Source organism: Macaca fascicularis, chromosome X (assembly GCF_037993035.2).
Source record: "Macaca fascicularis isolate 582-1 chromosome X, T2T-MFA8v1.1".
NCBI classification, from domain to species: domain Eukaryota; kingdom Metazoa; phylum Chordata; class Mammalia; order Primates; family Cercopithecidae; genus Macaca; species Macaca fascicularis.
In genome coordinates, this window is record NC_088395.1 from 161,307,586 (window position 1) to 161,368,533 (window position 60,948).

The 60,948-nt window shown below is 38.7% G+C and overlaps 1 protein-coding gene across 2 annotated transcripts; it reads left to right on the forward strand.

The window, feature by feature from the left end:
- Positions 1–20,455: 20,455 nt before the first annotated feature.
- VBP1 (VHL binding protein 1) lies at positions 20,456–43,199 on the forward strand. Of its 2 annotated transcripts, none has more exons than XM_065538415.2 (6): positions 20,456–20,571; positions 24,028–24,172; positions 30,711–30,777; positions 31,854–31,952; positions 39,600–39,738; positions 42,148–43,199. In XM_065538415.2, exons 2-6 carry the CDS (start codon positions 24,066–24,068, stop codon positions 42,216–42,218), a joined length of 483 nt encoding a protein of 160 aa, XP_065394487.1. In that variant the 5' UTR covers positions 20,456–20,571; positions 24,028–24,065; the 3' UTR covers positions 42,219–43,199. The 2 variants fall into 2 exon arrangements, with proteins under 2 accessions (XP_065394487.1, XP_005595105.3); XM_005595048.5 differs by having other exon boundaries at positions 24,048–24,172.
- Positions 43,200–60,948: the final 17,749 nt, after the last annotated feature.

Below are 60,948 nucleotides of genomic sequence, written 5' to 3' on the forward strand. Positions count from 1 at the left end.
CATGCACTAGCCATTTATCCTGATGCTCTCCCTCCCCTAACACCTCCTGCAGGCCCCAGTATGTGTTGTTCCCCTCTCTGTGTCCATGTGTCCTCATTGTTCAGCTCCCACTTATAAGTGAGAACATGTGGTGTTTGGTTTTCTGTTCCTGTATTAGTTTGCTGAGGATAATGGCTTCCAGCTCCATCCATGTCCCTGCAAAGGACATGATCTCATTCCTTTTTGTGGCCACATAATATTTTGTGGTGTATATACACCACATTTTCTTTATCCAGTCTATTATTGATGGGCATTTGGGTTGATTCCATGTCTTTGCTATTGTGAATAGTGCTGCAGTGAACATACGTGTGCATGTATCTTTATAACATAATGATTTATATTCCTTTGAGTATATACCCAGTAATGGGATTGCTGGGTCAAATGGTATTTGTGGTTCTTGGTCTTTGAGGAATCACCACACTGTCTTCCACAATGGTTGAACTAATTTGCATTCTCAGAAACAGCGTGAAAGCATTCCTATCTCTCCACAGCCTTGCCAGCATCTGTTGTTTCTTGACTTTTTAATCTCCATTCTGACTGGGGTGAGATGGTATTTCATTGTGGTTTTGATTTGCATTTCTCTAACAATCAGTGATGGTGAGCTTTTTTTTATATGTTCTCCACATAAATGTCTTCTTTTGAGAAGTGTCTGTTCATGTCCTTTGCACAGTTTTTTATGGGGTTGTTTTTTTCTTGTAAATTTAAGTTCCTTGTAGATTCTGGATATTAGACCTTTGTCAAATGGATAGCTTGCAAAAATTTTCTCCCATTCTGTAGGTGGTCTGTTCATTCTGATGATAGTTTCTTTTGCTGTGCAGAAGCTCTTAAGTTTAATTAGACCCCATTTGTCAATTTTGGCTTTTGTTGCAATTGCTTTTGACATTTTTGTCATGAAATCTTTGCCCATGCCTATGTCCTGAATGGTATTGCCTAGATTTTCTTCTAGGGTTTTTATAGTTTTGGGTTTTATATTTAAGTATTTTATCCATTTTGAGTTAATTTTTGTATAAAGTATAAGAAAGGGTCCAGTTTCAATTTTCTGCATATGGCTCGCCAGTTTTCCCAGCACCATTTATTAAATAGGGAACCCTTTCCCCATTGCTTGTTTTTGTCAGGTTTGTCAAAGATCAGATGGTTGTGGATGTGCAGTTTTATTTCTGAGATCTCTATTCTGTTCCATTGGTCTATGTATCTGTTTTGGTACCAGTACCATGCTGTTTTGGTTACTGTAAACTTGTACTGTAGTTGGAAGTCAGGTAGTATGATGCCTCCAGCTTTGTATTTTTGCTTAGGATTGTCTTGGCTATATGGGCTCTTTTTAAATTCCATACGAATTTTAAAATAGTTTTTTCTAATTCTGTGAAGAATGTCAATGGTAGCATAATGGGAATAGCATCAAATCTATAAATCACTTTGGGCAGTATGGCCATTTTCACGATATTGATTCCTCCTATCCATAAGCATGGAATGTTTTTCCATCTGCTTGTGTCCTCTTTAACTTCCTTGAACAGTGGTTTGTAGTTCTCCTTGAAGAGGTCCTTCACTTCCCTTGTTAGCTGTATTCCTGGGTATTTTATTCTCTTTGTAGCAATTGCAAATGGGAATTTATTCACATGATTTGGCTCTCTGCTTGTCTGTTGTTGGTGTATAGGAATACTTGTGATTTTGGCATATTGATTTTGTATCCTGAGACTTTGCTGAAGTTGCTTATCAGCTTAATGAAGCTTTTAGGCCGAGATGATGGGGTTTTCTAGATATAGGATCATGTCATCTGCAAACAGAAACAGTTTGACTTCCTCTATTCCTACTTGAATAGGCTTTATTTCTTTCTCTTGCCTGATTGGCCTGGCCAGAACTTCTAATACTGTGTTGAATAGAAGTGCTGAGAGAGGGCATCCTTGTCTTGTGCTGGTTTTCAAGGGAAATGCTTCCAGCTTTTTGCCCATAAAGTATGATATTGGCTGTGGGTTTGTCATAAATGACTCTTATTATTTTGAGGTATGTTCCATCAATACCTAGTTTATTCAGCTTTTAACATGAAGGGATGTTGAATTTTATCAAAAGACTTTTCTGTGTCTATTGAGATAATCATGTGTTTTTTGTCTTTAGTTCTGTTTATGTGATGAATTACATTTATTGATTTGTATATGTTGAACCAGGCTTGTGTCCTGGGGATGAAGTGAACTTGATTGTGGTGGATATGCTTTTTGATGTGCTGCTGGATTCTGTTTGCCAGTATTTTACTGAGGATTTTTGCATTGATGTTCATCAGGGATGTTGGCCTGATGTTTTCTTTTTTGTTGTTGTATCTCTGCCAGGTTTCGGTATCAGGATGATGCTGGCCTCCTAAAACGAGTTAGGGAGAAGTCTCTCCTTTTCAATTATTTGCAATAGTTTCAGAAGAAATGGTACCAGCTCCTCTTTGTACCTCTGGTAGAGTTCAGCTGGTAGGCTATTTAATACTGCCTCAATTTCAGAACTTGTTGTTGATCTATTCATGAATTTAACTTCTTCCTGGTTCGGTCTTGGGAGGGTATATGTGTCTAGGAATTTATCCATTTCTTCTAGATTTTCTCATTTATTTGCATAGAGATGTCTATAAATAACAAATAATATGTCTATAAATAATACGGTAAGGTATTCTCTGATGGTTGTTTGTATTTCTGTGGGGCCAGTGGTGATATCCCCTTTGTCATTTTTTATTGTGTCTATTTGATTCTTCTCCCTTTTATCCTTTATTAGTTTAGCTAGTAGTCTATTTTATTAACTTTTGAAAAAACAGCTCCTGGATTTGTTGATTTTCTAAAGTTTTTTGGTATGTGTATCTATCTCCTTCAGTTCCAGCTCCTTGGTTATTTCTTGTTTTCTGCTAGCTTTGGGATTTGTTTGCTCTTGGTTCTCTAGTTCTTTTAGTTGTGATATTAGGGTGTCAATTTGAGATCTTTCTGGCTTTTTGATGTGGGCATTTAGTGCTATAAATTTCCCTCTTAACACTGCTTTAGCTGTGTCCCAGATATTCTGGCTCATTGTCTCTTTTTTCTCACTGGTTTCAAAGAACTTCTTGATTTCTACCTTAATTTCATGATTTGCCCAGGAGTCATTGAGGAGCACATTGTTCAGTTTCCATGTAGTTGCTGTGGTTTTGAGTGAGTTTCTTAATCTTGAGTTCTTATTTGATTGTGCTGTGATCTGAGAGACTGTTGGTTGTGATTTCAGTTCTTTTGCCTTTGCTGAGGACTGTTTTACTTCCAGTTATGTGATTGATTTTAGAGTAAGTGCCATGTGGCACTGAGAAGAATGTGTATTCTGTTGTTTATGGGTGGAGAGTTCTGTAGATATCTATCAGATTCACTTGATCCAGAGCTGAGTTCAAGTCCTAAATATCCTTGTTAATTTTCTGTCTCAATGATCTATCTAATATTGACAGTGGGTGATAAAGTCTCCCACTATTATTGTCTGGGAATCTGAATCTCTTTGTAGGTCTCTAAGAACTTGTTTTATGAATCTGGGTGCTCTGGTACTGGGTGCATATATATTTAGGATAGTTAGCTCTTCTTGTTGAATTGATCCTTTTACCATTATATAATGTCCTTCTTTGTATTTTTTGATGTTTGTTGGTTTAAAGTCTGTTTTGTTAAAAATTGCGGCCAGGCGCGGTGGCTCACGCATGTAATCCCAACACTTTGGGAGGCTGAGGCGGGCGAATCACGAGGTCAAGAGATTGAGACCATCCTGGCTAACGTTGTGAAACCCCGTCTCTACTAAAAATACAAAAAATTAGCCAGGCATGGTGGTGGGTGCCTGCAGTTCCAACTACTCTGGAGGCTGAGGCAGGAGAATGGTGTGAACCTAGGAGGCAGAGCTTGCAGTGAGCCAAGATCACGCCACTGCACTCCAGCCTGGGCGACAGAGTGAGACTCCATATCAAAAAAATAAAATAAAATGCAACCCCTGCTTTTTACTGCTTTCCATTGCTTGGTAAGTTTTCTTCCATCCCTTTATTTTGAGCCTATATGTGCCTTTGCACATGAGATGGTTCTCTTGAATACAGCACACCACTGGCTCTTGACTGTTTATCCAGCTTGCCGTTCTGTGTCTTTTAATCGGGGCATTTAGCTCATTTACGTTTAAAGTTAATATTTTTAGGTGTGAATTTGATTCTGTCATCATGATGCTAGCTGGTTATTTCACAGACTTGTTTATCTCATTGCTTCATAGTGTCATTGGTCTTTGTACTTCAGTGTGTTTTTGTAGTGGCTGTTAACAGTTTTTCCTTTCCATATTTAGTGCTTCCTTCAGGAGCTCTTGCAAGGCAGGCCTGGTAGTGACAAATTCCTTCAGTATTTGCTTGTCTGAAAAGGATCTTATTTCTCCTTCACTTATGAAGTTTAGTTTGGCCAGATAGGAAATTCTGGGTTGCAAATGCTTTTCTTTTTTTTTTCTTTTTTTTTTTTTTTGAGATGGAGTCTCGCTCTGTCACCCAGGCTGGAGTGCAGTGGCCGGATCTCAGCTCACTGCAAGCTCCACCTCCCGGGTTTACGCCATTCTCCTGCCTCAGCCTCCCGAGTAGCTGGGACTACAGGCGCCTGCCACCTCGCCTGGCTAGTTTTTTTTGTATTTTTTTTTAGTAGAGACGGGGTTTCACGGTATTAGCCAGGATAGTCTTGATCTCCTGACCTCGTGATCCGCCCGTCTCAGCCTCCCAAAGTGCTGGGATTACAGGCTTGAGCCACCGCGCCCGGCCGCAAATGCTTTTCTTTAAGAATGTTGAATATTGGCCCCCAATCTCTTGTGGCTTGTAGGGTTTCTGCAAAGAGGTCTGCTGTTAGTCTGATGGGCTTCCCTTTGTAGGTGACCTGGCCTTTGTCTCTGGCTGCTCTTAACATTTTTTCCTTCATTTTGACCTTGGAGAATCAGATGGTTATGTGTCTTGGGGTTGATCTTTTCATGGAGTATTTTACTGGGGTTCTCTGGATTTCCTGAATTTGAATGTTGGGCCTATCTTGTTAGGCTGGGGTAGTTCTGTTGGATGATATCTTGAAGTATGTTTTTTCAACTTGGTTCCATTGTCCCCCTCTCTTTCAGGTGTCACAGTTATTCATTAGTTTAGTCTTTTTACATAATCCCATAGTTCTTGGAGCTTTTGTTTGTTCCTTTCATTGTTTTTGCTCTAATCTTGTCTGTCTGTCTTATTTCAGCAAGATAGTCTTCAAGTTCTGAAATTCTTTCCTCTGCTTGGTCTATTTGGTTATTGGTACTTGTGGTTGCATTGTGAAGTTCTCATGTTGTGTTTTTCAACTCCATCAGTATGGGGGGAACCTGCCCCCAATATTTCAACGTAGATTCTTTCTATTTTCCATAAGTGTTGGTGAGCTGAGAAATAAAGAAAGACAGTACAAAGAGAGGAATTTTACAGCTGGGCCTGAGGGGGTGACATCACATATCAGTAGGACCGTGATGCCCGCCTGAGTCTCAGACCAGCAAGTTTTTATTAAGGGTTTCAAAAGGGGAGGGGGTGTAAGAACAGGGAGTAGGTACAAAGATCACATGCTTCAAAGGGCAAAAAGCAGAACTACTAATAAGGGTCTAACAAAGATCACAAGGCAAAGGGCAAAAGCAGAACTACTGATAAGAGTTCAACAAAGATCACAAGGCAAAGGGCAAAAGCAGAACCACTGATGAGGATCTATTTTCAGCAGTGCACATATTGTCTTGATAAACATCTTAAACAACAGAAAACAGAGTTTGAGAACAGAGAACCGGTCCGACCACAAATTTACCAGGGCAGTTTTCCCAATCCTAGTAAGCCTGAGGGTACTGCAGGAGACCAGGGCATATCTCAGTCCTTATCTCAACTGCACAAGACAGATATTCCCAGAGCGGCCATTTATAGACCTCCCCCTAGGAATGCATTCCTTTCCCAGGGTATTAATATTAATATTCCTTGCTAGGAAAAGAATTTAGCGATATCTCTCCTACTTGCATGTCCATTTATAGGCTGTCTACAAGAAGAAAAATATGGCTCTTTTTGCCTGACCCCACAGGCAGTCAGACCTTATGGTTGTCTTCCCTTGTTCCCCAAAAATCGCTGTTATTCTGTTCTTTTTCAAGGTGCACTGATTTCATATTGTTCAAACACACATGTTTTACAATCAATTTGTACAGTTAACACAATTATTACAGTGGTCCTGAGGTGATGTACATCCTCAGCTTACAAAGATAACAGGATTAGGAGATTAAATTAAAGACAGGCATAAGAAATTATGAAAGTATTATTTGGGAACTGATAAATGTCCATATTAAAATGAAATCTTCACAATTTATGTTCCTCTGCTGCGGGTCCAGCTGGTTCCTCCGTTCGGGGTCCCTGACTTCCCATAACACATCAGGTCGTTTATGTTCCTCTCTAACGTGGTTATTCTGGTAAACAGCTCCTGTAATGTTTTATCATGGTTCTTAGCTTCTTTGCATTGGGTTAGAACATGGTTCTTTAGCTCAGTGAAGTTCATCATTACCCACATTCTGAAGCCTACTTCTGTCAATTCATCCATCTTGGCCTCCGCCCAGTTCTGTGCCCTTGCTGAAGAAGTGTTGTGATCACTTGGAGGAGAAGAGGCACTCTGGCTTTTTGAGCTTTCAGCATTTTTTTGTTGATTCTTTCTCATCTTAATGAGTTTATCAACTTTGATCTTTGAGGCTGCTGACCTTTAGATGGGGTTTTTATGGGGACTTTTTTGTTGATGCTGTTGTTGCTGTTGCTTCCTGTTTTTCTTTTAACAGTCAGGGTACTCTTCCATAGGGCTGCTGCAGTTTGCTTGGGGTCCACTCCAGATCCTAGTCACCTGGGTCCCTCCTGCACATGGAGGTATCACCAATGGAGGCTGCAGAACAGCAAAGATGGCTGCCTGCCCCTTCCTCTGGGAGCTCTGTCCCAGAGGGGCACCAACCTGATGTCAGTGGGAACGCTCTCATATATTAGACTTTCAATAGCAATGTCTAATGGCAACTGCCCAGTATGCACAGGACACCAGCACCAAGAACAGAAATTATTCAGCTGGCTGCAGCAGCTCACACTTGCAATCCCAGCACTTTGGGAGGCTGAGGCGGGTGGATCACCTGAGGTCAGGAGTTCGAGACCAGCGTGACCAACATGGCGAAACCCTGTCTCTACTAAAAATACAAAATTAGCTGGGTGTGATGCTGCACATTCAATTTTAGCTCACATGATATATATAAAGAATGAACGAATTTCTTATAGCAGAATTGGAAGCAAGGGTGTAAGAATACTTTGGGAAGGATCAGAAAGACTGATATTAAAAATGTATATCTGCCTCTTTATTCGAGTCCCTGTAGCTGATCACTAGCTCTCTGGAGTACTTCTAAAGTCAGAAGTCACTGTGTCTCATGTTGTATCACCTAGTAATGGACAAAGAAACTAAGACAGGGATTAAAGTTATGACTGGTATTACTCCACTTTTCATCTGCTGTGTTGAAAGCCAACTTATCATTTTTCACATTATTGTATACATCTAAAACATGTTATAAACGAAGACTGGAAGTGAACACTGAAAAACTGAGAAAGTTTTAGTTGTTGCAGGTAATGCAATTATGGTTCAAATTTTTCTTTATTTTTGTCTATTGTTATTGTTTTGTTTATGCAGTACAGAAAAGAGTCACAACTCTTTCTTTCTTAGCTAAGTTCACATTACTCTCTGATGTGGAATGTTTTCCAAGCAAATTCCTGTTCCTCAGGAAATTTGAGCTATTGTGAACTCTGCTCTGCCTTCTAAAACAACATAGCAATAATTAGATGTCTTTAAACCTCTTAAGGAAGGATAATTGCTTAAGGAATGATCACTGTCTTGGCTATAGAAAGTTCACTATGAATTTGTTCTCAGTGTTAAACATACAGCAGAATATTTTCTGTATCTTTTAATATTGCTTATTAAATACTAGTAGAAAATTTACTATATGGTCACTGACACGTTTTGTCAAGGTTCTACCTCCAGTGACTCCCCAGCAAATGCCTATGTATAGGAAGAAAAAACGCTCTTTCTTTTTATATCATTCATATGAGTTTATTAGAAAATTTTGAATCAATTACACCCAACTGCAATTAAATTTCTCCAATTTATCATGCTATACCTTGCTTGAGTAGTCAAAGAGGACATAGTATACAAAATATATAACACAAGGATAGTTTGAGTAATATAGTGGAAAGACTATATCACAAGATTGGAAACACCCTGGGATCAAGATCAAATTCGAATGATTTGCAAAGCTATGGGACCTTGTGGTGTAACACATGGATTATGCATTATGTTAGAAATGGTTTGTGAAGGAATTTGTCAATTTTGTAGCTTGTTTTATTTAGGCTCTGCACAGAGCATCTATACTGTATGATTATTCACTTTGTTTATCTTGTGCAGCTGTTTGCTAGAGAACCATAAGGAAGGGTTTTGAAAACAATTAATTTTTTTTTTGAGATGGAGTTTCACTCTGTTGCCCAGGCTGAAGTGAAGTGGCACAATCTCGGTTCACTGCAATCTCCGCCCCCCGAGTTCAAGTGAATCTCTTGCCTCAGCCTCCCAGGTAGCTGGGATTATAGGCATTTGCCACCATGCCTGGCTAATTTTTGCATTTTTCATAGAGATGGGGTTTTGCCATGTTGGCCAGGCTGGTCTCGAACTCCTGACCTCAGGTGATCCGCCCGCCTCAGCCTCCCAAAGTGCTAGAATTACAGGTGTGAGCCACCGCACCTGGCCAGAAAAGCCTCTTTTAAGATATCAAGAGTTGGATATATGGTTACAACTACTAACAGAAAAAAAAATTATACAGTTATTTTTAAATGGAAAGTAATCCATCCACATTCTTTTCTTGCATTGGAAAAAATGGCAGCTGTCTGAGAAATAATAAGCACATGCCTTGTGAGATGGCTAACAGGAATAGAGAAAAGAACCCTGGAAATGGGGATAAAAAGAGATGTACAGAAGTGGAATAGTCAAGAGAAAGCTGTTTCAGAATTAATAGATAATCCAAAATAGGAATTACCAACATTCACATAATAGAGATTCAAGTATTAATATAATTTAGTTTAGGTTACATTCTTGGTTTATCCCAAGAGTTATGAACTACTGTTTGCTGCTGGTTTTTTTCCCCTTCTGCAAGGATTTTATTGTTGTTTCATTTTGTTTTGTTTTATTTGCTATTTTGCTGTTTGGGATCACTTCTAGTCTATATCAATCAGGTTTAAAAACTTGAACTGATTTTGCTGTTATCATATAAAACTTCTAATGGGAGAAATTGTTAATACAGATAGAATATCTGGAATTTTTCTGATTCTAACCTTCTTTTAACTCATTTTTAGTTTATTATTTATATTCTGCCTATTTGGCAATATTTTCATGGTTTAAAATTTTTCTTAGTTAAAATATTTTTGTAATCACTAGTTCTATTTATAGCTTCAGTGCACTGCATATATTTTATGCAATACAATACAGGTAATGGAAACTCTGAAGACATTTAGTTGCTCCAGCCATACACCAATTTGCTCATGTTGTTTTTACTGTTGTTCCATTCCAGAAAATGGTAAATATACAGGAACATGCAGAGGATAACAAATATCCATGTTTCTGACACATCTCAAATTGCACGTGTCCAAAACTGTACCCTTGATCTCCCCAAAGCTGTTCTACTTGCAGCCTTCCCAATCACAGCTGATGACATCTCCATCCTTCCAGTTGCTCAGGCCAAAAGCCTTGGAATCCTCCTTAATACATCTTTCTCTCACTCCACATACAATTCATGAGCAAATGCAATGGCCTTTATTTTCAGAATGCATCCTAACTTTTTCCTAATCCATTTTCTCTCACCTGGTTCACTGCAGTAGCCTTCTACCTGGGCTCCCTGCTTCTGCCCTTGCTCCCTACAGTTTTCTTCACACTGCAGCCAGAGTGATTGGCTTACAGTGTAAGTCAGATCAACCAACTTCATTGCAATTGCCCCCATTTCTCCCAGAGCAAAAGCCAAGATCCTCCATGCTGCCTCTCTGCTCCCATCTCCTGACACTCTTGCCTTGCTTAGTTCTTTCTAGGCATAGGGCTACTCAGTATATATTCTTGAAGTAAGGCAGGAACAACCCATGTTTGTATTAAAGGACATTGAGGTTGTCTCCCCAGTTCACTTTTCAACTCACTTTAATGTGACTTCTATCCTCACTGTTCCACTAAACTGCTAACATAAAGGTCTCTAATGACTTTCATGTGACCTAATCGAATAGCTACTTCTCTGTCCTTGTCTTACTCAGTCCTTCTCTCCTATCACTCAACTAGCACATATTCTGATTCTAGAAATATGGAAATAATTAAAAAGAAAAACCTATGTCTCTGCGGGATGTACATTCTAGTGGGGGGAAGAAATAAATAAACAAGGTGACAAGTACTATGGAGAAAATTGCAGCAGGGAAGAAGAATTAAGGGTATTGGAGTAGGTTTCCATTTTAAATAGGCTGATCTGTGGGAACTCTATTGAAAAGGTGACTCAGTCTTGAGTAGATTTTTTTTTTTTTTTTTTTTTTTTGAGACAGAGTGTTGCTCTGTCACCCAGGCTGGAGTGCAGTGGCGCGATCTCGGCTTACTGCAAGCTCCGCGTCTCGAGTTCACGCCATTCTCCTGCCTCAGCCTCCTGAGTAGCTGGGACTACAGGCACCTGCCACCATGCCCGGCTAATTTTTTTTATACTTTTAATAGAGACGGGGTTTCACCATGTTAGCCAGGATGGTCTCGATTTCCTGACCTTGTGATCCGCCTGCCTCAGCCTCCCAAAGTGCAGGATTACAGGTGTGAGCCACCGCGCCCAGCCTTGAGTAGAAATTTTAAAGAGGAGAAGGAGCAAGTCAAGTGGAAGAGCATTCCAGGAGAGGGAATAATCAGTGCAAATGCCTTGAAGTAAGAATGTGCTGAGAGAAAGAATGGATGAAATCACCTAGGGGTGACTGGAGACTGAGCCCAAGGGTCATCTGTCATTGGGGCAGGGAAATGAGAAGGAACCTGCAAAAGAGGTAGAACAGGAGTGGCCAGTGAGAGAGGAGGAAACACTCTCCCTTCCTAGAGTTAGAAACACCATTTTCTCTTGGTTTTCCTCCTACCTCATATCTCTTTTGAGTCCTGTTTGTGGACTTCTCTACATCCTCTATAATAATATACTGTATGTGCCAGTTAATTTCCAGAAGAGGATTAGAGTATAATATGACACTAGGTGTGCATATATGCTAGAACTATGAGTGAACCCAAGCCCAGAAAAAATAGACTTAGTAGGAATTTAAGGTAGAAGGAGTAGAACTGAGATACTCCACAGGTCAGGGTCCAAGTGCCAAAGGAGTGTGGTAGATTCCAGGTTAGGCATCAGTAACCAAAGTCTATTTATTAGTATAACAGGGCTTGAGGCAAAAAGTATGGGTTGCAGAGAAAACTATGAAGGGCTACGTAAAGAGCCAGGTTATTTCAGATTGTTTCCAAATAATGGTGAACAGAACAGGGCCCATTTCCCAGGGAGAGAAGCTGACAGGAATCAGGTATAAAGTAGACCCTAGCATTGACTTGACTACAGAATGAGACTCCCACTCCTCTGGCATGAATAACTGTGGACCCAGGTGAATTGAAGGAGGCATATTCACCTAGGTTTCCTAAAAGGACTAGGTGCTCGGTCTAGTCACCACATGGGGCTATTCCAGGGTGTACTATCTGATAACATCACAGAAGTGGACCAAGATCTTCATCCTTAGGCAAGAGCAATTTCAAGGATTTCTAGGCAGCACTGGTTTGTAAGGCAAGAGGTCTTGGTACCTTGCTCACTTAGGCCCTTTGTTTGATACTGCAGAAGTGGCATCCCTGCACACTGCAGATAGCTAGGAACTGCTTCCAAATTGCTGGGATGGGGCTAAGACAGGAGGAAGGACTGGAAAACTTAAATGTTACTATCAACTAAAATTCTTTTAACTTCATTTTCACTTCTCACCCATTCTATATATATATGTGGGTATTTTTTTAAGATCCAAGTGCAAGACTCTGTTAACCTTCATCTTATTCATTTGGGACCCTATCTCTAGTCTGTCAAGAAAATTAATGTTTCTGATTATATTTAATGTATTCATTATCCTTTCCAATGGGTATGTTATTCACGTGCTCAGTGAACATGTCCTCTACAACATTTCCATTGATAGATAAAGATGAACAAGAAGATTAAGAATATAACCCTGCAGCGTATCACCAGAAGCCTCCCAGCAGGTCAACACATTAGTCCTTAGCCTTTGGTTATGAGTCATTCGAACAGTTTCTAATTTACCCAGTTGTTCTTAAGTAAGCCCATATTTCCTCAATAAGTGAGGGAGAAGTGAGGGAAAAGATCAAGATGAGAAAGAAGTAGGCTTGGTAAGCCATGCCAAGGAGTTTACACACTATGTATAGTCAATGAGGGTCCATTTAATGGTTTTAAACAGTGGAGGGAGATGGTCACAGTCTTATATTAATGGGTCTGTGCAACCTCCTTAGTTTGTTCTTCATTAATTGCCATTCTTTCATCTTTTGAATATAATTTAAAATGTGAGCTCATAAAGTAACTAGAAAAGTAAAACAAACTAAAGAGATGTCACATGCCTTTCTAGTTCCACCTACCTCCTTGACTTGATGTGCTTGCCTTTTCTTCACTACTTTCATCTGGCAAATTTCTATACATCCTTCACATTTAACCTGTAGATCGCCATATCAAGTCATATGTTCATACTAAAGTATTTCATGAAAGATACATACATACCAGTATATATTTAACACGTTCCATGTCCACCTACAAACTTCCTTTCTTTTTCCTATGAGTATTATTGGCCTTGAGATGTTGGAGTTCTGTCTTGTAAAGAGTCCTTTGTAGGCCTTACTTTGTGGCTAATTCATCCCTGCTTTTCAATAACTGTTCTTTAGGTTTTCCACACTCTTTGGTCTGTCATACTTTATCACTAGCAGCCCCTTCACAAATACATTTTCCTCTTTTTCTTTGCATCTGGCATTTCGCATTCCTTTCAGGTGATGCTTATTAAATATTAATATAATATTTACTTTAGGGGGCTACTTGTTCTCATGGTACTATTATGTTAGGAGAGCAATTAAATACTAATTAATTTTTAACTGTTTATTTTCTTTTAAAATTCATAGGTTCCAACTCCATTGGGAGCTTCTTCTCTAATGGCACCTCAACCTATTGTTCATATCCATCAAGGCCTAAGGACCAGTAGTCCTTCCACTCCATCCCCAGAACATCAGGTACATTTGGGTTGTTGTTGCTAAGCGCCTTGGCAAAGATAGGCAATCAGTGGAGGCAGGATCAGTGTTATAATGGAGTTTTGCAACATAGCCATCTTTTGTGTACTGTTGGTCTCTCATAGAAGAAAGCCTAATTGTAACATTTTCATCATCATAGAAAGACACCGAACTGTGCAGACCTGGTACAGACCTTTATAAACTTGTGTTGTTAAGCCTCAACTGCTTCTTATATTTATTCAGCCATCCTTTTATTCATTCATTTGTTTATTCATTCGACAAACCCAACTGTAATTAGTATTGGAGAAATGGCTAACCCAGTCTGGAGATTTCAAGGATGACTTACCAGAGAACTGATACTTAAGTTTAATGATAATATTTAAAAATAGACAGAGTTAACAGAGTGAGAAAGGATGCTCCAGATAAACATATACGCAGAGAGGGAAGTACAAAGCACCATGGGAACTCAAAGAAGAGAACGATTAATTTAGTAAAGGAAGCTTGCAAGTACTAAATGATAAAGAAAATTTCAAATAGTAGATGTATAGTGGATAGAAGAAGTTTGGCATTACAGGCAGGAAGAATAGGTTGAACAAAGAAGTGGAAGTAGGCAGTGGTAATGTGAGGGAGTATAGCTGAAGTGTATGGGAGAGTGTCATGATCCAGGTGTCCACTGTCTCAGAGTATTGTATTCCAGAAAACTTTACAAGGTTTCTTCTTTCAGTCTTCAACTGATGTGCTGAGCCCCCTGATACCTGAACATTTGTTTTAGGAGGACTGACGAAGCTTCAGGTGTTAGATAATGAGAAAAATGGAGTGACAATTTACTTCCTTCCTGTTCTCATAGCAAGGCTGGTGGCATCATTTTTTTTTCATTTTAAGTTTATTTATTATTATTATTATTATTATGATTATTATACTTTAAGTTCTAGGGTACACGTGCACAACGTGCAGGTTTGTTACATATGTATACTTGTGCCATGTTGCTGTGCTGCACCCAGTAACTCGTCATTTACATTAGGTATGTCTCCTAATGCTATCCCCTCCCCCACTCCCCAAAATAGGACCTGGTGTGTGATGACCCCTTCCTGTGTCCAAGTGATCTCATTATTCAATTCCCACCTATGAGTGAGAACATGCGGTGGTTTTCTGTTCTTGCGATAGTTTGCTGAGAATGATGGTTTCCAGCTGCATCCATGTCCCTACAAAGGACACGAACTTATCCTTTTTTATGGCTGCATAGTATTCCATGGTGTATATGTGCCACATTTTCTCAATCCAGTCTGTCACTGATGGACATTTGGGTTGATTCCAAGTCTTTGCTATTGTGAATAGTGCCACAATGAACATACATGTGCATGTGTCTTTATAGCAGCATGATTTATAATCCTTTGGGTGGCATCATTTTGCCAAAATGGATTTCCTGAGCAGAGTCTCCAGACTCCCACCATGTAATTGCTGTAGCTGCTCTCTAGGCAACAGCAAGAGCAATGGTTGCCTATGATTTCTTGTCTTGGGCGGGGAGGGTGATCCCTGAGTAACATAAGCTCACCTTGGCATGGGAAATTTCATCAAATATTCTGGTCTCTGCTGGCTTGGCTTTCTTGAAACTATAATGTGCCCACACACCGTTATTTTTGAGCCATCATCTGTAAACAGAGACTACAATATGTGAAAGGTGATGAATTTTTTTAGAGATTAGCAATTCCAAAATCCTCTTTAGGAAGAGGAAATGGAGGCCCTAAGAGAGATGACTTCCAAGGTTTCTTGGCTTCAAATCCATAATTTTTTCCAATGTGTGGGCAAAAGCAGGCCTTCCATGCAAGGTGGATTCCCACTACACTTAGTGTCTCTGGCACTTAGCATTGACTGTCTTGCCCAGCTAGGTGGTTTTTCATGTGAGTGTCTTAGTTTCTTAACTAGATTTATTATCTCCAGTCATACACTGCATCGAATTCTTCTAGTGTAACTTATCTTCACTACCTCAATGTTGAGCACATTGTACATGCTCCACAAACATTTGTTGCTTGATTGATTCACACAGTCAATAAATAATGACGAAGCTGCTATGTATCAGGCTCAGTGTGAGGCCCAGAGAAACAAAGGCAAGAGAAACAAGTCCCTACCCCTAATAATTTATAGGCTGATAGAGGCACTCATCTCAGTTTCTCTTTTTCTTTGGTACTGACATCAGACATTTTAGAGTCAAGTTGAAAAGAGTTGGTCATATTTTTGGGCTTTCATATTTCAAGGCATTTCAACATATCCACAAATAGCAGGCCCAGTGAGCTGTGCAATATCATGGGGCTCCAATGTTTTAGGAGCTTTGGTCCTGAGCCAGACTGAATGCCCTCTCTTATCTATATATGTGAAGAATAGCCCTTCTTCCTCCCCAGGAGGCTGTGAGGGATTTAAAACAGATGTCTATCTGAGGGATCCTGCAGATCTCCCATGCTATCAGGAGGCTGTGTGATTTCTCCCCATCATGAGGCCTTTATCATGACATGTTATGGCTCATGTCTCAAATCCCTGAGTTTCTTATTCTGTGCCATATCCATGCCTTTCAATTATCAGGACAGTAGCTGAAATTTATTGAGGGCTTACTAGGTACTAGGCACAGTATCAAGTATGTTATATGTGTAATTCCATTCAATCTACTTAATAATATGTGCCCAAAGCCCCATTATTATGGTTATTTTACAATGGAGAAAACTGAGACACTGTTAAAGTAACTAACCTAATATCCCATAGCCAATAAATAATCAAGCTTGACTGCAAAGTACATGCTCTTAGCCTTAACCATTATGCTGAATGCACCATCTCTCCCAATTATTATCCAGGAAACCTTGTGACTGGGAATTTACCATGGCTTATACTGAAGGTCTTCGTGTAGCCTGAGGAGTCCGGCCCAAAGAAGATTCAGGAACATGAAAGCAGAGTTCAAACCTTTTTACATCCATGCTTTTTATTGGGTTTGGTGGGAAAGGAAGAGCTTGGGTGGACATAGGGGCAGAGGTATTTGGAGGGGTGTAATTACTCACCTTGGGGCCCAAGATCAGGTTTTCTAAATTGAGAACTGCATAGTTACGGAAGGAACCCGGAGGACCCAGTGGGATTTAGTGACAACCATGGGATGCAGAATTAATACTAGTGCCCTGATGACTCACCAGAGGTCGTAGTCAAAATGTATTAGCACTAGAAGTGAGTCTGGAGATCCTCTAGTCCAAAGCTCACATTTCACATGTGAGGACACTGAGCTAGATAGGTGAAGACACTTGTCTAATGAGGCACAGCCTGTTAATGACAGGGTTAAACTAGAACCCAGGTTCTAGGGCCTATTACGCAGTGGCAAGCCTAGGAATGGATTCTGGAAATAAAGCAGGGTAATGTCTGGGAGTCCCCAGGGCCATCATTCTGGCTGATGAGGTGGTGGGGTCAGGTTGCAGAAGGGTTAGTTGCCTGGAACAAAGGACCTCTCCACATCACCTTGGATAAATAACGTCAGTCCCAGGAAAAAGGAAATCACATTGCCACATTTTACCTTGTCTAGGAAAATCCTACCTTGTCCTCTCTTGTATAAACAGAACAAAAACACGGAAGATACAATAACAATACACAGTGAGAACACCACCAGCACATTCAGCAACCCAGGGTAGTGAGTATGGAGGCCCATTGGCATGTCTGGAAATAGAAGAAACATGTATTCTGACTTACTAGGAAATAGCCCCAAGAGGCTGGGACAGCTTAGCATGCAGGAGCACTATCACAATTGAGAGCCCTCCAGGGGAGTTCCAAAGCACCTAGGGGAAACTGCACTTTCTGCCCTCAGAAGTCAGGATTAGAAACTGAATCAGAAGGTCGAGCAGAGGCTGTCTCAGAACATCCTGAAATGCTTGGCATCTCTCTGAAGGCCTTGGGCTCTTTCCCAGTGGGCTTCCTGAGAGGAAATGACCCCAGTGACCAGGCTCAGGAAAAAGGAGACACATTCCCCCAGCCTCAGGATTTGCAGCTCTTTGGAGTAATTTCAGAGGCTTGTGGAGATTGGGACAGAATCTGTTACCTGCACAGAACAAACATGGAGTGAGAGTTGTGGGTTCCCAGCTGTACAAATTTAAGTCAGCTCTTGGTCCTCTGAGTTATGGAAGTTGCTAAGGATATCACCCTCTTCTTCCAGGGAACTCCGATTGCATATCACATCATTTTCTTCCTTCTCTGCAGAGCACATTAGTGTGACATTTGCAGGTACTATTCGCTGAAGTCATTAAACTCTGGCTTCCCAAAATATGAGCCAGTGGTGCACTAGAGCTGGCTTGTATCAGCTTGTGAGAACCAATTGTTAAATTTCTAGAAATTCTGCAAGATGGTTGTTAAACACAGTCATCATTCAAAATTAAATTATAAAAATTTACAATTAAATTATTTTAAAAGCAAAGGTAATAAATATTCAAAATTTATCACCTTCTAATTATTTTTTGACATTTGAATGTTACCTGTGCTCTTGAGGTTATTTACGTCGATTTTATCTGCATGCTACTGGGCATGTCTTCCCAACTCGACATGGATTGAAATCAGCCATTGTGAGAGTATCTACGCAACAGAAATTGGTAGATGCTACAAACTACGGCTTGATCTATGTTTGTAACTCTAGACTTGAAAGCAATGGAGAAAATGTTACTAATGCAGATTCAGCTTAAAAGTGAGTTGTGTCTGTAGCCATTATTGTGAATAGCACCAAAAAATGAGGCAATATTTTTCTGGTATTTGAAAACCATTATCCAATTCAGCAAGTAAGTCACTCACATTGTTGACGAATGATCCAAGTACCAATATAAAAATAATTGTTGAATTACTTTTTTTATTACTTAACATAAATGAATATATCAACCAACATTTATGTCAGAACTACACTAGTTCATCAATTGCAACTATAGGTTGTCTAGGGAGATATGTATTTGGCAAAAATCAAAAGCATCCTGCCAGAATTGGTTATACGGAATTTATGATAAAGAGTATTGTATATTTTATTATCATTTATGAAATTGTGTGCTATACACCTTTTATATCAATACAATTTATAATAAATACCTACCCCCTTTCTAAAGAGAATTAGTTGAACATTTATCAGCACAACACTATGTGAAATGATTTTTTTAAAGTTGTTCTGTTTCCTGCTGTATGCATATTTTCTTTACATTTTGTTTTGTTTTGTTTCAAAAGTGTCCATGGTGAAAAACTACAACCTTTTAAAGTCTGTTTTAAAAAATGCTTTTACTAAAGCAATCTAAAGATAAGCTATAAAAAGTGTGGCCTACTGAAGGGTTACTAAAGATCAATCATATTTAAGATCAGGTAATAGCTAGATTTGGATCTGGCAAAAGAAATTTCTTTTCTTTTCTTTCTTTCTTTTTTTTTTTTTGCCAAGAGATAAGAAAATGACCACCTATAGAGTTGATAAGCTTAGTGTACTCTTGGAAAAGCTGCTGTAGCCATGGCAGGAAGGAAATAGAGGAGTTAGAAAAAATTGGTATACAACTTTCTAATTAAGAGAAGACTAGAAAGGAAATACATTCAGCAGTATAAATAAGGGAATCTTCTGTTTGTACCTGTAAGGGAGTAAAACACGAGTGATAAGTTGATAAGGCTTTTGGCTCTAAAAGAAAAACCTGGCCCGAAGTGTCAAATCATATATCTCTTAGAGGGATTTATTCCAGATTAGAATTAGTGATAATTTGGAGAACTATTTCCTAAAGTTTGAAGTAAGTCCTTGATTAGTTTTAATAATGATTAATATAGATAGGGATCAGTGAAGTTGAACCAAATTTGCATGTGTGTCTGATATTTCAATGTTTTTCTGTAGAAACATTACCTACTTTTCAAAAACAAAAAAATTTTTTGGAAGGCATTGAGGTGGGGGAAAGTGGTAAAGAATAGAGTTCCCATATACTTTTCTCTCCAGGAACAGAGACGTTATCTCACAAAGCTGCTGACCAGAAAAAGTCAGAGTCATGGTTAGCTAACATGTCTTCATCCTCCCAAGCCAAATCGCATAGAAGCCACTGGAGAACTAGTTTGGAATTCCGGCTTCACTACTATGTAGTTGTAGGATTTTGGAGAAGCTGTACAGGTTCACTGAGCTTTAGTTTCCTCATTCACAATATGACGATACCAATTTCTTCCTCATATTATATATAAGGACATATCTATGTCTATATGCTTGATCGTACATTATCTGTGTAGATAAACCGGTAACAGTGATTGCCTCTGAGAAGAGAGACTTACTTTCCGTTGCATAATTCTTAGGCTCATGGTAGAATTTGTGCAAGTGGATGAAGCACTGCCTCACTGGAAAACACTCCAGTGAAAGAAGAGAAAGGACAGAAAACAGCCCGAGGAATAATTACTTGGTTCTGTATGACACATGTGCTTTTAAAGGGTTGTAGTGTAGGATGACATTGGGTAAGTCCATGGTCCTAGAAGCCTAGGTGGAGTTCTTAGGATTTTGTATGTAGACTATGAAGTTTTGGAAACGTTTGAGCTGGAGAGAAGACATTCTGTTCAAAGGTGGCTTTCAGGAAAGGCTGGTGCGACAGGCAGGGTATTTATTAGAATGAGGCCAGTGACCACTCTGAAACAGACACAAAGTAAGTTCCCTTCAAGGGGCAGAAAGCTCCCTGGGATGGTGAGACCAGAAAGGCACAGAGGCTGAACCCTCGTGATGGCGCTAGGTCCCAGGTTCGCTAGCATCCGAGAGGGGGATTGGGTCGCTCCAGAGGCCATTGTGAAGGCTGCTGCCAGTTCTAGGGTCGGGGTGGGGTCAGGCTAGGTCCCTATTCCTAGGGCTTTAGCACCGCTCACTCACAAATCCCCTTTTCCCAGGAGGGCGTAAGGGTTTTTCCTGTCGCTCTAGCTTCTCTTCCGCGGCCCTTCCACGCTTGTCACTTACCTGAGGGCAGCCAATGAGCACCTACAGGTTGGGCTACTTTCGGCCATAGGAGAACGGGGGCTTATGGGGGACCCTCCCTGCGCACCAATGAATGTGCATGGAGAGGCGGGCCTGTAAGTGCTAACAAGCCAATCACGGAATCCCGGCGGCCGGCGGCCCGGGAGGCAGTCGCGCGCTCGCATCCCCAAGATGGCGGCCGCTAAGGACAGTTGTGGCAAAGGAGAAATGGCCACAGGGAATGGGCGGCGGCTCCACCTGGGGATTCCTGAGGCCGTCTTTGTGGTAAGAGGCACGCTGTTACCTGGCATCTTGGCTTGAGGCCGCGGACTGCCCCTTTCTTCCCGGCTCCCACCCAGGCCTCGATTGTTGGAAGGAGCTGAGCTAAATGTTCAGGGAGGGGGCGCTGGGTCTGCTCTCACTCTTCGCACCTGGATAGATTGAGCTCTGCTGGGGCCCGCCCGGAAGAAACGTAGCTCGAGAAGGCCCTAGAAGAGAACGGGGTGTGGGGCCGGAGCGAGGGGCGAGGGGCGGAGGGCGGCGGGTCAGGGCGGCCTGAGGGACCTCCGGGCTGCCGCCGGTTTTCGTCGGAAAAGGGGAGGTGGTGAGGAGCTCGACTCAGCGTGGATGCTGGAGAGACAGTACAATGAATAGGCAGAACAACCAATGCTAAGATGTGAAAACGGAATATCACCTTGTCTGTTGAAGGAATGCAGTGGTCTGTTGCCTCGGGGAAAATGGAAGAAGAGACCGATGGGAAAGTAGGATGATAGGGTGAGAGTGTAAAGTCCTTCTGTGTTTTGCTAAAGAATTGAGGTTTTTCCGGTAGGCAACGGGCTGTCATCAGAAGGCCTTTCGTTTTAGGTACATCATTCTGACAACTTAGTGGAGAATGAATTGTTGAGAGAGGAGACTGAACCCTCGTGATGGCGCTAGGTCCCAGGTTCGCTAGCGTCCGAGAGGGGATCGGGTCGCTCCAGAGGCCGTTCTGGAGGGCGCTGCCTGTTCTGGGTGGCTTTAAAAATTTTTCGTTTTGTTTATTTAATTTAGAAATAGTAGTTGAAAACTATCTGACTAATGAGAGAAAACGTCTGACTGGCCCTCCAGGCCAGGTCATCTGTCTGTCCCCACTTAGCTACTATAAAATCTTCATGGAAGTTTCTCAACCGTTTGTTTTGTACCTTACCTTACCTCTGCCTTTTTCACTAACCACGTCTTATATCCTAAAGACTCATTTATTTATACCACACTTGATATTGTATATTTGCATTTGCTGATTGAATTTCGTAATTGTTTGGTTATTGTTTTGTGTTTTTATGAGCTGTGTCATTTATTTCTCTACATTGACCTATTATCTAATCATAACAAAGAATAAAATTTGTTGAGTGCCGGGCACTTTCTTAATGATTTTACAAAACTCGAGGTGGTAGCTACTGTTATGCCCGTTTTTTAGATGATAAAACTGAGGTACGGGGCCCTCGGCCCTTGAGTAACTTGCCCAGGCCACACAGGATATAAGTGAGGAATCCAGGATTTGAACTTGGGCAATCTGTGGAGGTCCAGACCGGCGGCTTACCCCTCATGCTCTGCTACTGGGTAGTGTAAGTAGCAGAGAGTTCTCATGCATCGCCCCACTCCTCCTGGTCATAGCACAGTGCCTGACACATAGTATAAGTTCAAACTGGGTGTCTAATTGAATTTCCATAGTGCCTTAAATGTTACATTCATAGTGCTCAGCTAGAGATGGCCTCAGAAATCTAACTCGGGAGGAGACACTTTATCTGAGGGCTTTATAATGTCTTAAAATGCTTTTTCCCTACAATGTCATGGTTATTTTTTTCTAGACCTTAAAATTTCTACCTGCATAATGTAATAAGCAACCCAAATTTTATATAACTGTTTTTGTTTCTAAACTATTAATAATTGAAGTGACATGGTATTGTAGAAATATTATCGGCCCTGAGTTTCTTTAACTGAAATAGGGATGACAATACTTAGAGAGTTGTTATGGGAAACAGAGGACATGCTTGCAGTATTGCAGTGTAGTAGGTGTCAAATAGATATTAATGTTCATGGTGATAGGAGGCAATGTACCATAGTGGTTAGAAGTCAGACCTAGTCCATTCCCCAACCCCACTGAGGCAGTAATTTGTTTTCTTTCTCTGCTTGAATTGTTCTTTCACCCTTGTCCATTTCATGACCTCTTCATCTTTCCACATCTAGTTCAGCTATCATCCCCCTGTAGTTTTTGCTGACCTCTACCCCAAAACAAAATCCTTAGCACTTTGTGTTCCTGTGGCACATTATGCTATAGATAGGTGTCACGTACTCTTATAGGCATCTCACCTATGCTAATTTCTGGTGATGAAAAGGTACTTGTACAGATGATGAGGAGATTGAGGCAAAGAGAGGTTAATTAACTTCCCTAAGGTCAACTCATCTAGTGAGTGGTGAAGCCAGGATTCAAACCAGGCACCTCCTGTCTCTTAACCACAGCCTATGCTGCTATAGTTAATTCTTGCTGAACTCCAGCACCTAATAACATGTATCATGTGCTAGAAACTTACACTTCTTTCTCTTCCCTCCAGTGACCCTTCTAGGAAGATGGCATCTCTCTTTTACATACAGAACTCAGCCTCATCTTTTCAATTTCCTTTACTGTCTCTAGTTTGATGGCTTCGTAGTTCACTCCCTTGCTGTGTTTCTCTTCCTTTTTCTTCCTTATTTCAGCTAAGATATTCTCTGGTAGCTAATAAATATGGATAAGAATAATGATTTGAAGATCTTAAAAGCTATAAGATAATTGAAGTTACTTATAATAAAGAACTAGACTTCTGTAAAGTACTAGACAGCTCTTGTAGCATCTTTTTAAGTTTCCATATATTTTCATCTTGTTTCTGATTCTTATCTAATTAACTAGCCTTTCTTCAAGGATCAGCATGTGGTATAAAAATATTTTAACGTCAGTTTTACTGCTTTTCTTTTGATCATTTATTTCTGTTACAAAAGATTATTCTGTTTGCCTTTTAGATTTACTTTGTTTCAGTTATTTGATACTGAAGGAAGCATTTGTGGATTGCCTTGGGAACCCAGTAACCATATTTAGTATGATTTCTATGGCAAAACTTGTTGAATTAAAAATAAGTAATAAAATTGATAATCTTGACATACAACCTGTAAAATCATTTTGTGAATAGGATGCATGAATAGGCAATGTATTTGATTGTTAGTATTTTCATATTTACTACTAGGGATGCATGGGAAATGCATAAATGGTGGGCAAAGTCATTCTTCTTTTCCTATTTATAAATAAAAAATGAAGAGGAAAGTGAAAGAATAAGTTAGCTATATAATATATATATACGGTCTGAAATTGTCTCTAACTTTTTATAACTACAAGTTGAGCATCCTAAATCTGAAAATCTGAAATCCAGAATGCTCTAAAATCCAAAACTTTTTGAACACCAATATAATGCTCAAAGGAAATGCTCATTGGAGCATGTTTGACTTTGGATGTTTGGCTTGGGGATGCTCAACTGGTATAATGTAAATATTCCAAAATCAAAAAAAAAAATCTAAAATCCAAAACAATTCTGGTCCCAGGCATTTTAGATAAGGATGCTTAACCTGTACTTTTAGTTAAAAACAAACCTTTGGAGGAAAAGCTGTTTTTCTTTTATGTTTTAAAAACAAAGCAGTCAAAAAATCTGATGAGTGGCATGAATTCTAAAATTTGTAAAGTATTATTTCTGATATTAAAGGAAGATGTAGATTCCTTCATGAAACAGCCTGGGAATGAGACTGCAGATACAGTATTAAAGAAGTTGGATGAACAGTACCAGAAGTATAAGTTTATGGAACTCAACCTTGCTCAAAAGAAAAGAAGGTAAGTGTAAAACTTTCTAAGTTTTGAAAATCGTATATGGCTTGAACTTTAAAAAAATTGAGATATAATTTACATATGATAAAATATTCAGATGTCAAGTCCTCCAAGGTGGCTGTACCATATGAAATTCCCACCAGCAATGTACAAGAGTTCCAGTTGTTCCATATCCTTGCCAACACTTGGTATTGCCAGTCTAAATGTGGTTTTGAAAACATAATAGAATGGTTATTAAAGACTGTATTCCAAAGCTTTCAAAATCATAACATCTTATATGTCTAGTTCATCCTTCTAATTTTGCCAACAAGATTAGAGACCCACAGGGTCTGGGGCACAAGACTTAATTAGTTATGAAATCCCAAGATTTCATAACTAATAGGCATAGGAAAAAAGGTATCCTTACTCTCAACTCTTTATTTCCCTACATAATTTTATATAGCTTATAAAGTCAATTCACTGTAATAAATATTTATAGATCTCTGTTTTGTACATGTGCCAGCATTCTTCTGTGAGATAAATATTTATGGAATGCCAGCTAGATGCCACATACTGTTTTGGGTGAAATAACATCCAGTATCTGCTTTCAACAAGGACACAGGACTGGGCATGGTGGCTCAAACCTGTAATTCCAGCACTTTGGGAGGCTGAGGTGGGAGGATCTCTTGAGTCCAGGAGTTCAAGACTAGCCTGGGCAACTTAGGGAGACCCTGTCTCTACAAATAATTAAAAAATAATTAGGCTGGGCACGGTGGCTTGTGCCTGTAATCCCAGCACTTTGGGAGGCTGAAGTGGGCGGATTGCCTGAGCTCAGGAGTTTGAAACCACCCTGGGCAACATGGTGAAACCCCCGTCTCTACTAAAATACAAAAAAATTAGCCGGGCATGGTGGCACGGGCTTGTAATCCCAGCTACTCGGGAGGCTGAGTTGAGAGAATCCCTTGAGCCCGGGAGGTGGAGGTTGCAGTGAGCCGAGATTGCGCCACTGCACTCCATCTTGGGCAACAGAGTGAGACTCTGTCTCAAAAATAATAATAATAATAATAATTAGCTGGGTATGGTGGCATGCACCTGTGGTCACAGCTACTCTGGAGGCTAAGGTGGGAGGATCACCTGAACCCAGGACGTTGAGGCTGCAGTGAGATGTGATCATGCCCCTGCACTCCAGCCTGGGCAACAGTGCGAGATCCAGTCTAAAAAGCAAACAAACCACACAAAAAACCAGGGACACAGGTTGGGGGAAATTATAGGTATATAAATAAAATTAGCACACAAAGTAGAGCAGTGGAGGTACTTCGGTACAAAGTAATGAGTTACAGGGGATGGTAACTCATTACTTTGTACCAAAACACCTCATTAATCTGGAGGGGCCAAGGAGGTTCAGAGGAAGCTTCTAAGAGGAACAGATACCTGTGTAGAATTTCAAAGATTAGTTATGAGTTTGGAGGCAGACTAAAGTGAGGAAGGGTGGTCTGGGCATAAGGCACCATTTATGCAAAGGTACAGAAGTTTGTAGATGTATTTTCTCATTTGATTTTGGTGACAGTTGTAGAAATTTGAATATGTACTTTGTATTAGATGAGATGAAAAGTCATTGACATGGAAAGATGGAGGGTGTTAATGGACAGAAGCAAGATAGAAATCATTAAGAACAGTATACTCTTATTTTGGAAAAAAATGTATATATGCACAGGAGTATCTGGAGAAGTCCACACTAAAGGCATATTAACAGTGGTAATCTCTGGGTAGTTAGAATATGGCATTTTTCTTGTTTTTGCTTATCTGTATTCTTAATTTTTTACAATGTACATGTACTGCTTTTGTGATAGTAAAAGTTTATTTGAAAAAGAAAAAGCCATTGGATTTGAGATCATCTACAGGGAGGTTACAGATAGAGAAGAAAATGTGCCTTGGGGTGGGGTGCAGTGGTTCATGCCTGTAATCCCAGCACTTTGGGAGGCTGAGGTGGGCAGATCACTTGAGCCCAGGAGTTCAAGACCAGTGTGGACAATGTGGCAAAACCCTATATCTACAAAAATTAGCTAGGTGTGGTGGTGCATGCCTATAGTTCCAGCTACTAGGGAAGCTGAGGTGAGAGTATTGCTTAAGCCAGGGAGGTTGAGGCTGCAGTCAGCTGTGAGTGTGCCACTGCACTCCAGCCTGGGCAACAGAGTGATACCCTGTCTCAAGATAAAAAAAAAAAAGGAAAAGAAAATGAGCTTTGGTACCGAGTCCTGGGAGAGGGGGAAATTTGTGTATCAAAGTTACATTGCTCTTCTAACTAGTAAATTAATGATAGACGAAAAAAAAAAAAAGAAAAAAGTTATATTGCTAACTCTACAACTGTGGTATATAGCAGGATACTCACTCTAGCTTAACATATGGTCTAGGCCTAAATGTGGGGAGAAGGGGTAAAAATTCGAAGCACTGAGGAAGCATCAGTGAACATTGGTGTTCTGGATGAGAACAGTATTTGTCTAGTGTTTTAAAAGAGAATGGTAGAGTTGGAGATAGTGAGTTAGGAAAACTTTCTTGAGTTTTACCTATTTTAATAGTGGGTTGGTTATTTTTTTGAGACAGGCTTTCTCTCTGTTGCCCAGGCCAGAGTGCAGTGGTATGATCACAGCTCACTGTAGCCTTGACCTCCTGAGTTCAAGCAGTTCTTCCACCTCAGCCTCCCAAGTAGTTGGAGGGCTATTTTTCTCTTTTTATTTTTCTGGAATTTCTCTCATCCCTATGATGTCAGCTGTGCAACAAAACTATTTTTGTGCCATGATCTAGTTGTTTTGCAGCAGATGGCTCTGTAGTTTAGATGCTAACCTTTTTATATATGTTTTAAATCTTTTCTTGCAGCCTGTCATGTAACTTTACCTTCAAGCTGTGTAAAAGTTCCTTAGTATTTCATGTGTTAATCTCTTTTTTGACACTTGAATCTGAGATCTTTTATCTTTCTTTAATTGGAAATTTTGTGATTATCACTTCTTTTTTTTATCATCTGTTAATTTTTTTTCCTCTTTCTGAGATACCTGTTTACAGATGTTGACACTTCTAATTCTGCCTTCCATTTCTTTATATTATTTCCCTTTTTTCTGTCTTTGTCATTTATCTTTTGGCAATTAGATGGATAGCCATGAGTTCTTTGTTTCAGCTGTTACAATTTTTATACCTAATAGTTCTGGTTGGTTCTTCTTCATATTACCAATATTCTTTCTTTTCTCCTTGTGGTATCTTTAAGTATTTAATGTATAATTTTATCTTTTGGTATTTGTTAATTTTGTTTCATATCGTAGAGTCTGTTGAATTTATTGTCTTTATTTATTATAATGATCAAATTCTAATTTATTTTCCCTGTCAGCTTAGATTCCCTCAGGGATATCAGCTACTTTGGCCAGTAATGTATGTGGAGGTGGGGGTAATTTAAGTCACTCCTGGTGGGTAGGGGTGGGAGGAATGCTGCTGGTATCCCAGTCTAAGGGCATAGCCATCAGACAAATACTTCTCCCCAACCAGATAATTCCACCTCTGGGGGATTCTTTCCATTTCTGCTGTCTTCATTATCATCACAGGAGGGAAAGGGAGTCGGGAGAGGTGGGCTGCTGGGGACTAGTACTTGTAATTCTTAGCTTCCTAACTTGGCCTTCCCCCTGCCAGTAGCCAATTCTGCCATTTTTCTGCCGTGTAGCAGTGATGAGGTAGGTAATGTAGGACTCCCTGGGGGCAGTTCAGAGGGAGAAAAGGAACACAGCTAGAACATTTTCTTTTAGCTTTATTCCTCTTTTGAAGGCTTGATTCACTTTCCTTCTAAGCTACTGTCTCCCCTTTCACAGCTCTAGCCCCTCCTAGAACCTGGAGGTTTCCATTGTTGTTACAGTAACAATGACCTGGAGCTGGCAGAAGTGCCCTTTGACAGAAGAGTAGATAAAGAAGTTGTGTTTGTTATATTTGTAATGGAATAGTACACAGCAGTGAAAATGAATGAACAAATCTTAGGATCTTGATTGAGTTTAAAAAGCAAACCCCAGCCGGGCGCGGTGGCTCACACCTGTAATCCCAGCACTTTGGGAGGCAGAGGTGGGCAGATCACCTGAGGTCGGGAGTTCGAGACCAGCCTGATCAACATGGAGAGACCACCCCCCCCCATCTCTACTAAAAATACAAAATCAGCCGGGCCTGGTGGTGCATGCTTGTAATCCCAGCTACTCGGGAAACTGAGGCAGGAGAATTGCTTGAACCCAGAAGGCGGAGGTTGCAGTGAGCGAGATCACGCCATTGCACTCTAGCCTGGGCAACAAGAGCGAAACTCCATCTCAAAAAAATAAAATAATAATAATATAAAAGCAAACCCCAGAAAAATGCATACAGCATGAGACCATTTGAATTAAGGTCAGAAGCCACCAATGTTAAAGAATATTTTTTTTAGGGATACACACGAATAGGGTGAAACTAATTGAAAAAGAAAAAACAGGACTGTAAACACACAGTTCAGGCAAGCTACTTTCTCTTTGGTTTTTATTTGTTTTTTAGTTTTGAGATGGAGTGTCGCTCTGGCACTCCAAGCTGGAGTGCAATGGCACTATCTCGGATCACTGTAACCTCCACCTCCTGGGTTCAAGGGATCCTCACGCCTCAGCTTCCCAAGTAGCTGGGATTACAAGTATGCACCACCATGCCCAGCTAATTTTTTTGTATTTTTTTTAGTAGAGGCTGGTTTTCACCATGTTGGCCAGGCTGGTCTGGAACTCCTGGCCTCAGGTGATGCACCTGCTTCGGCCTCCTAAAGTGCCAGGATTACAGGCGTGAATCACTCTGCCCAGCCAAGCTACTTTCTCTTCAGGTGAAGCAGGGTAGGGAGGAGTGTATTGCTTGGGCACGTACAATGTCATTGGTTGTCTGGTTCCTAAGTTAGCTAGGGCTGCAGCTGCTTGATTGATTAATATGCTTTATAATGTATTATATATAATATTTATATATACAAAATGCATCTTAAAAGTCATTTACATGACCAAAAAATCTTGATCTGAACATACTCCTTATGTTGTATGTGTATCACATATTTTACAAATGTATAACATCTTTGTGGTGTTTACCTATATGAACATACCATACAAAAATAAGCAAACTTGAGCAATCTATGGCATCCAGATTGAATTGTAGTGAAAAAATGAATGCCAGGTGTTTCTAGGTTATTCACTGAACTGTATTATCAAATGATGACACTATTTTTTTTTTTAAGCAGCAGGCTCATTTAACACATTTCTTGCCAGGTCAGTAGCACAGGGTGTAGTAAATTTGCCCTGCCAACCTCCTGCACACATGGAGTGCCTTCCTTTATGTGACGCAATAAGTTCATTTTCATTGTTGTGTTTAAATTTTGTTTACATTCTGGTCTCTAATAATATTTAGTAAATTTACCTCGAAAGAACCAGAGCTTTGTTATTATATCCTTAGTCTGTTTTGCTAGAAATTACATTGTGATTTGACAGAGACCCTATAACTGTTTTGCATATATCGCCATGCAAAACACATGCATCTAATCACCATAAAGAACTAAACCCCAGTGACAAAAAAGGTGTCATTGTTTTCTCTCTTTAATTGACTGAATGTTTTTAGCATACTATGTTTTTCTTTTATGTTCTTGTCAGTGAGGTTGATTGCATTTGGGAGTCACTTACTAGCCTTTTACTAGTAGCCATCATATAACTTATCCATTAAGTCGAATCAGTCGGATCATGTCCATCATTGTTTTTTTTAATTTATTATGTTTAAATCAGTGATCTATTTATAATTTTAAGAATGATTGTTACCTAATTTGAAAAGAAGAGCATTTAAGGAAGAAGTACCCAAAGCTTAAAAAGAATCACCAAATTATACTGTATCATAATGTGGTGTGTTTGGCATTCAGATGATGGTGTACATTTTTCACAGTGTGACAAGTGCACATACTGAGAAGGTGTCACTGTGCTTTGCCTGGCATTTAGCTGACTGTGATGTGCATGTGTGTATACCGAATGCACACACCAGGAGCAGCTATGTGCATCACTAGTTAGGGGATTGGTGTCTTCAATTTTAGAATATAACTTTTGAATCCATGTTATTTTTAAATTTAGTTTTTAAATTAATCTATTTAAAATGTCATTCTAATCAAATGCAGAACCTATGAATCACCTCTGTGGAATATAGTCTGCTCTAGAAATGTTAAATAACAATGGGGTATTTGACATAATAGAACAGAGCTTTGTCTTCATGGAATAGGCATTCCATAAACATTTGCTTGTATATCTTAAATATTTTTATTAAGTATTTATACTTTAAATATTTTATGAATATTTTACTAAATATATTTTCTTTAAGTAAATATTTCATTAAATATTTTATTTTTATAAATATATCTTATTTTATCTCATATCTAAAAACATCTTAAGTATTTTATATCTGTACATAGTCCTCAAGAACACATTAGTAGAAAATGCAAAGTTAGTAAGACCATGCCCTGTTGTTTATTTTTGCCTGCAAAATACTAAGTTAGTCTTTTTCTTGTTCACAGGCTAAAAGGTCAGATTCCTGAAATTAAACAGACTTTGGAAATTCTAAAATACATGCAGAAGAAAAAAGTAAGTGCATTTTTATTTGTAAATATGAACAAACTAGGATATGTCAGCAGAAACTCGTCTTCTTTGACTCTTTGGTCACTGATATTTGATCTGTGCTGTGGAATCCAGTCTGCCTTCTTAAGCACATACACTAATGTTATGATGTGATTCTGTAGCAAATGTGGCTTTGCAGCCTTCCCCCAAAAGTCAGGTTTAATTCTAGGGCCCACACTTGGATTATTTAGCTTATCTTTAGTACTTGTGAAACTTAAATGCAATTTGAAATTGTTTTAGGTGTACAAAGAAAATGTCTTATTCTGTGCTAGCAGCATCTAGGGTTTTTTCTTTGTTGTTGTCTTTCTCCCTAAGAATAAGGAGTTAGTCCAAGATTTATAGAACTGGGAAAAATCTTAGAGATCATCTGTTTCAGGTTCTCATTTCATAGTTGAGGAAATGCTTACGGAGAGGTTATACTTGACCAGTGTCTATGTAGTTAGTTACTGGCAGAACTGAATTTGAGAGTCTTCTAAGTCTTAATCCAGTATTCATTAAATAAAAGCAGGTTGTAAAGATTAAATCTCATAAGCATATTGTATTTAAAAGATTGTGTGTGCGCTTACAATTTTGCTTGACTGTTAGAATAACTATTTCTAGTACATTTTAATATGTGGTGAACTTTGTAAGACTTCAGCAACTGATTGATTGGGCATGAAGCACCAGTGAAATAATAAGAATGGCTAATTCTTATAATAACGCTTTCTCTGTATGTCAGGCACTCGATGGGGTGTGTGTGTACGTGTTACTCAGTGCTTATCACTGACTTCATAGGTGTAGGGACTGTTATAATCCTAATTTTACAGATGAAGAACCTGAGACACAAAAGTTAAGTGAGGTGCCAGATTTGTACAGCTAGTGAGTAGCTGAGCCAGAGTCCATACCCAGCCACCTGGGTCTAGCATTCATTTCTTCTACCACTACACTTAACCTGCATGATGGTACTGTTTTAAATGTCCTAGGTTCAACTGTGTGATCTCTCTTTTATAACCTTGATATCAAACTGACCTGTTTATGGTAGTGTCATTTTTTTTGTTTTGAAGGAGTCTACCAACTCAATGGAGACCAGATTCTTACTGGCAGATAACTTGTATTGCAAAGCTTCAGTTCCTCCTACTGATAAAGTGTGTCTGTGGTTGGGGGTAAGTAAATGTTATAGCCACAGCTGATATATTTGTAAACCAGTGTGTTTTCTCCAGCAAGCACACTGGTTTTGCTAGTATTTGCTAGTATTTTAATAGTATTGCTCGAGATGTGAAAGTGTTCATCTCCTTTTGATTGTGGAAGGGACACAGGGGCAGAGTTCAAGTGGTTCATATTAGAAACTGACTAGAATCAGGAGTGCGATGAAGATCGCAGCAAAAACATACTGAAGTCTCTCCCAATCAAGATAAAACTGATCAAACAAACCTTGCTTCTCTTCCAATTAATGCTTTATCTCTCTTAAATATAATGGAGGAAGAGCAAGAGAAGTAAAATAGAAGGTACTGCTGAACTTTGGATAAATGCTTCTTCCCATAAGAGTTTAATAATTCTAGAAAGGTCCCTCTGAATTTAAGGGGAAAAAGTATTACAAAAAGCTTGAGGTTAGAGTTTATTTTTTAAAACCATATATTTCAGTTTTCAATGATTTCATTGAGCTTATCTGTGATTTACCTGTCTTGCTCTTCTCAGTCCTCTGACTATCCAGCTACCTGTCCATGGATCTTGTTACCTCAGGCGAGTTCTCATACAAAGTAGCAAGCCGAGTGTACTTCTACCATCTGTCCTACTGGGAGGATTTCCCCTAGCTGCTGTCCTGTAGAATCACTCCGGAGAGGCACTCTAGATTAGCCCAAGGAGGTTTGCTCAAAGTTTGTACAACGTTTACATTTCACTCTACAATCATAATTTCTACACTTAGTTCTGTATTGAAAGGAAGGATTCAGTGTTTATCACTAAGGCTTTTTAAAAAATAACTTTGAAGCATAGCAACTATACCTGAGTGTCTAAGGGTTGAATGATTTTTCTGTATTCAGTTTTTTTGTAGAAATTGCATGACTTTTTGATTCACAAATTCAAGTGCTACTTTATTTCAGGAAAGATAATTTCTGTTGTGTACTTGAATGTGACTTTTGCCCCATTTCTTTTATTATCTTTTGGGAATAATAAATATGCATATGTTGGATCTCCTTTATTTTCAGTACCTATCATGTTCTCTGTTTTCAGTTATTTGATCTGTTTCATTTTGTGTGATTTCCTCTGGCTGCTTCCCCATGACTTTGTGTTTTCCCTTTTAGTTATTCTATTTTGTTGCTTTTACTCTGTCTTTCGTAACTGTTCTTCTGTTTCTCTTTCTCTTCATTTTCTTTGCTGAGCTCTTCTTGCTCTTTTCATGTTTTTCTTCTTTTATTCCTCTTGAATGCTTAAATCCTTATTTTATCACTCATAGACTGGCACTTCCCACTTCCCGCAATCTTCCCCATCTCAGTAAATGGCAGAATCTTTTGCCTGGTTGCTCAGAACAAAAATCTTTGAGTCTTCTTTGACTCTTCTCTATTTTATATCTCTCAACCAGTTCTTCAGCAAACCCCACTGGTTCCTTCTTCTGAATAGATTGAGAAACCAACTATCTCTCACTTCCTTACCGCTATTACCATGGTCCAGGCCACCTTTGTCTCTTGCCAGGACTGTGGGAATAATGTCTGTATTAGTTTTCTAGGGATGCCATAATAAAAGTACCACAAACTGGGTGGCTTTAACAACTGAAATGGATTGTCTCACAGTTCTGGAGGCCAGAAGTCTGTGATCAGCCCCAGAATCAGGGTCAATTCCTTCTGAGGGCTGTGAGGGAAAATCAGTTCTAGCCTTCTCTCTTAGCTTCGGTGTTCGCGGACCGTCTTTGGCATGTTGATGTGTAGAAGCATCACTGTGATCTGTGCCTTCATCTTCCCATGTGTGCATGCATGTGTCCAAATTTCTCTTTTTGAAAGACCCTATTTCCAAATAAAGTCACATGCTGAGCTATTGGGGGTTAGGAGTCCAACTTACTTTTTGTTGGGGAGACAGAATTCAATCCATAATACCTTACTTCCACATAAGGTCACATTCACTAGTATAAGGGGTTGAAACTTAAATGTATCTTTTTTGGCGACACTCTTTAACCTGTAATAATACCCTAATTCACTGTCTTGCTTCTGCCCTTGCTGGAATTCCCAAAGCCTTTCCAGCACAGTGGTCAGATTAATCCTTTGAAATCTCAATCAGGTCATTCCATTATTCTGCCCAAAATCTTTGAATGGTTTCTTATCATGTTCCAAGGAAAAGTCCAAGTTCTTTGAGTGGCCGACAAGTTCCTGCACATCCTGGTACTCTCTGTTACTTCTCTCTCTGTTTTTTTTTTTTTTTTTTTTTTTTTTTTGAGACAGAGTCTCACTCTGTGACCCAGGCTGGAGTGCAGTGGTGTGATCTCAGGTCACTGCAACCTCTGTCTCCTGGGCTCAAGCAATTCTTGTGCCTCAGCTTCCTGAGCAGCTGGGATCACAGGCATGTGCCACCACGCCCAGCTAAATTTTTTGGTAGAGACGAGGTTTCGCCATTTTGGCTAGATTGATCTCGAACTCCTGGCCTCAGGTGATCTGCCCACCTTGGCCTCCCAAAGTGCTGGGATTACAGGTATGAGCCACCATGTCCAGTCTCTCTGTTCTTCTCTTACCTAATGCCCTACTTCCTTGCTTGACCACACTTGGACTTCTTGCCGGACTTAGAGCATGCTGGGAATGGCTCTGCTTCAGAACCTTTATTCTAGCTCTTTCCTCTGCTTAAGCTGCCAGAGTAATGCTTTTAAAACATGTCGGATCATTCCACTTTGCTCAAGACCCCAGTGGTTTCCCTGTCACCAAGGGTGGAATACAGAGGTATCCTTTCCACAGGATGGCCCTACTCCCTCTCAGCACTCATTTGTGCTCATTCTTTTGCTCATTCTGCTGTAGCCATGGTGGCCCCCTAACTGTTCCTGGAACCTGCCAGTGTGGCCCCACATTTCTACTTCTGTGCTCTTCACACTCAATCCTTTGAGTTCTCAGTTCCAATTGTTAGCTCCCCCAGGGACCTGCTATGGCTTGTCTGTCAGCATTCCTTGGTTTCACCCTGTTTATCTTGTACTGTTTTCGTTCAAAGTACTTAGCACTCCCTGATATGTTATTGATTGGTGTATTTACCAGTTCCCTGACACATAATAAGTGCTCAGTAAAAATTTTTCTTGGGTGAATGACATTTTTGTTGGTTTTTTTTTATCAGAGTTCATACATGCTAATGGTTAAAAGAGCAAATAGGACAGAAAGTTTTACAATAGAAAGCAGCAGGCTACTCCTCCATCCCCAGATGTACCCACTTTTAATCATGTCTGTACATCTGTATGTACATAAATATTGGGGATTTTGTTAATTGTTTTTACAAAAATGGGATATATATTGTTCAGCACCTGACTTTTCACTTAATAGCACAGATGTCTTTATTTGTGAGTAGACACAGAGTTTGCCTTCTTGGTTTTGTTGGCTTACTGTTCTGTGGTAGGGCTATGTGATAATATTCCCAAGTCAAGGGGTGTTTAGATTGTTTTAAAGTTTCTTGTAGAGTGAGCAGTGCTGTAGTAAATATTTTTGCACATCTAGACTTGTACACAAAGGCATATTTTTGTATGCTGCTTTGAAATGGAATTGTTGCGTCTAAGAGTATGCACATTTAACATGTTGATGAATACCATCAAATTGCTCTCCAGAAAAGACTACCAATTTTCATTTTCTCCAACAGTATATAAAAATACCCTTTTATTAACAGTCTCACCCACATATGTAGATTTTTGCTAGTTTTATAGGTGAAAATATTATCATCTTACAGGTTTTTGTATGACAAAAATGCTCATTTGTATTTCCTCTTCTGTTTGCCTTCCTGATTGTGTTGTTGCTCCATTTTTCTGTTGGATTCTTGATAGATAGATAGATAGATAGATAGATAGATAGATAGACAGACAGACAGACAGACAGACATTTAGGTCTTCTTTACATATTATGTATTTTGGATGCAGAGTCTTCTCTTAATATTGCTGATACTTTTTCTCATCTGTCACTTGTCTTTTGTGGTACCTCTTGGAAGTTTTAAATTTTAATGTAATCAACTTTATCAGATATTTATAATTTTATCTTAACAATATACTCCTTTCACCAAATCTGCAAACATTTTATTTTTCCTAATATTTATATACTTAAATTTTTTAGAAAACTTTTTTGTTAAGGATAACATGGAAAAAGATAAGTAACTCTTCAGGATAATGGGTGAGTGACTTCCAAAAAGAGGGCCTCCCAATGGCCAGTAAACATATGAAAAGTTGTCCCACTTCATTAGTAAACAGGGAAATGCAAATTAAAAGCACAATGTGATCTCACTGTGTACCCACTAAGGTAGGGTGATACTAAGTGATGGTAGGACATGGAATAGTGAAAACACTGATTTACTGTTGGTGAAGGTGTAAATGGACACAGCTGCTGGGGAAACTGGCAGTGTCTGTTAAAGCAGAAGATATGCATTGCCTACGCCATAGCAGTTCCATGCCTGTCTCCATCTCTTTCTGCCTCTTGCTATATATAAGAAATGTATAAATATTAACTAAGAGAAAGGTGTAAGAATGTTCATATCAACTCTGTAGTAACCAAAACCTGGAAACAACCCAAATGTTCATCACAGTCAAATGGATGACTAAATCATGATGTGTTCAGACCATGGAATACTATACAGTACAGGCGAGGAATGAACTTCTGCTACACACCAGCACTGCAAGGGTGATTTTCACAAACAAGGTTGAGTGAAAGAAACTGCATAGCAAATTACCACAAACTTAGAGGCTTAAAACAATATCCATTATCTCCTAGCTGTATAGGTCAGAAATCCAGATGGGCTTGGCTGGGTCCTCTGTTCAGGGTCCCACAAAGCCAGAATTAAATTGTCAACAGGGCTGTACTCCTTACTAGCAGCTCTGGGGGGGCAATTAGATTTCAGCCTTATTCACGTTGTTGGCAAAATCCGGTTCTCTGTGATTGAGGTCCCTGTTTCCTTGCTGCCTGTTGTCCAGGAGTCAGTCTCAGCTTCTAGAGGTCACTTGCAATCCTTGGCTTGTGGTCCTTTCTATTTTCAAAGCAGTGATATGACTAGTCTTTCTTACACTTCAGATCTTTCAAACTTCTCATTCTGCTTCCAGCCAGAAAAAGTTCTCTGCTCTTAAGTGCTCATATAACTAAATTAGGCCTACCTAGGCAGTCTGTATATTAAGTTCAACTCTGACAAATGATGTAAATATCTCATCAGAGTCACAGATTCCAGAGATTAGAATGGGACAGCTGTTATGGGAGCCATAATTCTTGCCTACTATAGAAGTCAGTCACAAAAGAGCGCATATACTGTGTCATTCTGTTTATGTAAAGTTGTAATGCAGGCAAAACTATGCTCTAAGGATAATGGTTACCTTTGGGGTGGGGGTGCTGGTGGTAACTGGAAGCGTTCACAAGGAAGCTTTGGGGTGTTGGTGATAACCTGTCCTTGATCTCGATGCTGGTTCCATGAATGTGTTAAGTTTGTGAAAATACATCAAACTATATATTTATGATATGAATACTTTTCTATATGTATATAATGTTAAATATAAACGAAAAAATCAGAAAACTGCATAAAGCAAAGTGTAAGTGAACGAATCTGTTATCAGTCAGGGTTCAACCAGAGAAATAGAACCAGTAGGATATAGCTAGCCTGCATAAACTTGTGTACAAAGGTGCAGGTTACTATGTGTGTACCTCATGAAATCATACTGTTACCTCCAATTCAAATTCAGGACAATAGAGTTTTCACTTTAGTTGTTCCTCTGTTTTTTTTGTTTTTTTGTTTTTTTGTTTTTTTTTTGAAACGGAGTCTTGTTCTGTCGCCCAGGCTGGAGCGCAGTGACACGATCTCAGCCTGCCAAGTGCTGGGATTACAGGCATGAGCCACCGCGCCCGGGCCCCCTGTTTCTTCTATATCAAGAATCCTGGTTTTCAGAAATACCAAGGGTGATAGAATTGAACTAGACAACATTACTATTCACACACAAAGCATTCTTAGAATAACACCACCCAACACTGTTACCACTGACAGTTTTGCTTATGTTCTTCCTGTCCTTACCCATTCTTTATAAGGTTGTTCCCATATTGTTGGAGCACAGAGCCATTATATACCGTTTGCTCTCTCTCGTGTCTTTCATTTATCTTTGTTCTTCGTGTAAATATTGAATGCACATCATAGTCTTTATGTTGATGTCCCCCCAGTCATTTTGATTGTATGTTACTCATTCGTCTGATAAGTAGATTGCCTTAAGATTTATGGGAATGATATTCCCTGAGTTATCTCATGTTGCTGACAACTTGTCTGTGGCCTTTGTACTTGAGATTCAGTTTTGCTGGATATAATATCTTAAACTCACATTTTATTTCCTTCAGCATCTTATACAGTGCTCCGTTTTCTTTTATTGTAAAGCATCACTGTCAAAAAGTGTAATGGCAAACTGATTTCTTTCCGAGTGATGTGTTCTTTTTGCCTGGATGCTCAAAGACTTTTGGGTCAATTTCCCCAAGGTATACAGTGTACCCTTTCATTTCATTTTGTGTGTCATTTCACCCAGTGTGTGTGTGCGTGTGTGTGTGTGTGTGTGTAGTATGTGCATGTGTCACATTTCAGGAACATTTTATTGAAATGAAGGATTTAGAAATTTTTGTGTCCCCTGCTTTGGTTTTTTTCTTTGTGGATTCTTATTATATTTATGTTCAGTCTTTGCTTATGTTGAATATTTTTGTCCTATCTGAACTTTAATACAGTTTTCTAATTATGGATTGGATTATTCAGTCAATAAGTATTTATTTGGCATTTACTTTGTGCCATATACTTTCATGTTGTCCTGTTTAATCCTTACAACAATCCTTTGATTAATTTTAAGATTGCATTTGTGAGATGAGGAAAGTGGTTTAGCAAATGCCCAGTGGTCAGTCAGGTGATGGGGGAGTTCAAAGCTGTAAAAGGTATGGCTTCCCAATTCCAGGGTACATGCATCCCTGAATATTGGCAGTAACACTAGATCTTCAGAATGACAGACACATTACCTTGCCTTAATCCCTAATATCTGTCAGAAGTAGTAGGAAGGGACAAGTAAAAGCTAGCTGTCTTTCTTACCTTGTCAAATATAGATGATAAAAAATGTCTTTGTAAAATTTTAAATTAATACCGTATCTGAAGCTCAGAATTTATTTAAATTGATACAAACTTAACACTATTTAGTGTCACGATGGAGGTAGTAGATAGAATTTTGTATCTAAACATACTGGTTTCTTATCCTGATTCTTCCATTTTCTCACTAGCTATGCCAGCCAAGGCAACCTGAGCTTTCATTTCTTTAACTGTGAAGAAGACAACTTTGGCCTCAGCAGGGTTGAGGATTAAATGATACAATGTATGTAAATATATTCTTTAACCAAGGGATCAGCAAACTTTCTGTAAAAGGTCAAATAGTAAATATTTTTGGTTTTGTAGATCACATGGTTTCTGTCTCAACCACTCAGTTTTGCCACTGTGGTATGAAAGCCTGAGTAGAGAATAGCTGGGCTCCAGTGAAACTTAACTTGCAACAAAAGGCAGCAGGCTAGATTTGACCTGAGGGCTGTAGTTTGCCCACACTTACTCTAACCTATAAAGCTCTGTGTAAATATTGAGTAATTGTCATGACTTTCTCTCTTCAGGCTAATGTAATGCTTGAATATGATATTGATGAAGCTCAGGCATTGTTGGAAAAGAATTTATCGACTGCCACAAAGAATCTTGATTCCCTTGAGGAAGACCTTGACTTTCTTCGAGATCAATTTACTACCACAGAAGTCAGTATCCTTTCTTAAAACAAAAAGCAAGGGAAAAAAAGGAGAAAGATTTTTTTTAAAAAACATTCTTTCGTGGGCAGAGGGAGAGCATTAGGAAAAATAGCTGATGCATGCTGGGCTTAATACCTAGGTGATGGGTTGATAGGTGCAGCAAACCACACAGCACACGTTTACCTTTGTAACAAACCTGCACATCCTGCACATGTACCCTAGAACTAAAAAAAATTAGAATGCAAAAAACCTCCCACATTCTTTCTTACATTGCTTTAGTGGGAAGAATTTCCTTATTAGGCTAACATAAGGTTATAGATTTTATAAGATAATAAATAAGATATTTGGAACTAGTACTTAAATAAGTTTGTAGATAGATTAGTGACTTTGAAATGTGATGTGGAAACAGCAAATTCACATAGGTGAATGAGTATTTTTCTTCCAAATATTTTCCCAAGACAACTTTGTAACTGGTGAAGTAGTTTAATTTTACAAGCATTTGTTGAGGGTCTCCTATGTTCCTGCAACTGTGTTAAGCCATATGGGGCATGAAAATCAATTTTAGAAAAGAGCGGCAGTGTCTTTCTCTGTTTGTTAGAATCGTACATGTAAAACAGCTGAATGATAATTCATAGCAAACTATAAGTAAGTTAACATATGCAACACCAAGGCAATTTAAACTTTGGGAAAGATAGATGTAGGCTGGAGTTAGTTCAAAGAAGGCTTTGTTGAGAAGATAAAAGTTAGGCTGCTTTTTTAAAGGCAGCGTAGGATTTAAAGATCAGCAGAGAGAAGAGATGGGAGTGGGGTATTCTGGTCAAGAGGGAAGGCAAGCTCTTTGCCTTTCTTCTCTGGCCTGTCTTTTCCTCCTACTTCCTGTCACAGTCACCCAAGACAAAATCACGGGAGTCACCTTTCACACTTCTCTCTTCTTCGCTACCAATAACAAATCGATCACCAGATTCACATCAAATTTCCCTCATAAATCTCTCTGACCATTACTGTTCTCGTTCTGGGACTCCAAAACCTGCACTCAGTAGCTTTTTAGGTTCCTTTCATTCCATCTGTCCTGCCCACTATCTCTAGTATGAATTTACTAAGTCACTCATTTTTATTCCTCTGGTTACAATATTTCAACAGTTCCTTGTTACTTACAAGGTATACATATAGGCACTCTTGTGAAGTGACCCCAGCCTGTCTCACCTCATGCCACTGACCTCCTCTTGACTTTCCCCAGTGCATTCCAGGTTCCAGATAACTCCAATCAGTTATTGTACACACTCCCCAAATGTGCCACACCCTTTGTATTTCTACCCTTTGTTCCTCCTAACTGGAATGGCTTTCACATATTTACAGGAGGTGCTCTTTTTTTACCCTTTTACTCTAAATATCTGAGTTCAAGCATCAGAGCATTCCTGAACATTTTCTGATCCTCAGAGTGTTTCTTGTGTGCTTGCTTAACACATACTGCTTAGTTTTTCCTTGCCAAACCATGAGCTCTTCAAATGTAGGAGCTGCACTTTCTCTTCTTTTCCAGTGTGCAGCATGTGGCAGGTGTTCATGGTTGGCTGAGGGAAGGCAGGCCTGTTGGGGCCTAGTGCACTAATCATCATCATCTGACGGGTAGTGTGGAAACTTCATCCAGCTGTGAGATGATGAGGGTCTAGGACGGTGGTGCTTGTGGAAAGGAAAAGATATTAAACGTTAGAGAAAAAACAGGATCCAGTGACTTAGATGGGTCCGGGGGCCAAAAGAGAGGAAATCCTCTCAGATGAGTCCTACAAGTTTAGTTAAATGCCATTTGTTATTGTTAGTACTGCAAAAGGTAGGAAAGGAAGGTGTACAGACAAGTGAGGGAGCTAGGGCGAACAGTCTCTGTCATATTGACTATTCTACTGGAGTCTAAGCTCCATGAGGGAAAGGACTTCACCTGTCTTATTCAGGGCTTTGTACAGCGCCTAGTCAGAAACACAGTAGATGCTTAACAAACTTATTAAGCCAAAGGGAGGGTAAGAGATAAAATTGTTGATAATTGTACTAATACAAATATTACATGGCAGGATATAGGTTGAGCAATCTTTGAAATTTCTTGGATGAGGGACTGTCTTTAAAACTATTGAGAGTGTCTAGTACATATTTGTTAAATATATCATAGTTGACTAGTTGACAGTTGACTAATACCATAGTAAACAGTTGGTTAACAGTTGTTGATTTGAGTCCTTAGTTTTGGTAGAGTTTAATTACAGTATTTTCCTAGCAATTGACGTTATAGCAGGATGTCTTAACAATACTATTTGTTACCAGTATTTGTGTATGTGTGATTTCTGTTTCTTTGATTCATTGTGCAAGTGGAGTGAATAGTTAGTCATTGCATGCATTATCTTTAGAACTGCATTTGCATTTTCTTTGACAATTCTTGCAGATATGGCCAGGGTTTATAATTGGGATGTAAAAAGAAGAAACAAGGATGATTCTACCAAGAATAAAGCATAATGCTGGCAATTAAAAATGTGGTTCAGTTTTCCAAACATGTTATCTTAAATACCCCTTTATCCTTACAGGTTGACATAACTTTGAATGTTTTAACAGCAAGAATTTTAAGAAAAGATAAACACCATTTTATTTATTTATAAAAACAAAATTAGTTTCAAATATTTTTGACATTGTGGTTTTTTTTTTTTTTTTCACATTTCTCAGCAAAGCTAATGGTATTTTAATCATTATTTTTGCCTGTTATAAGAAAACTCTTAGCTGAAATGGCCGAAAACTGTGAGACATGCTATGGAAGCTGAATGTCGGACACTAGCACAGTTTGCTATTTCCCTTTCTAATTGGCTTATGTTACTCTCACTTGATGGTTAAACCGTTTTAGATGTAGAGAAGACAGACAGTTTGAATATTTGTAAACTTGTTTTTCTTTGGTGTGTTTAGGACTTAGTGGTCCTCTGTTGCTGTTGTCTTCTGTAAGTGGGGTTTCATGACTCACCGCTTAACAAATAACTATCTACTCTGATATTCTGGACATTTCAGGAAATGGTAATTTGCCTTGTTACACAGTAAGGGGGCTATTAAGACAACATTTTTTCTAACCTCAGATAAGTGCAGTGTCTTTGCAATGCCAACATAAGGGAGATTTGGCCAACGTGAAATAAAATTACTCATTCAAAACTCTTCCTAAGGTGATTTTGTAGTTCTTAACAGTTCTCCAAAGCATCTTAAACAGGAATATTAAGATAAATGTAAATCTGCAATGGCTGAAAAGAGTTGTGAGCTTTTTTATTCATGATAAAACCTTATATGAATAGTAAAAAAAAAAAAAATCCCTGTGGAAAGCTCCTAGTACATTGGTCAGTGCTGGGTGATATAGATTCTGATAAAAACATAAATGTATTAGTTCATCTCCGTGTAGTAAAAAGTATACTTATACAATGTTTTGTACTTGTATTTCATGATATTAAAACAGTGATGCTAAAACTATGGCAGAGCACTTTTTTCATGTTACTCTTTGTCTAACTATGTTTGGGCTGCTATAACAGAATACCACAGACTGGGGAGCTTATAAACAGCAGAAATTTATCTCTCCCAGTTCTGGAGGCTGGGTAGTCAAAGATCAAGGTGCTGGCAGATTTGGTATCTGGTAAGGGCTGTGTCCTGGTTCATAAATGGCACCTTTTCACTATGCCCTCACGTGGCAGAAGAGGCAAGGAGCTCCCTTGGGCCTCTTTAATATGGCACTAATCTCATCGTGATGAGACTCACCTCCCAAAGGCCCCAGCTCCTAATACCATCACCTAGGGGGTTAAGATTTTAACATAACAATTTTGGGGTGACACGGAGATTCAGACAATACACCTTTTTAAAGTTATCATGGGTCTTTTCACATTTTTGTAAAGTTTACTTGTACATATACTAGCATGTTCCAATAACTTCTTATATTTCTAGAAACAACATAAAATCCCTTTGGAAGGAGTACAGATCTGCAAACAATTGAGAAGTTCATTGAAAATATAACAAAAGTTCCTTGATTGAATTTTTCTTTCATAATTTTAAATTCTCGTATTTTAGAATTTGAGGTTTGTAAGCATCTTGAGATATTGTATGTGCTCATTTCCCCCAAACTTTATTATGGTAAGTATATATTGGTATGAAATGTTCCTGTTAATATTAGAACAGGAATGGTTTGCTCTGAAGATCTTCATTTTGTCTTTGAAAGTATGAATATGGATTTTTAGGTAATTACAAGGACTATGAAGAAACAAAACTCTTTTGAGATATGAATTACAGGCCAAAAATTAAGGTAATTATTTAACAGGTATTTAAAAACACCCATTATGTGTCAGGAACTGTGTTAGGCTCTGTTAATTAAATGAAAGATATTTAAATCTTACCTCTGCCAGATAATTTCTGTTAGAGTGGTTTACATTTTCAGAATAACATAACCATCCTGATTTGACATATTTTGAAGTTTAATATTAGCGTACTAGGAGAGGATATGGGCAAAATATTGACTACAGAACTTGATGCTGAGAAATGTGTTGGAAATGCAACTTAAATTGAACTGTTTTTCATTATAAAATGGATGTTCATTTAAGAAAATTTAGAAAACTGGAAAAAAAGATGTTCTATTTGCAGTCCCCCCTTGACATTTCTATGTATTCTGTTTCTTTTTATGTGCATAGGTTTTTTGAAAACATAGCTGAAATGATTTTGTCTTTATTTAATCCTACTTTCTTAGCATGAAATTTGTGGGTTGTTTTTGAAACTTTTTCTCTATTGTAAGTAAAGAACTGAGCAGTTTATGTTTACATAAGACTTCTTCTTATATTTAAGGTTTTTCCTGAGACTAGATTACCAATGGAATTATGGAGTCAATGATCATAGCATTTCATTACCTGGGGTTAACTGAAAGTACTGTTTAGTTAGATAGAACTTGTTTGACATAGAGGCTGTGAGGCTGATGAGTTTTCGAACGGGTATGTTGAGAATTGAATGAAGCATTATTAACTAAGACCAACAGGCAAAAACTTAAGAAGTTGTTTTTGTTTTCACTTTAAAAGCCCAGAATCATAGGTGTTTGTTTGCAGGTTTTACAATTTAAAACACACAAGCCAAATTTGTGTTTTCTTTGTTCCAGCTGTTATTAATGTAACATTTTTCTAAATTCATGTTTTTCCCATACTTCAATTGTGCTTTCCTTCATCCCCTGCTCCCACTACCCATCCTCTTCCATATAAAGACACTGACATCTGTAGGGAGAAGCACCTTATTCAAGGCCATACAGCGGCTATGTGCACAGTCAGAATGAGAGCCACATTTCCTTGCTTCTGGGAAAATTTCCCCCTCTATACCATGATGCCTTGCTCCTTTACTTAGTGATAGCTAAGTTTGGGGAAAATGTTAAGTTCCATTTTTTAATGAATGAACAATCTGCCTTTCTCTGTATATTTGCTATTCTCAGCCTTAAACTTCAGTGATGTCTTTAAAGATCTTAAACCGTTTTTTAAAGGTTTGCCTTCATTGGTTCTAATCCCATACTCTTGTGATAGTCATGGCTGCCCTAGCACTCAGGAGTGTCTTAAGAGGCAACCCCATCCCACATTAGCACCAAATTGTCATAGCCATGACATAGAGCTGGTGTTGGGTTCAACTACACAAACTCCCATGACATGGAAGGGCCTCCTCTGTTACCAGTTTGCTCTGAAGGACATTGGGCAGGCAAGACAGCATGCCAGAGGATGGCTTTAGGCAGAGTTCTATGGGAATTATCTTGGCAGTCCCCACAGACTGCACAAAAGGACATAGGAGTCACCTTGACTTTAGAAGCCATAAGGGACCACCCTCTTTTTAACAGTTCCCTGTGCATATAGCATCCTTGGGTTCTGGCTAGGGACAAGGCCCAGGAAGAAGTTGTACACTGCACTCTTGGAGCCCAAGCTGTGACTCCTAGCAGGTGTTTACATTCATTTGCAGCCTTCCTAGCTTGGACAGAGGATGCTTCGCTGAGCGTTTTACCAGAAGCAGTCTCTTGTCACACAGCTGGTGGTCTACCTTCATCAGGTTTCCAGGGGAACCAAGCTAGAAAGCTATCCAACGTCAGTGCCAAATCTCAGAGGAGAAAGGGATTTGAAACACCTCAGTCATAACCTGTTGAATCTTGCATAATCATGGCCCAGTTTTTGTCATTGGCCTGCTTCCCTTTTCAGTTCCTTTTGTAAGGCCTCTTAGCTAATAGCTGCGGAAAATGTAGTAATACTGTCTTTAGTAAATTTTAAGGGTCAGATGGAAACATTTCTGTCTGGGTTAGGTGAAAGACAGCCAGGCGGTCCAAGTAGTTAATCTCCAAAGTTCCTTAATAAATGGATCTGAAAATGTTTTTCTCAACTCAAAACCAAGTGATGTTATAAATTTAGTGAACCTATGAAGTTAATGCAGAGTGCAAGCTTTTAAGGCTTGTGGCCCAAACTAGGCAATAACTAAAATTTTCATTTTCACACTTTTTATTTTGAAATTTTGTAACTATGACCAGTGTCATCGTTAGGCCTGCTAATTAACCATATTTCCTATATATTATTACTCTTTTCTGTACTCAGGGAGAACTGCTTGTATGACCAGTTGTGAGAAGGTACCAGTTTGAGATTGGAAGTGTCCAAGGATGGAGAAATTGATTCACGTATTATGTGCACAGAGTTACTTTTCTTGTTTGGTTAGGAGAAGATGGCCCAGGATCTCATCTGCACATGAAAAATCATGGATTGTGCTCTGAAGTTTAACTAGAGGATATACTTGTATTTGTGTTCCTCTCTTGTCTGATGTCAGATTTAGGTGTAGCCATGTCAAAAAGGATAGACCTGGTGTGCATGGTATTTTTGAGCAGTTTCTTTATAAAGGATCATGCTTCTTGATTATGGTTTTCAAATAATTTTATGTGTTAGTTGATTGTGTGACAACTCTGTTTGCCTTCCGTGGATATTTGATATACAGGTAGGCAATGACCAAATAGGATTTTTTTTCCAGATTTTCCAAGTACACCCATCTTAGACTGAATCAGTTTATTTTCCCTAGACCAAAGCTGTGGATTCTAGAGTAAAAGTAAAAAATTTAAAAGTAAAAGGTCAGTGGATAACAATCTCTTGCATTTGTCTATTTTTGCTTGTATTATCTGTGCTTTTAGAGTCACATCCCCAAAAATCGTTGCCCAGATGAATGTTATCAAGGTTTTCCCCTATGTTTTCTTCCAGTAGTTTTTACAGGTTCAGGCCTTACGATTAAGTCTAATCCATTTTGAGTTGATTATCATATGTGGAATGAGATAGGAGTCTAGTATCATTCTTCTGTATGTGAATATCCAGTTCCCCGAGCATCATTAATTGAAGAACGTTCCCTTTCCCCATTTTGTGTTCTTGGCACCTTTGTTGAAAATGAGTTAGCTGTAATGTGTAGATTTACTTCCGGGCTCTCTATTCTGTTCCATTGGTCTACATGTCTGTTTTTATACCAGTACCATGCTGTTTTGATTACTATAGCTTTGTAGTTGATTTTGAAATCAGAGAGTGTGATTTTATGAGTTTTAGGATTGTTTTCTATTTCTGTGCAAAATGTCATTGGAATTTTGATAGGGATTGTATTGATTCTATGGATTGCTTTGGGAAGTATGAACAGTTTGACAGTTTTAATTATTCAGTCCATGCACATGGGGTATCTATCCATTTATTTGTGTCTTCTTCAATTTCTTTCATTGGTATTTTACAGTTTTCAGTGTATAGACTTTTACCTTCTTGGTTCAATTTATTTCCAAGTACTTTTTGGCTATTGTAGATGTGATTGTTTTCTTGATATCTTTTTCACATAGTTCATTGTTAGCATATAGAAGTAGTACTGATTTTGTATGTTGATTTTGTATCCTGCAACTTTCCTGAGCTTATTTATTAGTTCTAACAGTTTTTGGTGGGATCTTTACAGTTTCAATATGTAAGATCATGTCATCTGTAAACAGAGACAGTTTAACTTCTTCCTTTCTGATTTGGATGCCTTTTATTTGTTTTACTTTACTAATTGCTTTATCTAGCACTTCTGCCACAATGTTGAATGGAAGTGGGGTGAATGGGCATCCTTGTCTTGTTCCTGATCTTAGAGGAAAAGCTTTCAGCTTTTCACTTGAACATAATGTTAGCTGTGGGCTTATTGAATATGGCCTCTATTGTGTTGAGATGCATTCCATCTTAATTTGTTGAGAATTTTAATGATGAAAGGATGTTGAATTTTGTCAGATGCCTTTTCCGCATTCATTGAGATGATCATAGGGTTTTGTCCTTCATTCTGTGAATGTGGTATATCATATTTGTTGATGTGCATATGTTAAACTATCCTTGTCATCCCAGAGATAACCTCACTTGATAATGGTGTCAGTTTGCTAGTATTTTCTTGAGAAGGGTAATGCTGGCCTCATACAGTGAGTGTGGAAATATACTCTTCAGTATTTTTGGAAGAGTTTGAGACGGATTGGTTTTAGTTCTTTAAATGTTTGGTAGAATTCAGCCCATGAAATCATAAGGTCTGGAGCTTTCCTTTGATGGGAGACTTTGTTTTTTTAACTTGATGTGATCCTATTTGTCCATTTTTGCTTTGGTTGCCTGTACATTTGGGGTATTGCTCAAGAAATTTGACTGCACTGTAGGTGTGTGGGTTTGTTTCTGGGTTCTCTATTCTACTCCCAATTATTGGTGTATGTGTCTGTTTTTTATGGCAGTGCCATGCTGTTTGGCTACTATAGCTCTGTAATATAATTTGAAGTCAGATAATGTTATTTTTCTAGGTTTGTTCTTTTTAGTTAGGATAGCTTTGGCTATTCTGGGTCTTTTGTGGTTCCATATAAATTTTAGGATTATTTTTTCTATTTCTATGAAGAATGTCATTGGTTTTTTTCTTTTTGATTTGAGTTCCTCATAGATTCTGGATATTAGTCTTGTTGGATGCATAATTCACTAATATTTTCTCTCATTCTGTAGGTTGTCTGTTTACTCTGTTGATTATTTCTTCTATGCAGATACTTTTTACTTAAGCTGCATTTGTCTATTTTTGTTTTTGCTGCATTTGATTTTGAAGTCTTAGTGATAAATTCTTTGCCTAGGCCAATGTCCAGAAGAGTTTTTCCTAGGTTTTCTTTGAGGATTTTTATAGTTTCAGGTCTTACATTTAAGTCTTTAATCTATCTTGAGTTAATTTTTGTTTATGGTAAGAGAGAGGGCTTCATTTTCATTCTTCTGCATATGGTTAGCCATTTTCCATAGCACTTGTTGAAGATCAACTGGTTGTAGGCATGTGGCTTTATTTCTGGGTTCTCTATTCTGTTTTACTGATCTATGTGTCTATTTTTGTACCAGTAGCATGCTCGTTTGGTTACTGTAGCCTTGTATAACTTGAAGTCAGGTAATGTGATGCCTCCAACTTTGTTCTTTTGCTTAGGATTGCTTTGGCTATTTAGGCTCTTTTTTGGTTGTATATGAATTTTAGGAGTCTTTCCTAATTCTGTGAAAAATGATGTTGGTAGTTTGATAAGAATTGCATTGAAACTGTGAATTGCTTTGGGCAGTATCGTCATTTTAATGATATTTATCCTGATCCATGAGCATGGGATGTTTTTTCATTTGTTTGTGTCTTCTCTGATTTCTTTCATCAGTGTTTTGTAGTTTCCTTGTAGAGATCGTTCACTTCCTTGCTTAAATGTATTCCTAGGTATTTAAATTTTCATTGGTGTTAGATTTTTAACCAATTTTCAACTTTACTGTAGCTATTGGTTGCAATACCAGAGTAAAATGGCTGTGCTGCCTTTTTTTTTATTTCGAGTCACACTGAGACACTGATACCAGTGATGCATTAAACAGTGTGGTGCACAGGCATCACCAGTATGCAATATATTTATGTAACAAACCTGCACGTGTACCCTCTGAACCTTTAAAAATAAAAATAAAAAGTGGACTGCAGTTGCCTTTTTCTTCTCCACTTGGTCCTCAGCCACCAGATCCCAAACTGATTCTGGGAGAAATCCAGGTAATTAGCAACTATAGGGAAATCTGATTACTCATACTAATGACCAAGGAAAGGGTCATTACTCTGGTTATTTGAGAGATGACCATGGTCTAGGACTTTCTCTTTTAACTTTTCTGGCTAGAGTTTGTGCAGGTCAGATGTTGGGGGAAGAAGGTCCAGAGAAAATAAATTTTATCCTAGGGAAGGAGTGGACAAGTCCCAAAATAAAGATGACTCTGGAAGACAAAAGGCAAGCAGAGATGGGAGTCTGGCCCTGAAAATAGGTAGAGGCAGGAAAGCTGGAAACTAAGGACTGAGCCCCTTCCCTTCTTCTCTGGTCCCTACCACACCCGCCTCCTTATATATCCAATGGCACATCTCTCTACCCCAGCCCCTAACCTCCACCTGTCCCATTTCTCCTTGGTGAAAAGTTAGTTACATCAGGAATTTTTGAAAGTAGATGGGGCCCAAATTAGTTCTGGGAGAAATCCAGTAACCGTAGGGAAAACGGATTACTGATACTAATGACCAAGGAAAGGATCATTTAAAAAGCTGATAATAAGAATACACCTTCAAAAGTTTTTTTTTTTTTAAGGGGGAGGAATATGATCAGAGTACTGGGCAGCTCCAACTTTTCATGCATGACTACATATGTGATGAGACAAAATTATTCAGATTATTACTGAATAATGGCAAATAGATACCAGTATTTTAGTACTTAAAAGTGGCAGGCTGTACTGAATTACTGAACACTGCTTATGGCAATTATCAACCATATTAAATATTATAAACATGATTTAATATGACTTTTGTTAACCTGCCCACTTCAGGGAAGTCTCCTTCCAACCCCAGAAAATATTTCTACAGAATTACAATTAGTATATGTGAAGTATTTCAGAGCAACATACATTTTAAAAAATGTTTTCAAAACTTCAGATGAGATGACAATTGGATATTTTGGAAAATCAAGCAATCTTTGGGTCTTCTATTAAAGTGTAGAGCTTGCCAGCTTTCATTCTGTTTTGGGTTCCAAAGTGCCAGGTCGCTTGAGAATTTGTGGTAGAAGTTCAAGTTGCTGTTTTCTTAAGGTAATTTTTCTTTTTCCTTTCATATATTTATTTGCATTGGTAAAGGCTACCGTTTATGACAAAGATGAAATCTTCGTGAACATGTATCTGGTGAATAACATTATGTGAAAATGTATAAAGTGTTAGAAATGCAAGGAAAATGGACAGAAATATTAATAGGAGTCCTAATACATTAATCGCAGTCATTTACAGGTTAATTAGGCAAGACTGCTAGTAATGCTAATTTAATAAATGTTGGCACCTACAAACCCAGTTCTCAAAAATCATTTACAAAAAGTGAGCACATATTAAGCTAATAAAAAAGGCCAAATTTCCAAAAGTGCAAATCATCTGGGCCACATTTTCTGACTATAATGCAGATAAAATTGGAATGAATAATAGTTTAAATGAGAAAAATATGAAACATTTCAAAATTAAGCACTATGTTAAAGAACTTTTAGGTCAAAATAAAAGTATAATTACAAAATTATTTAGAATTTGGTGCAATGAGAACACTAAAAAGCTTAACAGGGGATTCAGATTAAAATATAAGCCTTTGTTGCTAAACTCAAAAGAATAAAAAGCAAATCAAGTGACCAACACTAACATTTGCTGCCTCCATCATTAAAAGTAAGGATAATCTGTCTCTTAGGATAATACTGTGTGTCTTCTGTCTTAACTCTGTCGTATTTATGTGAATCCTTGTCATTACCAACCACTGCAGCTCCTTCCTAATTTCAGCCTCAAGTCATTCTGCTCCCTGACCACCACCTCCTACCGTTTCAGGTTTTCACTGCCCTGCACATCCTTACTTCTCTTCCTTTTGTGTTTCATTCTTTGTACATGTTGTCAATGTTCTTGTCATCCAGCTTTGCTATACTGACTTAGCTGAGTCACTGTCTTGGTTCAGACCAACTGTGCCAATTCCCAGGCAGTTTAATGTAACTAAAAAAGGTCACCACTGCAAGTCGCAAGAGGGCAGTGATGCTGTGCAGTGATCCATTCATTCCCTTACTCTACAAGATAGTTTCATACCCTCTCTCCTGGTCTCAAACCCTGACACTCCCTCTCTGGTTGTTGCTCACAGCTGATGTTCCTGCTTTCTAGCTGGCCAAGAAGACTGAAGCAACCAGAGGACTCTTCATGCACTCCACCCCACATCTACCCACCATCTGCCCATATTCATAAACCTTTGCTTCATCCTCATCTCAGCCCCCAGTCTTGCCCTAACCAAAGCATTATAAACATTTCCAGGGCAATGTATGGTGTATTTTTAACATTGCCTGGCGCAGCCTCCAGTTAGAGGAGCTCTGGCTTGGCAGTGCACATGTTGTTTCCTAAGTACCAATGACTTTTTCTGTTGAGTGCTCTGGCCACAAAATTGTATTGATTTTAAGTGATACACCCCAAACCTATTTTTCCCTTAGGCCTTGTTACTGTTAGTATATTAGTTTGCTAGAGCTGCTGTTACGAAGTATGATAAACAATAAACAGAAATTTATCACCTCATAGTTCTGGAGAATTGAAGTTTGAGGTCAAGTGTTCGCAGAGCCCTGCTCCCTCTGAAGGCTCTATGGAAAGATTTGTTCCAAGCCTCTCTCCTAACTTCTGGTAGTTCTTGGCTTGTGGTAGCAGAACTCCAATTTTCACCTGGTGTTTTTCCTGTGCGCACATTTCCCCTTTTTATAAAGACACCAGTCATTGGATTGGGGCCCACCTTACTCCAGTATGACCTCATTTTAACTAATGACATCTACAATTTGACTGCCCCACACCCCCACAATAGGATCACATTTACAGGTACTGAGGGCAAGGACTTTGACATCTTTGGGGGACACAATTCAACTTATGCAGATAAAATTGGAATGAATAATAGTTTAAATGAGAAAAATTGAAGCATTTCAAAATTAAGCACTATGTTTTTTTTTTTTTAATTTTATTATTATTATACTTTAAGTTGTAGGGTACATGTGCATAACGTGCAGGTTTGTTACATATGTATACTTGTGCCATGTTGGTGTGCTGCACCCATCAACTCATCGTTTACATCAGGTATCACTCCCAATGCAATCCCTCCCCCCTCCCCCCTCCCCATGATAGGCCCGTGTGTGATGTTCCCGTTCCTGAGTCCAGGTGATCTTATTGTTCAGTTCCCACATATGAGTGAGAACATGCGGTGTTTGGTTTTCTGTTCTTGTGATAGTTTGCTAAGAATGATGGTTTCCAGCTGCATCCATGTCCCTACAAAGGACGCAAACTCATCCTTTTTGATGGCTGCATAGTATTCCATGGTGTATATGTGCCACATTTTCTTAATCCAATCTGTCACTGATGGACATTTGGGTTGATTCCAAGTCTTTGCTATTGTGAATAGTGCTGCAATAAACATACGTGTGCATGTGTCTTTATAGCAGCATAATTTATAATCCTTTGGGTATATACCCAGTAATGGGATGGCTGGGTCATATGGTACATCTAGTTCTAGATCCTTGAGGAATCGCCATACTGTTTTCCATAATGGTCGAACTAGTTTACAATCCCACCAACAGTGTAAAAGTGTTCCTATTTCTCCACATCCTCTCCAACACCTGTTGTTTCCTGACTTTTTAATGATCGCCATTCTAACTGGTGTGAGATGGTATCTCATTGTGGTTTTGATTTGCATTTCTCTGATGGCCAGTGATGATGAGCATTTTTTCATGTGTCTGTTGGCTGTATGAATGTCTTCTTTTGAGAAATGTCTGTTCATATCCTTTGCCCACTTTTTGATGGGGTTGTTTGTTTTTTTCTTGTAAATTTGTTTGAGTTCTTTGTAGGTTCTGGATATTAGCCCTTTGTCAGAGGAGTAGATTGCAAAAATTTTCTCGCATTCTGTAGGTTGCCTGTTCACTCTGATGGTAGTTTCTTTTGCTGTGCAGAAGCTCTTTAATTTAATGAGATCCCATTTGTCAATTTTGGCTTTTGCTGCCGTTGCTTTTGGTGTTTTAGACATGAAGTCTTTGCCCATGCCTATGTCCTGAATGGTACTACCTAGGTTTTCCTCTAGGATTTTTATGGTATTAGGTCTAACATTTAAGTCTCTAATCCATAAATTAAGCACTATGTTAAAGAACTTTTAGGTCAGAATAAAAGTATAATTACAAAATTATTTAGAATTTGTAATTCTAAATAATTGAATTCATTCTTTGTACATGTTGAATTTTTATAATTCAACATATAATTCAAGAATACAAATAAGGTAATTCAAAATTACTTAGCTGCTGTGCAATTTTGCAGAATTTTAAAGTTTTAGGAGCACATGCATTGCATTATAGTACACAGTGGAACACTCTGTACTTTACTTTTTGTTTGCATTGATAAAGTGTCCCTGCAATCTTTTTTTTTTTTTTTTTGGAGACGGAGTCTTGCTCTGTAGCCCGGGCTGGAGTGCAGTGGCCGGATCTCAGCTCACTGCAAGCTCCGCCTCCCGGGTTTACGCCATTCTCCTGCCTCAGCCTCCGGAGTAGCTGGGACTACAGGCGCCCGCCACCTCGCCCGGCTAGTTTTTTGTATTTTTAGTAGAGACGGGGTTTCACGGTGTTAGCCAGGATGGTCTCGATCTCCTGACCTCGTGATCCGCCCGTCTCGGCCTCCCAAAGTGCTGGGATTGCAGGCTTGAGCCACCGCGCCCGGCCTTGCAATCTTAAAGAGAAGAAAGGTTCTCCCATGAACTTGTCTCTCCTGAATCCTCAGTCTTTCTCCACTGAATCTTTCTTATCTTAAAAACAAAAAACAAACAACAACAACAAAACTCTCTTGGCCTGACATCCCCTCAAGCTGTCATCCTTACTTGTCTTCTTCACAGAAAATTCCTTGGAAGTATTCTGTACTCACTTTCCTTTTTTTCCTTCCTGTTCTAACCAGGGTTTTCTATGCTATACTCCACAGAAACTGCTCTTGTCAGGGTCTCCAGACATGCACATTGTGAGATCCAATGGTCAGTCTTCATCTTCATCTTATTAGATCTATCAGCAGCATTTGACACAGTTGATTGTTCTCTCCTTTTAACTCTGCCTCCTTGGTTTCTAGTATATTGCCTGGTTTTCCTCCCACCTCCCCGCCTGCTCCTTCTCAGTTTCATGTAGGAGTTCTATCTTCTATGACCTCTAAATTTTAGTGTTCCCAAAGGTTTACTCCTCAGACCTCTTTTCTGTGTATTTGAGGAACTCATCCGATCTCATGTAAATGATTGTCCTCCCTGCACTGATAATGCCCAGATTTTTATCTCCAGCTTGGACCTCTAAACCTCAGAATTTTAGACTCTCATTTCCTACTGCTTACTTGACATCTCCATATGTGAAACTTAATAGGCATCTCAAACTGAATGTGTTGAAAACTAAACTGATTCTTCCTCCTTCCTCCCCTCACCTCAAATCCCACCCATGCTCTTACACGTCATATTCAGTTCATCAGCAATTCCTGACTAAATTCATGGTATATCCAAAATTTGACCACCTCTCATCACCTCTTCAGCTACCATCCTGGTCCAAGTCACCAACATCTCTCATGTGGATCACTGCAACAGCCTCCTGATTTGGCCTGCTTCCACAGTCGCTCCTCTTCAGTCTCTACAAGAAGCCAGAGGAATTCTGATATTGTAAGTCAGATCAAGTGTCTCTTTGCTTAAAACCTTTCAGTGACTTCTGTCTTACTCAGAGCAAAGCCAGAGTCCTTACAATGATGTACAAGCCCTACCTGATCTGGGTCCCACACCCCCTCTCTAAATTAATCTACATGACTCAGCCCCCTGCCCCCACTCTCTCTCTCTCTTCATTTACCCCCCTTTCATTCTTCCCTGGCTCATTCTGCTCTAGCACACCAGTTCCTTTGCTGTTTTTGAAACATACTTGTTTTGCTCCTGCCACAGGACTTTTCTACTTGTTACTCTCTTTTCCTGGAATGTACAGATATCTACACGGTTTACGCCTTAACACTTTCAGGTCTTCACTGAAATATAACTTCAAATATGAGCTTCATTACTACCCCCCTCCCTCACACAAATGCATATCATTATCCTTCTTCCTTGCTTTGTTTTCCCTTTAGTGCTTAACTCTAGGGTAATTGTATGCCATGGGACAGTCTGGTTTATTTGTGTTGTTCACAACTATTAATTATTTTTAGCTCCTCTTTGTACTTTCAGTAGGAGCCCAGCTTGGATGATAAACTATGTGGTTAGTCTCCTCATCACTATTTTACATGGTATATATTTATATTACTCATTGTCTGTGTCCCTACCCTAGAACTTGAAGTTGTATAAGGGCAGAAATTTTTGTTCTAATCTTCACCTATCCCTAGTATCTACAGCAGTGCTTTGCATACAGTGAGGATTCATATATTGCATGCATCTTATTAGTATGCTTATTACTAATAAAGCATACTAATTTGAAACATTGTTTAAAAATCGCTTCTTTTTTTTTTCTTTGGAGACAGAGTCTTCCTCTGTCACCTAGGCTGGTGCAATTTTGGCCCACTGCAACCTCCATCTCCTGGGTTTAAGTGATCCTCCTGCCTCAGCCTACCAAGTAGCTGGGACCATAGGCACATGCCACCATGCCCAGCTAATTTTTGTATGTTTTGTGGAGATAGGGGTTTCATCATATTGCTCAGGCTGGTCTTGAACTCCTGAGCTCAAGCAATCTGTCCACCTCAGCCTTGTAAAGTGCTAGGATTATAGGTGTGAACCACCACCCCCAGCAAAATCTGTTCCTTCATGATAAAGTATGCTCAGATGTTTAAAAATAAGTCTGACCTCTTTAAGAAGAGTTTATGAGGACAGATGTCTTCGAAAGTGCTATTGGTGTGAAAAAAACATATTTGTGAAATTGCTGTTGGAAACTAGTGGAGATTTAAAGTGCAGAAGTTCAATAATTGGTCTGAGATGTGATGCTTCATTGATACTACATTATGTCCCAAGGAAAAGGTGAGACTTCTTAAAAATCAAAATTAATTATTTCCATTGTGGTTTGTCAGTGCCTCTTTGAAATCAGATGTATTTTCAGGTTTCAGCTCTATTACTTCCCCAATTGAGAGTAAGATTCTACCTTCAAGGAACTTGTGTTTTTGTAAGAAAATCAGATGTATAGTAGATGCGATTGTAAAAAAATGTGATATTTGCTTTAACAGAGAAATATGTGTTTGTATCTCCACAAAGCAGAGACCTTTTAATGTTACTTAAATCAGGTGGATAAATTTTCTAAGAAGGTGGTGCTTGAATTGAGTATTATAGTTTGAATAGCAATTTGCTTAAAATGTTAGAAAGGGAAAAGCATTTGATGGCATAGGGAGTGCTATATATATATTAATATAGCTGTGAAAGAAAATTGCATTTTTAGTGAATGGCAAGAAGTATACCTGTCTCTTCTATGGCCTTCCTATTAATACTCATCATGTACTGTGATTGGGTTGTTTATCTTTGTATTATTGAGTTTTGAGAGTTCTTCAGATAATCTAGACATATAAGTCTTTTATCAGATATTGCAGATTCTTCCTCCAGGTCAGTGACTTGACTTTTCATTTTCTTAACTGTCATTTGAAAAGCAAAACGTTTCCAATTTTGATGAAATCATATTATCAGTTTTAAAAACTTTTAAAGTTTTCATCCTAAATTTCTAGAAGTTTAGTTTTAGTACTGCATGTTGTCATTCATAAGTGGGAGTTGAACAATGAGAATACATGGATACAGGGAGGGGAACAACACACACCAGGGCCTGTGGGGTGGGGGCAGGGGAGGGAGAGCATCAGGGCAAATAGCTAATGCATGCAGGCCTTAAAACCCAGGTGATAGGTGCAGCAAACCACCATGGCACAAGTATACCTATGTAAAAAACCTGCACGTTCTGCACATATATTTACTGCTGTTTGCTTATCTTGTTTATCATTATAACTAACCCTATGAGGCATACACAATAAGGCAGTCCAATTTTTTTATTAGTATGCTTATTACTTTATTAAAGTAAAATAAAAATTAAAAAAAGTTTTAGCCCCCATATTTAGGTGTGTGATTTACTTTTAGTTTATTTTTGTGTATGGTGTGAAGTAAGGGTTCAGATTCATTTATTTGCATATGTATGTCCAATTCTTTCAACACTATTTGTTAAAAATATCCTTTCCCCATTAAATTAATAAATACCTTGGCACCTTTGTAAAAATGCATTGAGTAAAATTTGACTTGTGGATAGGATAGAGGGAGCACACTTCACTGCAGAATGCATGGAACAGCTATTTAAAGACAGGGAAAATAAAATACTAGTAGGCTATCAGGAAAGAACAACTGAATTTGGAGTACCAATGAACCCACAGTGAGTTAACCGGTAAGTTTTTCCTTTAGTTTTCCTGCCGCATGGCCCCTGACACAGCATAGCAGAGCAGGATAGCGAAAGCCCAAGATTTCTGCCTAGAGCACCCAAAAGGGGATTTTCAGGGAAGTGGAAAGTGCTGGAGATGGAGGACAAGGAGAGGGAGGAGCTCTGAAAAGCAACCCCATAGCTGCACAAGCTTGGATGTGTTCCTAATTAGTATATTGAAGACTAAGAAGTGAACAAAAGGATAGACCACTGCAGGTTGGAACGTATGACTTGAATTTACTCAGGTCGATTGCCTGCTAAAGCAAAAAATCAAAATCCTACATAGGACTTAAACAAGACCCAGAATCTCATAATATTCAAAATGTTCAGAGTACAGTAAAAAATTAGTTGGCATATGAAGAACCAGGGAAATATTCATTCACACAGAAAAGGACAAAGTATGACTTTATGTAGATACCATTAAAAATCAATAAATTAGAATGCAGAGAAAGTAAAATTGATAAAACTAAGTGCTGGTTATTTGAAAATACCGATCAAAATAAGCAATAGAAAGAGAAAACACACAAGACTACAAATGATAGAGAGGTTTCTATCCACCATTACAGAAATTTTTAAATTATACTAAGTACAACTGTATGTCAATGCATTCGAAAATCTACATGAAATAGATAATTTTCAAGGAAAACATAAATTACCAAAATTTACTCATGAGGATGTATGCGGTGTTTTTGTTTTTGTTTTTGTAGAGACAGGGTTTCACTATGTTGCCCAGGCTGGTCTCGAACTCCTGGCCTCAAACCATCCTCCTGCCTTGGCCTCCCAAAGTGCTGAGATTACAGGTTCGAGCCACCACACCCAGCCAGATGTGGGTGTTAATCTAGATAGGCTATGACATGCTGTGGTAGTCATTCCCAGTCCTGGTGGCTACATGTCTATTATAGGTCAAGGATTGCTCTGCTCCATGTTGACTTTACTCCTGAATCCAAACTAGTAGAAAAACCTCTAGCTGAGATATTGCCAGTCACATGGCCAAACCTACATCATTAGAGGGAAATATAATCCTGTTTCAGGGAAGGGCAATGAACATATATGAAAACAGTCAATATTATGGTTGAAAACGGAATCTAGCCATAACCATGAAATAAATGGAAAGGATTGTCAAAGATCTATATCCCTTTCCACACACACAAAAAAAAGGAATGCTGGAGCAAAAAGCTCTTATGAGTGAATTCTATCAAACCTTCAAGAAACAGACCACTCCACGTTATTTAAAATATTCTAGGGTATAGAAGAAGACAGATTTCTAATCATTTCATCATTTCATGAGGCCAGCATAACCATGATACCAGAACCTGACAGAAAGCACAAAAGATCAACATTTGCCAATGTGTTTTTCACTGAAATGTCTGTTAAGATACTTCAGAAAGTGAGTTATTTTGTCATATAAGTTGAGGAGATGCTGTATAAAATTACCTCCCAATGGAGAGTCCCAATATACCATAGTATTCAGTAGTCCTACAGAATACTATTTTTCTTTGTTTAATCCACAATTTTCTGAATTTGTTTGACTGTAGGTGCCCCAACACACACCTAGATTCTTTGTAATCCCCATGGAATGCATTTCTGGAAATGGTATTATGAACCAGTCTGAAACATGAATTTAAATGCAAAGATCCTAAATAAAATGTTAGTAAATTAAATTAAGCAGTATTTAAAAAATACACTATGAACAAGTAGAGTTTATTCCAAGAATGTAAATAAATATGGTTTAACATAAACAGATTTACTAATATAATTAATTACATTAACAGGTTAAGGGAAGAAAACCATTTGATTTCCTCAATGGGTACCAGAAAGACATTTGAAAAAGTCAATATGCATTCTTTCTAAAAGCACCTAGTAAAATAATAATGCAGTGAAAAGTTCCATAGCCTATTAAAGATAATTTAAGGTCAAAATGCCAGAAACATATAACAGCAGGAAAAAGACAAAGATTGAATGACATACTCTTGGGCAAATATTGTAAAGACACTTGTTCCTGCCATATATCAGTGTCAGATGGTGGAGGGACAAATAGCTAGTCATTTGGGAAAATAGTTCTTATCCCTATCTCTACTTCCTATACCTAAGTCAATTCCAAATTCATTATAAGAAATCATAGGAAAACCATTTTCTAATTTTGAGTGGGGAAGGCCTATCTCAACCTAACACTATTGCCAAAAAACATTAAGACAACATACTATACAAGAAAGAGAACATAAGTTACATGGCACAAAAATCAAAAGATACAAATGTCATCCAATGGAAATTAAGTCTTCCTCACAGCTTGTCTTCCAGGCATCAGTTCCCCAATTCTGAGACAAAGACTGTTTCCAGTTTATTGTAGACAACAGATTTAATCACCTATTTATGAGAGACTTCTGTATTAACAACCACCAGAAAGTTTAAGAAATCAGAAAAACCTAAAAAAATTTGCAACATATGTGATGAATAAAAAACTAATTTACATATATAAGGAGATCATACTAATAAATAGGACTGCTTCAGCTGCAAGCCACAGAAAACCAGTAACCAAGATATGCACATTTAAAAATACTGATCTAATCAATATATCAAAATTTTAAATGTATATTTTCTTTGATTCATAAATTCTACTTCTAGGATTTTGACTTGAGGACATAATTAGAATTGCTTTATAACAGCAAAATTTGCACATAACCTGAGGATTGATTAAATAACTTGTATATCCATACAGTGGAATACTTTCGTTTCAGGAGACTTTCAGCT

Bases quoted from the DNA above. Each gene is read 5' to 3' on its own strand.
- VBP1 (XM_005595048.5), top strand. From the start codon at position 20,479: ATGGCGGCCGCTAAGGACAGTTGTGGCAAAGGAGAAATGGCCACAGGG. The intron at 20,572-24,047 runs GTAAGAGGCACG...CTGATATTAAAG, and splicing joins TTCCTGAGGCCGTCTTTGTG to GAAGATGTAGATTCCTTCAT. The intron at 24,173-30,710 runs GTAAGTGTAAAA...TCTTGTTCACAG, and splicing joins CTTGCTCAAAAGAAAAGAAG to GCTAAAAGGTCAGATTCCTG.